Raw genomic sequence first — 60,948 nt, 5'->3', positions numbered from 1 at the left:
CTCCAGTTTGTATCTGCAAAGCAGCAACTGAAAAGGATGACAAGTGCCACTTAGGTGGCTGCAGCTTCTGCAGCCCAACCAAACCCTGCCGTTCCTTCCGCTTCCGTCAAGGTTTGGCTTTAGAAGCCCGGCTGTAGCAGCAGCAGGCTGAGTAGAGTTGAGCAGGAAAACAGGAACACTCAGGTGTGTCACTGTCCATCAGCCCCTGCTCTCCCAGGGCTGTTTGAGACCGAGCAGACAGTGCTGTACGCTTCTCTGGCTCAAAATCCCCACCCTTGCATTTTCCATTGTTCAGGGCCAACAATGCACACTGGATGGTGTAGACAGGAGCTTTGCACTGTGCATTAATCTGGTAACTCAAGCATTAATGATCTCAGCCAAGGCACCTGGGGTAAAGTGGCCGCCAGGTGAAATGCTGTGCTCTCATTGGCTAGAAGCGCCTGGGAACAGGGAAAGGTGACAAAAGGTTGTCTCTGATCTCCCAGCATGCACCTGTGTTGAATGAATCTGTCTGGAGGCAGAGCAGAGCAGCTGGGAGCTGGCAGTTATTGTTATTACTAGAGCTGGGTGTGATTTTTCCATGAAACATCTCTTTGATGGAAAATGTCGATTCCTCTAAACCAAAACTTTTCCAGGAAACATTCTCAGTCTTGACTTTGGGCCAAAAGATTTCTCGGGGCCAGGATGAAGTTCCTGGTCAGAACATAGGTGACAGAAAGAGACCCCAGTGACTCAGTCACCCATAGGTGACAGAAAGAGACCCCACTTCTCAGGAGGCAGATTCAGAGCAGGAGCTTGAATCTGGATCTCTCGCATCCCCGTTAAGGTAAATGCCTTAATTGCTGAACTAGTGGCTAATCTGCCATGGATCTGAATCTTTCCCTGTCTGATTTTCCATGAAATGTTTTGAAAGGGCTCAGCTTTGTCCCAGTGTGGAATGAAATTAAGTGCTGAAAAATTTCATGAAATGAATTTTTGTTTTTTGGCCAGTCCTGGTTGTTGTTTTGATAGCACCCGGGGGCCCAGTCATGATACAGGACCCCACTGTGCTAGGTGCTGTACAGACACACCACAGTAAGATGGTCCCTGCCCCAGAAACCTGATAATCTGATATGAGGCAAGAGATGACAGATGGAGACAGACGGTGGTGTGCAAGGCAACAAAGAGATAATATTGGTCACCATGCCAGTCCGTGGTCTCAGCACACCAGCTGCCTAATTGTCGTCAAGTGTTTTGTAGGCATCCTGGCAAAGGAGAGCTTACTGGAAGAATGTGAAGGAGAACAATGAGGTAGCTTTGCAAATGTTTATGGGGAACTCCTCCCAAGTGGGGCGGTGTGGGAGAAAGCAGTGGGAAGAGGGCAGACTTCTAGGATCGCTATATTCATTGAGTATCTAAGTTAAGCATGCATTATAGAAGGTGAACTGGATGGTTTGCAATTCTCCACCATCAGCAGGGAGAAATACAGCTATTCAAGATGGCAAAGGCCACTCAGATCATTCAAAAAGAAAAGGAGGACTTGTGGCACCTTGGAGACTAACAAATTTATTTGAGCATAAGCTTTCGTGAGCTACAGCTCATTTCATCGGATGAAGTGAGCTGTAGCTCACGAAAGCTTATGCTCAAATAAATTTGTTAGTCTCCAAGGTGCCACAAGTCCTCCTTTTCTTTTTGTGGATACAGACTAACATGGCTGCTACTCTGAAACCTATCAGATCATTCAGTACATCCTCCCAGAGCCAGTGCAGGATTGTTCCCTGCAGCCTTTTTGGCTTTTGCAGTATGGACTCCCAAGTGATGGGAGGGAGTGCCATATTCCCTATGGGAGAAGATTCCACAGCCCAGCAGAGCTTGCTGCCAGGGGCTAAGAGCAGTATTGGGGAGGGAGGAACATTGCAACAGCAGATTTCTCTTTGGCCAGCCCCCCTATGACATTGCTGGCTATGAAGCCTCTCCAAGAGGTGATACGTCAGCACGGAAGTAGTGATACATCTGAGCCAGGTGAGGATCTGCAATGTCACATACTGCTAGCTGGGGGTAGGCCAGCCTAGTATTTATTAATTTTAAAAGCATTTTTGGTACTTTTCATCATGGCGTCTGGGCAGCCTGAGCAGAGTGTCTTCGCAGGCAGCTTCATGCAATTATCGTGTGGAAACTGGTAGTGGTTGGGGCACACGCACAGTGACTTGGATTCACTTCCTGGCTCAGCCCCAAACTTCCTGTGTGATCTTGGGCAAGTCCCTTAATCTGCCTTGTTCCTCCTCTGTAAAATGGGGCTAGTGCATGCCTATTGTCAAGATAAGGGCTGTCAGTAACTGTGAGGTGCTCAGATACTACGGTGAGGAGGGCCACGTTAGCACCCAGGTAGAATATTTGTTCCATAGATGCTCATGTTTTCTTGTTGCTTCTTCCCCACCTGAAACCTTCTGGGATGCTCCAGTCCTCTTCACGGCAACCAGTAGTAATAATGCCTAGCTTTAATAAAGGGTGTTTTATCAGTAGACCTTGAATGCTTGCAGTCAGCATCAGTCTCTATTGTACAGAAGGGGAAACTGAGGTACGGAGCAGGGACGTGACTTACACAAGGTCACCCAGCAGGCCAGTGGCAGATCTGGGAGTAGAATTCAGGTCCCCTGAGCCTCAGTCCAGTGTGCTATCTACTAGGCAACACTGCCTCCCACGGTGGTTTGAGCCTTCCTGTTCTGGTGGGCAGGGAGCAAATGATCCCAAATTGCTCTGGATTTTCTCGCCCGCCCCTGATGCTGTTTGGCTGCCAAGTGGCATCACAGCAGCTGTTAGAGGAAGAGCATTTTTGCTGTCATGGGGAATAATGTACGGCTAAAAGGGGTGGGGACAAAAAGACAGCTAGTAAGAAAAATTGTTCCAGGTGAAAACCCTATGACTTCTTGCATCTTGGGGTATTAGCTTCCAGGATGGTATCATGAGGGACAGAAAAATAACAGGTCCTTAATCTGGGCGCCGCCAAGCCCACCCTGAAATGCCTGTGGGGAATCAAAGAAGAAGAATGACTCATTGAAGGGTGTTCGCATTTATTTACCTGGAGCTCCTCAGCAGGTTAAAATAGCGTGGCGATAAGGACTATATTTAACTTCACACTCCAGCCGGTCGGCGGGGGGCTCCGGAGGTTAATGCCTCTATTTAAATGGAAATTGAGAGCCAAATTATTAGCAACTGTTTGAAAGAACCAAGTGATAAAGAATGGCTGTCAGTACGGTACAGTACACAGCATGCTCCCCGGCTGCGGCTGACGGACTGTACGCAGGAGCTGGGGTCAGAGCCTGCTCAAGGTGCCTCCCCAGCTGCAGAGGAGGGGCTTGTTACAGAAGGCACTCCACCCAGGCAAACGTAAAACAACTGCTGAGGGTAGCATCTGTCCATGGGACCTCGGCGGGGTTGGAGGACAGGGACAGGCAGACTCAGAGCAGTACATGTCAGAGAAAGGATAAAGAGCCAAAAGGATCAGGAAGGCTTAGCCGGACAAATCAACATCTCTGCGGGATGGGCTAGAGGTCAGCTAAGTGAAATGTGTTGCGTTTAAGCAAGGGTAGGGGATGCTGAAATAGCGCACGACAAGTCGATGGTGCCTTGGAACGAAAAGGCGGAACAGGCTAGGAGACCTGAAGCAGAGAGGCTGTGAAGGAGGAGGGCAGTCCTTGATGTTAAAAGAGCCAGACACAAAGCTGATTATTCACTCAGATTGATTAACTATTGAATGTGCTCTCAAAAGGGAGCAGTTCTTCTGCGGCTGCAGGAGGCATGGATTCTGGCCAAGTATTAAATATCTGTAGCTTTCACTGGCTATCCAGTGATCGCCATGAGGCATATAGGGCCCAATCCAAAGCCCATTGACTGAAGTCAATGGCAGTTTTCGCACTGTGCACTTTCAATCAGGCCTCCTATTGCAGGGAACACAAAGAACATGGCTAATTATGATCGGACATGTCCATTCAAAATACTGCTAAAATAGAGCTAGTTGGAAAATGGGGGGGGGGTCCCATGGGAAATTTCAACTTTGCATCAAAAAAATGAAAAATTTTGAAAGTTTTCAGGTTTTGATTTTTCAATGAAAAGTCAGAATTATCCATGGGAAGCACACAAAAAAAGCCTGCTTAGTTAAAAACCCAAGTTTCCATCGAAAACAATTTTCTACAGAAAATTTTGGAGCAGTCCTGTTTCTGACATTAAGGGGAAGATTTTCAAAAGCACAAAGGACAATTAGGAGCCCAATGCCCATTGCAAGACAATGGGAATTAAGCTGTTAACACCATTTGTGACTTTGAAATTCTCCACCTAAACCCTCCCAAGGTAGATAAGTAAAGGATCTTTATCCCTGTTTCACAGATGGGCAAACTGCAGCAGAGAATTTAGACCGCTGCCAAGGACCAATAGGAAGTAGGAGATGGGATTAAAACCCAGGAGTTCCTGGTTCCCAGACATTGCCTAGAATACTAGTTTATGCCTCTCTCTATAAAGAAATGGCATGAAAACTACTTTCCTTTTTAATGCTGATCATAATGAATGTTTAAAATGAATGTTTAAAAAACACCCCTACGGATACATAATTAGTAGCTAATAAATTGACAAACCATTTTCCCAAGTGCAAACTGTTGGGTTTGTGATTTCCTCTTTATTATTCATTAAATCTGGTTAGAGTGACACTTTCAGTGTCATAGCTCCCTGCTCCAGGTGGAGAAGGGGTTAACAGGGTAAGCCTAGACCACAGCTGGTACAGTTATTCATTGCAAGCAGTGTAGTCGTCAGATTTGGCTGGGTTTTTTTCCATTCTCTAATTGACCAAAAACTGCCTGTGATTCTTCACAAGTGTGCTCCCTATTCATAATCGTGCCTCAAAATTACTGGTTTTTGCAAACGTATCTGGGCCTCTGACTTTTCCCAAACAGTGCATTGGGAGTGCACCTGCAAGCATTCAGTCAAGGTGAGTGGTTATTTGAATCATAGGGAATGGTTTCTGTTCCCTCATTGGATGACCTAACCTTTTATAAACAGGAGCTGTACCACTGCGGTCCTTGACTCTGCTAGGGTAAGGAGACACATTTAAATCTTTTTCCAGTTCTCTTTTGCGTGCGAAAGAGCATTATATGTGGCCACAGTTTTTAAAACAGCTGGGGTCATGCTTGAGTAAGAGGGAAGGATGTAGGCTAGATTTATTAGTTCTCTAGCGGATTTGCTTGGTGGGAAGGTGACAAGAGAAGCTAATGTAAGTATGGATAATGGGGCAAGGCCCAATTTCTTCCCTGAAGAGTTTGCAATGTTGAGCCCAAAGGTGGGAAGAAGGAAAGGCTGATATCAACAGTTCACACAGAGCTGAAGTGTAAAGACACTAAGGGAGTGAGTGGTAGAGGGGGGGAAAACTGAACTCAGCTCTCTCTTGACCACAAGCTTGTCCTTCCATTTGCTGGCAATGCACCAGCCACAACAAAAATGTAACAAAAACCTAAGCCACTGCTAGAGAGTCCATACCAGGTTCTTCCCCCTCCCAGCTCCTTACAAGTCAGAAAGAAGAGGGGCCTTGCACTAATATCCTGCAGATTAGCAAACTCAGGCTCCATGGGACTAAGAAGGGGGTGGGGGTGTGAAAGCAATTCCAAACTGGAATTAACTAGCATGTTCACACCCACACAGTTTTCAACTATTACCCAGCTCTGTGCTATAGTCTCCTTTCTTGCTGGAGAGGCAGGAGAAGGGAAAACACCTTGGTTTTGCCAGCAGAACAAGGACCTGGATAAACCAGTGACCACACAAAGAACGAATTTGGGAGGGGTGGAGAAGGAAGGCGTATTAAGAGAGAAACACATGGGAAGCATTAGGAGCCTGGAGAAAAGGGTAAAAAAGAAATAGAGAGAAAATTAGGTCATTTTAGAAATATTAACAGCCTTGCCGCATAGCTGCCGAGAAAGCTCGTGCTGCCATGTTTAATTTATTTCAGACTTGGAAGGATAAATATCTCATTAAAGGCTAGTGCTTTCCTTTCAAAAGGAGAAAGCATGTGTTCACACTCAAGGTAATTACAAACATCCATGGCTTTAAAAATAAACCCGTGTGCAGCCGCGCGAGCCTGAGTCCAGGCGAGCAGGAGCTGTGCTGTGTTTGAGCGACCCCACAAGGATGAGGGGAAAGACAGCTGCTGGCTGAAGCAGAAAGAGGGGAGCTGATGCTGAGCTCAGAGTGGAGAGAAGACGCTCTCTGATGGCAAATTCATCCCTGTGCAGAGAGGACGCAAGATCTAATGTTACTTACACTCTGTGGGCGTTAGTGGGTTTTAAGTAGCATAGAGGGTACATTTTACCCTAAATGCCTGGTCATGCACCCATTAAGCTAGCCATGAAAACCCTATTGACTCCAAGAATTGCAGGTCTGAGTCTGAAATTATTAGACTCTGTGTTTTAAGAGCAGGGGGCTATTATGGGTTCAAGATGGAGCACCCATTACTAGAGCTAGCAGCATGTACAGTCACATTCTCGTTTCTCGCTGCCTGCCTTTCCACTGTATTTTCCTGTGGGCTCTGCAGTGTGACCCAAGCATCTCTATGCTGTCCATTGGGCTGTCCAAACCAGGAGAGAGTCAGTGGAGTTGGCTAGTTCCTTTTATAAGGAGGGACTTTTCTAAAGTAGCAAAGGAAAAGGGGTAACACGTTGAAAAGCACCTTCTCCCTTTTTGGATGGTGCAATATACCATATAAATGCACGGCTTGGCCATTCTTCGTACCACACCATATCTATGTTGAAATATCAGTTTGCCTCTTTGTCAGAAGATGCTGTCTGTGATAAGTAGAAACCAAGGGGAATTAAGGGCCTTCTCTAATCTTGTGTCTAAACTAGACGATAGTTAACACAGAGAACACACAGAAATCCTGGAAGATCACCCAGTCTGGAACACATTTTATTCTGCTCAGGATTTATTTAGAAGATCATCAACCCATTTACATCTTGTCTGGCCAGCTGTCAGCGTAACTTGGGGGGAGTTACTCGTTGGAACGGTTGTTCTCTGTTCAAACAAAACATTTCACTGTAGAAAAGAGACAGAGGCTTCGAGGTCTGGAATTGTCAAACTAAATTAAGAGTGATTGTCAGATAATAGTCAATAAACATCAGGGTTGGTGGTCAGTGAGCCAGATGTTTGAAAGTGTCTACCACAGCAGAGACAGAAGTTTAGTGGCTGGTTCATTAATTAATAACAAATAAGCTCTTCATGGGAACAGTGACTGCTTAACCAAACATCTGAATTTGGCCCTTCTTTGCCCAATGAGATCTAAATCAGAATTGGATGGTTTCAGCTAATCCATATCTCAAGGAATCGGTGAGGACAGCATTATCCTTGTTCAGTCTCTGTTGAAATGATGGGGGGGGAGGAAACAGGAGGGTGAAGCTCTTTCTTTAGGAAACCGATCCAAGACCCTAATGTGTTTGTCTACGGGGCCTTCAGGTGCCTCTTACCTTTGCTCTCTGTAATAGTGCCGCAGGAATATAACTATACCGCTGATTTTAAAGTTTATCCCATTTTTATTGCTTCACCCTCCTGTAGCAGGCTTTAAATCTTGAGTCTTGTTTTACAGATGTAAATAAACTATGATAGTGATCAGATGCAATGTGAACTGGTATCATGCTGGCACAGTTTAGTCGTCAGTCCAGAGGTGTTACCTCTGATCTGTCACCAGAACATGGAAGTTATAACAAGGCACTTGTTTTTAAGCCCATCCTCAAGGCTCAGACTGACCCTTGTGGTTGTAGTTTTTGACTGTCCAGTGAAGTCTGACTGTTCTCGTCTGAGTGAATGAGGGGGTTAGCACAGAAAAGGTTGTTTGTTCATTTTCAGCTATTGTAACAATTCCTCCATGAGTCTTTAGCATGCTTTGAATCCAGAACCTTCAGCATTTGACCTAAAGGAGTAATTTTGTTATCTAGTAGCAGCAGTAGGCTATAATCTGTTGGGATCAGCATTTGGAAGGGGGACTATGATACAGAGTATCTCACCAATATATTTGGCCATATACTTCCCAACCAGGGATAATTCAGTACCTGGATGAGCTACAAGAAAGCCACCCTTAATGAGCTGGAAGGCCTCTGTGCAAATATTGACATGATTTCAAGGAGTATCTCTTAAGGTGGTTGAATCTGCCAGGATTTGTGTCCAACCTTCGTCATGACTTTGAGAGTTAGTAATCTTGCCAATGTGATTTTTTTTTTTCACTCTCCTCTTGAAGGATGTAAATCAGAGCTGTTGGGAGCTAAGCCCTATAATTTGGCTGGATGGTTCACCCCTGACAATGGTGTGTTTTCTTCTTGGTCTCAGACAATTCTGCAGTTTCTGTAATCAGAGCAGTCCCAGCCTGTCTGAAATAACTATGCTGCCTTTTGCATCTCTTTGCCTGCTACACTTGGCACCAGTTTGGGGTTCTTTGCGATCCACGGTGCTATATTCCCCTCCACGATCTTCTGCAAATTCTGCTTTACATCTTGAACACTAAATTAAGCAGCAATCAGGCCTCTCTCATCCTTTGCTGATTGCGTCTGTTCTGTGACACTTCTCATACCCGATTTATGAATAAATATCCAAATCTGCATCAACTTCTGCTGTCAGCTCTTGTGAGCCACCTGATTAGTCTCAAAAGCCAGTTGTGAGATTTCTGGGCCTGACGGGTGCCGTGAATCATTTTGTACTGCAGCTCCCACAGAAGAGTAAATGCTAAAGCAGCAAACCTCAACTGTTTCTAGTGGGACATAACGCCCATACCAGGGAATATAAGACGCTTACTCTCAGGTCTAACTCACTAAACGAAGTAGGACTAGGCTAAATGGGATCATTGAATCATCTTTATTAATAGCATTTATTATTTAACTTTTATATAGAAGCCCACACTCTTGGGGCTCCATTGTAGAAACATATAGCAAAGACAGTCCCTGCTCAAAAGAGCTTATTATTTTGTAGTCCCACAGGGAACACGAGCTATGTAAAATATTACAGTTCTGGTGACAAGCACCAAATGAGAATCACTCTGTATAACATAAATCTAAAAGCACTTTATGGTGGGGCTCCAAGGGTGAAATCCTGGCTCCATTGAAGTCAATGGTAAAACTCCCATTGACATCAGTGAGGCCAGGACATCATCCCAAGTGTTTTAGCAGAGAGAATGAAAGAATAACCTCTTAATCAGAGGTCTGTCTCTTTATTATGTTCCTCCTATGCCATACCCTGGTCCTGTCTGGTAACTGGAGGACCAAGATTTCTAATTGTTGAACTCAACTCCACACACCTTTCTGCATGACCTATGCAAAAGTGTCATGAACCACTAACTGTGAACCTCTCTGGTCACTTGGATTGGAAGAAAAGTCTGTCTGAGGAAATCTTCTAAACAACTGCATGCATTTTTTACTATAAGCTCTTGTTTGTGTCCAAGTTTCAGCCTTGTGCAAATTATATGGACCTTGGCTGGATTCAAAACAGTAACCTATAGGCAAAAGGCTCAGTGTCTTCTCAGGTTGCAGAGTAACAGCCGTGTTAGTCTGTATTCGCAAAAAGAAAAGGAGTACTTGTGGCACCTTAGAGACTAATCTCTAAGGTGCCACAAGTACTCCTTTTCTTTTAGTGTCTTCTCACTAACCCGATCTACCACTAGTTCATGCTTTCTCAGATGCCTTTCTCCTTAATAAATATTTTGGGCCAGATCCTCAGCTGGTATCAGTGGGCAAAGCTGCATTGATCGGTCCCTTTAAGTAAACAGGTATATTGTCATTCCATTAAATGAGAACCTCTGTCTCATCTTATTACTTCCCCAAGTGACTGGATGCACAAATGAAAGTCACTGGTCCCACTTCTGTTCTAAATGACACCAGTGAAACAGAGGACAGAATTTGGCCTGATGACAGGAAGGAAACAAGGCCCTTGAAACTCCTGGATAAGTCCAGAGTCATAGAAATCACAAATATTTATTACAAAAGGCACTTAAACATCCTTGTTTTACTTTAGATCCATTTCAATGTTATAACTGTTGCTATTGAAACACATTACACATGATTAATGTCAGATAAATATTTGCTGCAACTGAGCCAGGAAATCTGTCCAATTTCGCAACTTTTTTCAAAATTATTATAAAGAAAATCTCTATATAACTATATATATCGATCTATATATCTTATCTATATATCCAGGGCCAAGACTGACAACCCTGGAGACGGACATTGTCTTTGTTGGCAAAATAGGTACAGGTAGCCAGAAAGGCAGCTGAAGGTACCTCCACACGCATATATCATGTTACATGCTATCTGAAGAGATATAATAGAACACATTCTATCTGCTTTGCTTTGAAATGTATTCTATCCTATAGCATTCACTGTGGATCCCAGTGAATATAAATGCTATTATGGAAATTGCTTCTTAATGAAGATTCTCAGTATAATGAAGAGTAGAATTAGCTCCTGGAAAAATAGTCTCTCTCTCGACCACAATGTTCTGACAGCAGGAAAGTTAATTAGAAACTCTACTCTGTTGTGTTTTTAAGACCATAAGAATGGCCAAACTGGATCAGACCAATGGTCCGTTTAGCCCAATATCCTGTCTTCTGACAGTGGCTGGTGTCAGATGCTTAGAGGGAGTGAATAGAACAGAGCAATTATCAAGTGATCCATCCCCTGTTGTCCAGTCCCAGCTTCTGGCTGTCAGAGGTTCAGGGACTCCAAGAGCATGGGGCGGTGTCCCTGTCCACCTTGGCTCATAATCATTGGTGGACCTATTCTCCATGAATGTGTATCATTCTTTTTTTGAACCCAGTTATACTACTGGACTGCACAACAGCCCCTGGCAACGAGTTCCATAGGCTGACTGTACATTGTGGGAAGAAGTACTTCCTTCTGTTTGTTTTAAACCTGCTGCCTGTTAATTTCATTGGGTGACCCCTGATTCGTGTATTGTGTGAAAGGGTAAATACTAGTTCTGCATTCATGTTTTCCACACCAGTCATGACTGTGTAGACCTCTGTCCTATCCCCCCTTAATTGCCTCTTTCTCAAGCTGAACAGTCCCTGACTTTTTAATCTCTCCTCATACGGAAGCTGTTGCCCTTATTTTTGCTGCTTTCTCTGTACCTTTTCCAATTCTAATATATCTTTTGTGAGCTGGGCGACCGGACCTGCCTGCAGTATTCAAGGTGTGAGTGTACCATAGATTTATGATATTTTCTGTTTTATCTATCCCTTTCCTAATGCTTCCTAACATCATGTTCGCTTTTTTTTTTTAACTATCGCTGCACATTGAGCAGATGTTATCAGAGAACTATCCAGAATAACTCCAGGATCTCTTTCTTGAGTAGGTATCAGGTACTTTAGACCCCATCATTTTCTATGTATCGTTGGGATTATGCCCTTGTGTTGCCCAGTCACCTAGTTTTGTGAGATCCCTTTGTAGCTCTTCACAGTCAACTTTGGACTTAACTATCTTGAGTAATTTTGTATCATCTGCAAATTTTGCCACCTCACTGTTCACCCCCTTTTCCAGATCTTTTATGAATAAATTGAACAGCACAGGTCCCGGTAGAGATCTTGCAGGTTCCATGTGCATATTTGGGCACGTGTGCGTTTAATCCTCTCACTGCACATCAGTTCAAACTGAAAGCAGCAGTAGTAACTCCCAGAATGTGTCCAGACATATGTCTGTGTTGTGGAATCCTGGAACAAACAATTGGAGGATTTAGAAGTGTCTTGGTGGGGGTCGTCTTTTTAACTTGAGGAGAAAGGAATTTCCTGCATCAGCTAGAGTCCAGGAGAGGAATGATCAAAGAGCTACACACTTGCAACTACAGCAGGAACCAGAGGTCAGATATTGCTGGATAACTAGGGGACTTGATCCAAGAAATTAAGCCATTATTATTACTGTTATTTAGACAGATATAAAATACACCCATCAGATTACTGCAGCAGGCAGTTGAATTATAAAAAGTTCCAAAGGACAAACGTCAGGAAATATGACAATAGAATATTTGCATTATATCTCACATGCACAATGAAGGAGTTAGGCACTCCCAACTCCGCCCACCTCCTCCAACCGCTCCTGAAATAGTCAAGTCTGGCAGCAGGAAAGTTCTAATCAACTTTTTTTTTTTTAAACCAAGTTTTCCTGGAGATGGATGCTGCCAGGTGTGACTATGTAACCCAATGGTTAGTGAGTGGTACAGGGTCCTTCTCTGTGCCTGATCCACAGAAGATCTGAGTCTGTGACTGGCCTTGCTAGACAGTCTTGGCTTTTTAGCTTAACCTGCAGTAGCCCACGCTTTTAGCTCTGGAGGTCCTGTGTTGGCCAAGAGGGAGGCCAACACAAAGACTGTTATTGATTCTTTTAAACGGGGATATTTGGACCAATTGTCTGCGATGAACCTGGCAGGGTGGACGTGAAAGGAAAGCACTATGAAGTTCCCCTTCAGTGCTCCTGCTGTATAAGGGTGAATTTCAGCTAAGGAGGTGAGCGAAGGTTCTACAACTAAGCGCTTTGTCTTTTTCATTACCATAGCCGCAAACTTACCAAGACTCAAATGCGGGGCAAAGAGTCACCATGAAGGGCATGGCAAGCATGGAATGAGACACTTTATAGCAATATGGAGGCACTTTGGTGAATAATTTTTTTTTTAATTATCTGGATCTGGTTGAAAAATGCCAATTGTTTTCTCACGATTTTTTTTTTTTAATTTCCCCACTTTGATGAAAACCTAACCAACCCAAAATGTTTGGTTTTCACAAACCATTTTTGGGTTTTAAAAAAATCTAAATCTTCCATGCCCCCTCCGAATTGTTTCTGTTTTCGCATTGGAAAAAAAATGAAATTTTGGCCAAATTTTCACATTGGTCAAAAAGTGATTTTTTTTCATCCAAAAAATAAAAACAGTTCAAAGAAAAAATTTCAACTACTTCCGAAACTGACAACAGTGCTGCTGTAATACAGAAACAGGCCTTAGCCTAAGACATTTACAGGTGACATGGTCTATCCCTTCATCTCTCAGATTAGACATTTGGATGCCAGTGATGCAGTAGAGAGAACAAGATATCACTAGATTGGAGTGGAATGTTAGGCTACCAAGTAATCTCCCTCCTTTGCCGAGACATTTTTAGTGAGGCATGCAATTCTACACTTGCATGTAAGGCATGATCTTGCATATAGAGTGCATGCGATGTCACGCGGTGTGCAGGACGCCATTTTGTTCTACAAAGTGGCATCTTCCAATTGATGTGACCTCACACAGCTGGTGCGGGCAAGATCACACTGTGTGGAGGGCTCCGTTTTGATCAACAAAATGGCATTGTCCATGTGTGTTTGGCAGCCAGATGGAATCATCCCGTGGGCACAGCCAGTCCTGAGCTTGCAATACATGCGTTTTATGAGCTTAGAGTTGGCAGAGCTTCATATATCACGCCCTCTGCATGTATCACCTCTGCCATGTCCAGGAGAAAGTTGTTGTTTTGTTTTTGTATTACCATAGTGCCTAGCAGCCCTAGTCATGAAGCCCTGTTGTTCTCGGTGCTGTACAATTGTTCCAGGACTGCAGATATCCTCACATTCATTATTAAATGGATTGCTATAACTCTTGGGCCTGTGGAACTCATTGCCAGAAGATGTGTAACTCGACTGACAAAAGAATTGGATAAGTTCATGGAGGACAGGTCCACTAATGGCTATTAGCCAAGAGGGTCAAGGATGCAACCCCATGTTCCATGTGTCCCTAAGCCTCTGACTACCAGAAGCTGGGACTGGACTACAGGGGATGGATGACTCAACAATTGCCCTCTGAAGCATCTGGCATGGGCGACTGTCAGAAGACAGAAAGCTGGGCTAGATGGACCATTGGTCTGATCCAGTCTGGCCTTCTTATGGGGGATTCTTAGAGGAGACACGACTGACCCAAAGTCATCCAGCAGGCCAGTGGCAGAGGTGGAAATAGAGCCCTGGTGGCCGTAGGCTGCACTGCCTGTATGGCACTTGACTGGGTTGTAGAAGATTCCTAACGCTGCCTTCAACTTCCTTTTGTGACCCTGGGCAAGTCACTTAACCCCTCTGTGTTCCCTGACTCTAACACAAGCACAATCACCCTTCCTTTCTCCCACCTTTTGTCTTGTTTATTCAGAATGTGAGCTCTTTGCGGCAGAGACCTTCTTTCTCTATACATCTGTACAGCACCTAGCGCAACTGCTTTGTGCCCCTAGGCTGTACCGTAATACCACTAATAACCAAGGACCCCAAAGCTGGTATAGGCCTGAAAGGATCTTTGTGCCATGGTCTGTCCCAATAGGATCTGGAAAGGTTCTGGTGGGTACACACACACACGCCTCCTTAGGTCAACAGCCTGGCTACTCTCTACTAATGTCACCTTTATTAAACACCCTCTGCGCTGTGCACTTACTTCCCAATTAGATCAGAACATGACTTGCTGTATTCAGCTCTCCAGGCTAATGCATCTATATTAGGCTGCTGTTTTCTCACTTAATGCGCTACACACCACTGGAGGTGTACGACTGAGCTATGGCATGACACAACGAATAAGGAAGCATCTGAGAGAAGGCTCAGTGACTGCAGGGCTACATTAATTGGTTCCTGTGTCCTGAGCCTGTGTCCTAGAAGTGGGCTGATCACCCACCCCTGTCTAAATGAATTTAAATACTACAGGTCACTAGCTTTGCTGTGATTGTTTAACAACTAGCATAAAAAAATCACTTTGTCAAACCCATCCAGGAAAGCAGAAGTGTTTGCAAAGCTGTGAATTTGAGGCCGAATTACCTGAGTGCTCTGTCCAATGTGATTCTCATCACAGGACCACTAAGACTCTGTGTGTAGCCAGGAGAGAGAAGTGAGAATTTCTAGAGGAGAAAGGCACCTGAAACCAAAGGCAGCTCCTGAATTCAACTGCAGTGTGCCAGCAAAGGAAGAGCAAGGACCCTGTGACATGTGCGTGGTACAACCCAACATGTGAGAGACCCTTTCTCATGGCCATGCAGGATTTGCAGTTGTTGTCAAACTTGCCTCTGTCAGGCGTTTTCAACTATAGAAATGGTAACGTCCTGGGCTTGGAGGAGAGTGGGCAAATTAGGAGCCAGGGTGGATTTCTCCTAAGTCAGTGATCACATGACACTCTCCCCACAATCTGGCCAAGCCCAGAAGGAAGAACCTGTTATAACTGGAACTGAAAAAGATTCCTAAGTAAACCACTACCCGCTGCAAGTCAGCAACAAACTCTTGCTTTAGTAAGTTGAGTTTTTGACACAATACCGACTGTTTGACAGTGACCAGAGGGCATAAGAGAGAAGGCCAGAATCTGACATGAATTTGGGGCTCATTTCAGTGGCATAAGTTTCTTTAGAAACTCCATCGGCTGACTCAGCATTGGAGATGTAAGTGGCTGGAAGCGGTGAAAAGCAGGAGAGCAGCATGTCCGGACGCAGGTGTAATTTGGATCTGGAGCAAAGGATGGGCACTGGGAATGATAGAAAGCTGCACAACATAGAACAGCTTGGCACATAGGGGCCGCATTCCCAGGGCTTGGGTCAAAAGGAGATCATGGGCGAGTTCAGGGCAAGTTTATGACTAGTAGTGAAAACAAACCTCTCCTTGCACCCAGATGCCCTGATGGGGCACAGAACTGGTGGACAGAATTATAGATCTTTAGGGGAGGCACCCGCTTTGTGTTCTTCCTTTGTACAGTGCCCAGCACACGGGGGTCACCTAGACATTGTGATAATACAAATAAATAATAATAATGCAGAGAAGAGTCTCATCATCTGTGAGACGGAGGCCTGTGCCAATGGATTTAACCCTGAGAACTTTGAGGAAATAACACTTATTAACTATAATAATCCTTACTTATTGCTAAGACTCTGACCATGTGTTCCAAGCTGCTCTGACCCAACGGTGAGGCTAGGCCCTGTCCTGAGCAGCAGCCAGACTGCCAGAGACGACGGGAAGGTGAAGAGACACTGGGGGTGGGAAGAGCTGCAGCAGGTGGGATTTGGGAACTCAGATGAGCATTATGGGCAGCTCACTCTCCATCCCCCGAGTATTACCGGAGGCTGCAGAGGACCATAAAACACAGCCCTCATGTGCTGAGCCCTCTGGGGGCCCTCAACAGCATATGTCTAATTCCAGGAACTAACTTATTATCAGACAATGGGCATTCACACTATGAGTAGCAACAGTGTAGCAATAATGTCTAGAGGCTCCTCCCACGGCCAGGCCCAGTTGTGGTAGGTGCTGTACGTACACCTGCTGAGGGACAGCCCCTGTCCCAAAGAGCTCACTGGCCAAATGGGCAAGGCAGACAAAGGGCGGTAGAGAAAACAGGGGCACAGAGAATGGAAGTGACATGCCCCAAGTCACACGCGGGTCCATGGCAAAGCTGGGAATAGAAGCCAGGTCTCCTGAGCCCCAGTCTTGTGTCTTCCCCAAGGGACAGTGTTGCTGGCGTTTCAAACTGGCCTTCACAGTGAGCTGCCCTGTGGGAGCCGAAGGTGGGGACCCAGACACACTTGTGGCTGGGGCTGTGTTTCTGCTGTAGGGAGGTGCTCTGCAAGAGACTTGCTTCTAATGTCCCCTGCAAAGCCTCGCTTTGTTCTCTCCAGCTGTGAAGCATTCAGCAGGTCGGGGGCTGTGGCCGTGGGCTTAGCCGGGGAAATTAATGGCATGTTGCTCCATGTTTACGAGCTTGTAACATCCTCATCGGGAAACAACAACAGCGTTTTTACAGTCAGGGAGCAGATGGCCTCTTCAAGTAGCTTTCCCTCCCCCTCGTCCAGTCGTCCTTACCGTCACACCCCCCGTCCTATACCTTCCTCCAGGGCAACGGGGTCAGTCTCTGATGCGTTACATGATGCCAGAGCCTGGGAGCAGCTGGTATTTATCACCCCCCGCACACACCCCAACACACACAATGCCATCAACCTGTCCTGGACCAAGCATATTCCTCAGCAGAGTGCTCCCACTTCCTAGACTAACGGGTATAATGTCACTGCTCTGCGTACGAGCCGCACAGCCGTTCCTTGGTGTGGTGCCAGCATGCAACGCACCGGCTTTGTTTATAGCTCCGGGGACGGTTTGTCTTCATAAAGCTGTCACTGTATTATATCTGTTACTTAGTGTTGTGTCTCAGTGATACACTGGAATTTACACCATCCCTTAATAACGCATTAAGCCCTGAAGTGGTATTTCCTTTGCCACAGCTCTTTTCATTCCTTGCAGACCAAGCCCAAAGTGCAGGCGCACCTCTCGGGCACCCAGCTCAAAGCATCTGTCCTTCTGAGACTCAAAAGCACACAACACTTTGTAGGGGAAGATTTCCTTAGCTTCCTGGAAAGGCACCGGCTGGAGGATCAGCGGCAGATGAAATGCCAGCGTCAAAGAGAGGGAGGCTGGGGGACATCGCAGACAATTACCTCTTGGCAGCAAGAGAACCTGGGCTGCCCTTTTGCAGGTGCAATTCACCACCACATTTTTGTACCCTCAAAATGAATGGCAGGTGTGAATCAGAGCAGATGACACCTCTCATTATTCCTGCAGCCAAGTAGCTAGAGGGGTATGTACCCATAGTTGCATTCACAACTCCATTGCAGGTACAAATTTTGAAGGTCAACAATTGCACCTATAAAAGCAAGGCTGAGCCACCGCTCTTTAGAAAATGTGTCCCCTTGTGTCTGGGGCTATGACAGCACAAGCTGCCTTGGCAATGACAAGATTCTTTGCAATTGTTAGGAGTTCATATTTTCTGGCTCTTCAGCAACATGGAGAGACCCTAAGACCCTGCAGGAGCTAAATCCTGCTATGGATTGGTTGTTTTTCCCAAATCAGGAGTGTTTTAGTACTGAGAGTGGAATGCTGGAAGACGGGGGCCCTTGGGGAGAGTGGCGCCTATGGGTCGGATCTGTTGTCAATAAAATACAAATGCAGATGTTCCTCTAAAACTCAAGAGCCTGAAAACCTTCCAAACGCCGATCAAGAAAAGGTAGCATATTCCTCAGTTCTTAACTACTCCACAGAAGAAGCCAGAGCTGCCGCCAAATCACTGCAGCTTGGACTGAAACTACAAAGTAAAGCTTTGCTTCCAGTTTTATATTTTGAATTCTTTGAAAGCTTTCCCCGCACTCCCCCACAACTCTGGGCTCCATCCACCTGCTGGGAACAGAGCTATGCAGTGGGTAGATCCTGCGTTGAGAGAGATCTTTGCGGATTGGGAAGGATGCTGGGGTTAGTTTTAATTTGTTAAATGTCGTGTAAGGAACGAGGCAGCTGTTCTCATGCTCTATTGGTGAGGCTCTAGAACTGAAAATGGTTCCAATGTGCCACATGGCCAACGAAGGCAGAAATAAAGCAAGCACCACTTTCTGACCCCGCTACTCATGTTCAGTAATAGAATCATAGAATATCAGGGTTGGAAGAGACCTCAGGAGGTCATCTAGTCCAACCCCCTGCTCAAAGCAGGACCAATCCCCAATTTTTGCCCCAGATCCCAAATGGCCCCCTCAAGGATTGAGCTCACAACCCTGGGTTTAGCAGGCCAATGCTCAAACAACTGATCTATTCCTCTCCCCCCATAGCTCCTTTCCCATACACACCTGTTGACACCAGAGGGATTATTCTCAATGGTAATTTGCTACTCACCATGCGAAGGCGATTGCAATTTACCTCTTAATCGTTTTTTATCTATCTTAGATATGTTATCTGCCCCCCACTACTGCAGCATCTGAGCACATGATCTTTCATGAATTTATTCCCACAAAACTCCTGGGAGGCAGGGAAGTGCTCTCATCCCCATTTTACAGCTGGGGGCTGAGCCACAGACAGGCTAAGTGACGTACCCGAGGTCACCCAGGAAGTCTGTGGTGGAACAGGAAGTGAACACAGATCTCACAAGTACTTGGTTAGTTCACTGGCCCATTCTTTCTCTTTAATTTCAGAGCTCTGCTCGCTCTTATCACTCCAAATGCTAATGTCCCTGGGTACGAATGGCAACAGGGGTTGGGCCTACCTATTGGACGTCTCACGTGCTCTGGGGAGACATTACGTTAGTCCCTGCTCCATGCACACGAGGGGAGGCGTGGGGGTTTGAATGCAGCAGGAGTGGAGAGGATGAGTGACAGTGTTGTGAGGGCCAGCGAGGAGCAACTTAGAGGTTTAGCCAGGAACTTTTGTCCTGAGGGCTGTTCAGAACAGCTCGTTTATGTGGAGATTTGTATTTACCTGGAAGAATGTTCCGTCACAGGCCTGTTTCCTGTAGGATCCAGCTCCTGACAGTGTAATATACTGAATCCCAGTAGGGTTTGTAGGAACGTTCCATTCCGATATGCAGTGGAGATTCAGGGGTGGGAGGGGATGTGCCCTCAAATTCTATTTTATGAAGAGGTGCTCCGTGAAAAAACCCAGCTCCACATCCAAATGGTGACTCTCTAGAGGGATTCAGATGCAAAGCCACAAACCAGCCTGAGGCCACAAACCCTTCCATGCACCTGGCCTGGGAGTAGAGCTGGTCATGAACCTGCCACGAGATGGGCTCCCTGTAGCACGGAGTTTCATTGCAAATACTTCACGCAGCTCCAGCCATTAGGTTCAGTTACCTTCTCGGGTCTTGTGTACACTCAGAAATGACCCCCACATAGCCTGCACCAGAGCTAACTCTGAGGTATAGACGAGCACATGCAGGAGTCAATTCCAATTAGCTCCATCAGTGCAAACCTGGCTGGTCCTTACCTGCACTCTGCGGTCAGCTCTGCTGGACTATTCCAAGGGCAGATGAGGCCTCACACTCACTTGAGATGGATTCCAAGTTCGTTCCGTATCGAGTGGGGAAGGGAGGCTTAGCCGATATTAATCATGCCCCATACTGATAACAGCCATGCTCTTTCTGTGTCATGATGAGGTAACGGGGCCTTCAAAGTGCAGTCAGAATTTCCTGTACAGCTAACAAAGGGCTCGTGCCTGTGTCTGAGCTTGGCATGCTGGTGGAATGGGATGGAGGTTAACATAGATTTAATTGACCCCTGGCTTCTTAATTGCTTACGGAGGGAAAAAGCAGCAGATTTAGAATATTTAATTAAATACTAAAATTTGGTGGCAAATTTAATTAACATGTAACTTAAACAACATCACCCTCCCTAGCAAACACCCCTTAAGACAGGGTAGGCAAGGCAACATTAATTGTAATAATTAATTAGGCATTAAACTGTTAATGGATACAGCTGCTAACAATTAAGACCTAATTGTGTCAAGCGCTTTAACCATTTGAGAAAAGACCTGACAAGTGGAAGGCAACGGGCAGAAGCAGAGGGACAGGAATAGCTTCCAATGCATTAGTGAGTCAATCTGTCCATCCATCCACCTACCTACCTACCTGAGCAGTTTTTAAGGCCTTGTCACTGTATTTTTTCCTAAAATATCTCTTTGTTGCTATCAGTGACTGGCCACTGGCATTTTAAACCACTGTTGAATCTGGCTCAGAGCAGGTCTACAAGACAAGGTGGTTAAAACAACTGTGTCTTGTTCACATTATTATTGTTATAGCAACACCTACTGATCCCGATGTGCTAGGTGATGTACATACACTTAGTACGGGACTGTCTCTGCCCCAAAGAGCATACAAACTAAGGGTCTGCCTTCACTGCTGAGTTAACTTGGGTGATCAGCACCCGGCTTTGCCCAGCCCACATGTCAGTTGCCACACTGGAAAGTTCAACCGCAGTTACCATATCCTCACTGGAGCTGCACTCCCCTCTGTGTGGCCCTAAGGCTTCTGGAGGCACATCCCCTGGTCTGCAGTGTGACCTTTTGGGGTTCTGTCACTGCCGCTGTGTAACCTCAGATGTCTTAATACGGTACTGCTATGGCTCTGAGCCCTGACTCTGGTAGCCAGCCTAAAAGCATAAAGGTGCCACCAGCCTAGTTACTTCTTGCCGGGTGACATCAACAGCCCTTCCAGTCCCAAGTCTTTCCAAATCCGACTACTCTGAGTTCTGAACTACTAGACCATTGGACTTTTCCCCTCTGGTTCATTGGTGTGCCTCATCCGGCTGTTACTTTTCTGTGTCCTTCTCCCTGGCTCTCAGGTCAGCTTCTCTGGCCCCCTGATCTGCTTCCCATCTTTGGTGCTCTTGGTCCATCTCCATTTTAGCCATCTCCAATCTTTTGGTCCACTCTACTGTCTCCAGGTTCTGTAACTCTGTCTAGAATTGCATGGCTGACTCGGTAGGAGCTGTGTCTTTGCCCTCCGTTACTTTTATTTTAGTCTGTCTACATGTTTTTATACTTTCTTTTGTTCTGTTTCCCTAACCAAAAAAAACCCCAAAATAGTCAAACTGTAACTTTTCTTTGACTGTCCTCAGCCGTCTCATTTACAAATCATTTAAAAATGTAGTATACCAGTGCTTGGAGTGTGAACCTCAGTCCTATAGCAAGCTGCATGTAAATCCCATTTGACTATACCAATGTGATGCTTCGTTTATCTGCTATGTAGATGTACTTTTCATTCTCCTCTGAGGTGTTACCTAGTTCAATTTACATTGGGGGCACAGGAAAACAGGTAATAATATTGCTTTGTCTGCTTGCAAAACACCTTTTAAGACCATATTTCCAGCATGCATCTATAATGCTTTATACATTGCCTGTACTTATATCACGCAATAATATTATGACCAGTGTGTTACTGCACAATAGTTTACATGGCACTTTTTAGATACACATTATGACAACAGTGTGTGGGGGCAGTTTCAGACTTGATATGAGTTATGGTATGGTGTGCCATCTGCCAGTTGGCACTGAGGGTCCCCCAGGGTCACGTGCAGTAAGATGACCTGCTTTGTGAATCTTTCCCAGTAAATTGTGGGAGAACTTACCTGTCCTTCTGAGCACACAGGGAGAATTGTGAGAAGGCTATCAGCCACCAGGCAATGTCGCCTGCCTCTTCACTGCAAAGTGGGCAGGTTCTGGCTGTAAGCATGGAAGGGAGTCAGTTTATGAATTCTCCAGGCTGCCAGTTAGATTTTAAGATGAAGTCTAACAAGCTAGGTTTGCCAATTGGATAAGAGTTATTGCCAATAGAGAATGGAATCTAACAGGCTAACTCCTTTTGACTGAGTCCAGGGAGCGTTAGCTGACTAGTTTTAATGCTGGGTTCTTTTCAGGTCAACTTTTAACTTAAACAATATTTCTCAAATCAAGACACTTGCTTATTCTTAACCCACCACCAATGTATTAATTCCCCCAGCACCACATTAGTGGCAGTGGGGATGTAAGATGCATTGGCAAGGGCAGATATTTTTCTGAACTGGGGCAAGTGGAGACATCAGGGCAAGATGCAGAGAAGCGGTTTTGATACAAGACGGGAAGCTAAGTTCCCCTATAACTCGCCTACCATACGGTTACAGGAGCCCCCTCTTCCAGCAACCCATCCTTCAGCCCAGCTCTCACTGCATGTGTTACAGCATCTCTTCTGATGGCCGGCAGGCTGCAGCATTGTTGCCGCGTTCCAGGGATTTACAGCAGACTAGACTGGGCCTGGGAGACATGTTATCGGTCTACAAACAGACAAACATTTCCTGGACTGTGAAGTTAAAGCCATTTGGCAGGGAACTTGCTCTTTTTCAGCGTTTTTTGGACTGGCCGCATTGCAGCTAAAATTAGAGGCACAAACTCATGAGGACAATCTGTGCATGGGCAGACTATAGATAGTCCTAGGGGAAATTTTTACTTCCTCGCTTAATTTTGACCTTATCCCATCTAGAATTAGCCATGGTTGAGCTCCGGGACGCTGTGGTTCAAGGAGTCCAGTACTTCTGATTAATCTACATCTACTTAGTTACCTTCTCATCCTCAATCTCTGTCCGTTAGAGCTGGTTGAAAAAATTGCATCATAACTATTTTCCAAGGAAAAGAGTTTTTTGATTAAATGGAAATTTTCCATTTTTATAAAATAAAAGAGGGATGTATTGAAAATATAAAACCCCAATTTTTTTCTCCCAACAGTTGATAACCAAAATTTTCTGGCTGTTGAAAACTGATTTTTTTTTAATTATTATTATTATTATTTGGTTGTTGAAACCTGCAGGTTTGGGGGGAGGGGTGTTTCAGTTTTTTGACAAAACAAAACAAAAACCACCCAAAATTCCTGTTACATTTTTCAGTGAAAACAAACAGTCATTGTTTTCTTTGAATTTTTTGGTGGAAAATAAAATACATTTTTACCAGCTTATCCATCCATCCGTCTGTCTGTCTCTCTTGCACTGCAAGTATATGTGTGCAGGGCAAGGAATCACCCCTCACTCAGGCAGCTGAATTCCAGCGCTGTCCCCAAACCCTGCGAGACTCCGTAACAGCTTGTTGACCCCCATGGACGGGAGAGGCTGAGGCTGCCATGCCTGCTCCACTCTGGTGCTGTGAGCTGATCTCCTCTGACCTTCTCGCCTCTGTCAGCCCACGTGGCTGGACTTTGCTGGCCGCCTGATTTCTCTGCAGTGACTCCTGTCACTTGGGAGCTGTCACGTTAGTGCATCGCTCAAGGGGGAACTCCAGCTCAAAGAGGCAGTTTTATTCTATTTATTTTCAGGGTTGTTGTTTCCCCCCCTTCCTCCAGTGTGGTTTTATTTCCCAGAGTGGGGATTAGCTGCTGGGGCTGGTTTCATTCCCCACAGCATCCAGGGTGCTCTGCTTCTCCACCACCACTATCTCCTGCCGTGCTGACATAGAGCAACTCAATTATTGGGCCAGGTCCCCACTAACCTCTGGGCTTTTAGGAGGATGGTAATTTTTAAACAAGCTCATGAAATCTCATTCCCAGCCTACTTTAAAGAGGAAAAGTCACCGAGCCTGTTGGAATGTATCATTCTGTACTGCACCCAAAATCATAGGTCCAGATCTTCAGCTGGTGTAAATCAGCATAGCACCTTTTGATGCCAGTCGCAACAGCAGAGGATCTGGCCTGTAGATGTTTCAGATAAGACCTGTTAGTTTAGTGGGAGGATTACTCATTGCCTCATACAGGATATTTCCCGTTCTCAGTGCTTTCCCTAGCCTCGTGTTCCATTCAGCGTATGGTGTTTTCCAGGTAAACCCGCTGTCCGTGTCTCACACAGCTGAGGAAGTCCAGAATCAGTAGAATTCTATTGATATCAGCAGAGCTCCCCCCATCTGCATCAGCTGAGGATCCAGGCCCTGCTCCTATCCATTCAGGAACCTTCCAGATTATATTTTTTTCTTCCGGTTACTGGTCCAGAAAAGAGGTGAAAGGCTGAGAGGCAAGGGAAGCAGATGTGCTGAGTTACAGGGACATATGCTATTGATTCTGCCAGCTTTAGCAAGGAACAGCCTGGGATCTGGGAGTTAGGTCAGCTGGAGTATTCCCCTGGGGCTAGCCTGTTGCATCTCCAAGATGTTTGGCTCTTTTGGATCTATATTATCAAGAGTCGTTCTCTTTCCTATGGAGGAGAACTTTTTGTACTCTCTGCTAGTTCACAGAGGTAGGCCCAGGAACTTGTGGGGCTATGTATCATTATTAAAATGAAATGCTCTGACTCCTCTTGCTTGCCAGCAAGTCTTTGTAGGGATGTCTTTGTCGGTAAGCACCCCTGGTGCCCATCAGTTATTTGAAATAAAACTTATCATGCTGCCATAAAAATCAACTAGACCTCACCTAGAATGGACAAAGCCTGATATTACTGTTGCCAGCATCTCTGGGACAAGAGTGAAGCCTTGATTGATGGAGCACTCTCCATAAACAGCGTGGGGTGGGAACAATGAACAGTGCCACTAAATGCTACTGTTCTTCCTGTGTGAAATAGAGACCAGTAAGGGTATTCTGGGCTCTGCAGATGCACACATTAAAATACTACACTGCACTTGCTCACACACCTCACAGCTGCTCCCACGCACCCTCTCTGACATGCTCACACACGCTGACGCACCTCACACACATACTTTCCCATTCGCATGCATGCCTTCATCTGCTCACACTCACAAATGCATTGTCATGCGCACATGTCCCCTAATACACATGCAGACTTGCACACAGTCACTCACGCTCTGACATGCGCAAACACAGCATCCATGGTCTCATGTGCACACACACAATCACACACTTTCTCAGAAGGGTGCGCACACACACACCGATGTGCATGCCTCCCTGTCATGTGCACCAGCTCAACCCCTTCAAACCAGCCCGCACCCTAGAAAACTCTGTCCCATCTTCTGAAGCTAGAAGAGACCAATAGATCATCTGTCTGAGCTCTTGTATATCACAGGCCATTAAATTTCACCTAGATCTCCCTGTTCTGAGCCAAATAACTTGGGTTAGACTAAAGCGGTTTTATTTCCTGCACATTAAGACATTGGTTATGAATATTAATTGCCTTAACATCCTGTTGTGATAAGGCCAAGCGCATTTCCATGCTTTAGCTTGTTGCTAGGGAACTGAGGGTGACATGTCATGGATCTCATTTGCTTCAGGGCCTGAACATTTCAACTGCAGAACAACGTTAAGCCATGGAGCAGGATTCACGCTAATTATTTAGAGCCTAATAAAAAAAAACCCCACTGTTTTTTCCTCTCTCCATCCAATTTTGCTTTCTGCGCTGAATAGGGTCATTAATCCCCAAGGCTGCTGCCTTCCCTTAGACAGGAGTGGAGGATGCTCTAGCTTGCGTAACAGAGCTTTTCCAAGCAGCCAGAGGAATGCAGCAGAGAACTGTATTTAAATGTAATTGTCCGTAAACTGTGAGCATAACAGCTCATCACTTCACTTCTAATTTTAGATGTAAACAAGCCGGTGAGTCAGACCCATCCCATTGCCTCCACCTGAGAGCAGTCCCACTGGCACAGGAGCTGCCTGAGCCGGGGCTGTGTCTCAGCTGCACAGCTTCGGCTATTGTCTTTGCAGCACAGCCAGGTGAGAAGACCGCTGCGGTTCAGCTTTCTGGGATTGGGCCACTCTGCGCTCGCTGCATTCCTCCTGCCAGTGCAAATGGAAGCTGTGTTGTCCTACCCCTGTTGCTGTGGGCGTGTTCTGCTGCACGCCAGGGAGTTGGGGCAGTGGCCAGTGGAGCCCCAGCAGGAGGTATGGCATGTGCAATACTTGGGCATCCCTCCCCTCCTGTCCCTGTCCCTTTTTATCCTCCTACCCCAGACTGACTGCACCAGGAACATCTGGAAATTGCACAGTGCATTGTCCAAAAGAATTCTAATGGCCAATTAACTGACCCAGAGGGACTGGAGAATGAGAAGACGCTGCCCATATTAAGCTTTCCTTTGCCTACGCTGTCCTCCTCTTCTAGAAACTCTCCCCCAGCAGGAGAATTCCATAAAGAGGATACAGACAGGCACTTTTAACACTGAAGCAAAGCCAGAAGAAAGAGGGAGGCCCCATAGGTCCACTCCTGGATGGGGCCAATGCAGGGTTGTTCCTTGCAGTCTGCTCTTCAGGGATTTGTCCGATGTATTTCTTAGATCTCTCAGACAACAGGGACTACCACCCCTTCACTTGGAGAGGCTGTTCCACAAATAGTTTGTCCTTCCTGTTGTCTGTGCCCACTCACCATAGAATCTAGGCATTTAATTTCACACATTTGCTCACCACTGCAGTGGAATGAGTGATGGAAAAAATTATTCATCGAATGCCGTGTGATCCCTCTTATAAATTATTCAGCAAATATCGTCATGAATCATTCTACCAGCTCTGTAATCCGGGTGAGTAGTCAAAATGGTTTTGTAGAATTATTTATTGGAAAAATATCGTATCATTCATCAAATACCAAATTCTACAAATAATATTCGGCCAGGGACTTCATACAGGTGAAAGCATCAGGGCAGCCATGCTCATTCCGTGAGGTTCTCATCTTTGTTCTCATCTTTGGGGTGCTGTCACTGCCCGAATTTTCCATCCCATCATTGCAGTGGGAGGATAACCCTGTCCCCAGGACCCTGCCTATTAGAGCAGTTTGATTTCTTTTGTCCTTGGTCAGTCCATTCCATTTGCCCTTGGGCAAGACTTGGATCTATGTCATTGCAGCAATATGACAAAACACAGAAGGTGTCACATCCTGGTCCAGGCCCTCTGGAAGGAGACCACTCTGTTGCGAGTGGACCCGACAGCTGGATCCCACATGCTCCTAAGCCAATCAAGTCTGGGTAGAGCCGGGTCACTGTTCCTGGATCTGGGTCTCTAACTGCAGACCTCATGCCTGCCCCCCTTCCCTGGGATGTGGTGCTCTGTAGCCTATCCACCTTAGATGCCAAAGCCAGGACCTCAACCCTCCTGAGGCCCCCCCATTCCCTCAGAGTTCCACCTTGCTATGGGCACCCTGAGCTTCTTGATTAGCCCCTTCAGAGACAGGCTAGCGAAGGAATTTCTTAACCACAGGCACTGTTCCTCTTTAAGAAAGTGCTGGAGACGTACAGACCTTAGAAAAACAAAAGGTCCTAAGATACATTCTCCCATTGTTTCATCTCACCAGATCACATGGCAACTGGCAGTTTACCCATTCTCAGTCAAAATTAGCGTCGTGAAACGATCCTCATTGTGTTGGAAGGGCAAGGAAATGAGAACAGGGGGAGTTGCTAACAGTTGGTTTAATGTTGTATAAATGGGTGCATCTGGTTGTAAATCTCTTCCTCTGATCTCCCACACAGCCAGTGTCGCAAATAACAGCACTTTGTCAGCGAGATGGCCAGCTGCCACCAGCAGGAGGCTCAGAAATGCCAAATATAATTATAACACTTATTTTGAAATACAGTCTAGAGCTTGTTTCTGGTAAGATGCGTGTTGCCTCTCGCCACGTGAACTTGCCAACTACCGGCCTGCACAAAATGGAAACCCTCTCCTGTGAGAAACGGACAGGAATCCTAACCCTTCTCACTCATGGCACTCACAGGAGTCCGTGCTCTCCTGACGAGTGTTCAAATACCATGGGGCAATGCTGCTCTCACCAAGTCAAAATTGGGAAAGGGGAAGAAATCTCCCCTATCCTTGAACAGCCCATGAGCAAACTGGAAGGGCTGTTTCTAAAGCATTGATCCTGTCTCTGCACATTCCATTAGTTCAGGTAGGGTATGAATCTCTCCAGGAAATCACAGCCCTAAGAGGCGTTCCAATTGGCTGAAACATCAACTTACTACCAAGAATAAATGAACTAACTTTTTCTTTCTTTCTTTTTTTTCTTTCTCTTGCTGCCTGTGTTGGCTATTTGCAGTTGGTCACGTAAGCCAAGTGGGATTCTTGTTCTCTGGCTGGATGAGCACACTACACTCGCATTCCCAACGTGACCAGCGGCTCTTTTCATCCACTCATTCATGCAACATCCACGCCGGTAAAACTCAATCAATCAAATATTCCCTGAAATCAAAGCAAAACGGACAGAAGTGATTCTATGATTCTAAGTGCAGCTGAAGAGAGTTCATTTAAGAATCTGAATGAATATTTACTCAGCTCTAGATCTGAGAGGCTGTACTGAGGACCGGGGCCAAATCCTTGCCGTCACTCCATTCAGTTCAAGGTCCCCCATCTCCTCAGCTGTTTTAAGTCAGCATAGCATAGCGGAGCTGTGCTGATGTATGCCAGCTGAGAATCATGCCTGGAGTGGCCACTATGACTAGTAATACATAAGCTACTGCTGTCTCCAACCAAGGCACATAAATTCAGTCAGGGTTTAACTTTTCCCTATCAGCAGATACTAAGGAAAACTTATAATGCTAAGTCATCTTAGAGCAAACTCAAAGGCAGAAGATTGCTATTCAAAGAGAGTTTATTTGAACCTTGAAAGATGGAGTGGGGCAAAAGTCCCGCTGGAATCAAATCACCTTTGTCTGAACACCTTAGCACATGTGCAGATATGACAATGTTTCACTGATGGGTAATGAAGCACAAACGGAGCTTCAAAGAGTTTCATCAGATTGTGGCTGGGACATCAACATTGGCAAGGAGAATCTGAATATCTGTCCCCATGGCTCTTTTCCTTTGATCTCTCGGTTTTATGTAATCACACTAATTTTGCCTTTTAGGCAGGGCAAACTTCCTTTCTAAGGGCCCTCCTGGAAGACGGAGGAGTACACTCCATTCTCAAAGCTCAATTCTGTAGCCACAGTGTCCAACCTCACAGACCACAGGAAATGACAAAATGTCCGAACACCTGTTCTCAGGCAGGTCTTGGAGCCCTCTTCCACCTGGGTGCTTGTGTGAACATTTCCAGGCTCAGGGAGGGCAGATAAATATGAAACCCTGAGGAACCAATGCTGACAACACAGAAATAGCTCTTGTGTTCTTTGTCTGAGCCTCACTACACACCTGTGCTGAACCTTGTTTGCATGAAGCGTTCTGGTGCCAAATTAATGTGTTGTAAAGAAGCGAGTGCAGAGGAATGCCAAGGAACTGCCTGCTTTGAGACATTGAATGGAGATCTATGTAAGGCAGCTCTAAGTGGAAAGTTCTATTTAGAAGCCAAGTAGGCTTTGTTTTTGCCAAGTGGAAATTAGAATGGGTGTAACTCTAGCTGAAGAAAATGCATTGCTCTCCCCGGGGGGAGCGGTTCTCCTGTTTTGTTTTGCTCTCAACGTTCCATGTATTACATCATGTGGCTAAGAGCAAAGTGGAAACTGATTCAACACTGGAAATCCAGCAGAGCAAGTGCTATCAGACACTGGAGCCAGGGAGAGGTTAGAACATTGTTCATTTACTTTCATGCAAGAAATAGAGAATTGTCAGACTTTTTTCCCCCATCTTCTCCTTAACCCATTTTGGAAGGTGTAATTCAGTCTAATCTGATCTCCTGAGATCAAATAAGATCAAATCATTTGCAAAATAGATGTGTGGAATGAATTAAGTGAAAGATTAGGGCCCATCCCGTGTATAAGATCTTGGATTGGCATGCCCTGCAAGTACATCCAGAAAAGATAATAATAGCCATACAAGGAGAGCTAATTATGATGATGAAAGAAGCCAATATGATGAGCTAGCATAAAAACCCGAGCAAGTGGAGTTAGTCCTTATTTGTTCAATGCACTTTACAAACATTAGCTAATTAATCCCCCGTGAGGTAGCAAGATAGTTATTGTTATCCCCAAATTGAGAGAAAGTGAAGCAGAGAGGTTGAAAGACTTGCCCACGGTCACACAACAGGCAGAGCTGGGCCTATCGTCAATGTTTGCATTACAGTAGCATCTAGAAGCTAAAATAAGGTCCCATTGTGCTAGGCCCAATGCGAACATATAACATAAGACATTCCCTGCCTTAAAGAGTTTGCAATCTAAATAGACAAGTCAGGTGATGGATTGGAGGGAAAACACAGGTCCAGAGGGATGAAAATATGAAAAAGGTCATACACCCAATCAGTGGCAGAGCCAGAAATAAAACCCACGTCTCCAAAAGCTCAGCCCCATGTGCTAACCACTAAACCATGGTGCCTTCCCAAGAAACTCCTCTTAATCCTACTAATTTATGCTTTCAAGGGTTAAATGTGGCAGTGTTACAAGAACGCTATAATTAACAAAGCCCTTCAATATTTTAACTTGACCTTCCTGGGTAAATAGGAAGCTCTTTCAATTATTATAATAAGGCTGGATACCTAAGAAGGCTAAAGATAAGTGTTCAGTTACACCAACAATATGTCTTTGGCAAGCTAGCACAATTCCAGGCCTGCTACCAACTGAAGGAACTGAGGACAATTAAATATTTGCCCGTGTGAGAGTGCCATGGTGATGGCTAACGAGATAGCAGCAGGAACCAGCCAAACTTGAAGTGGGAAATGTCTATTGACAGGACCAATTGACAGGTCCACTCAGCAGCCCCTGGAAGCTTTAATCTGCACAAAGAATGACCTCAGGGGAAAAGCTTTTTGCCTTATAAAGAAGGACAAGTCATATTGAAAATGATGTGTTCTTCCTTAAAAACTGATCTTGTGTAAGAAAACCCTCTTTTTATTCATTAAAATGAGCCAGTCTTTCTGGAAATCGAGATATTTTTGTTTGAGTCTGAAAGCTAGATCTCCCATTGAATTCGGTAGGATCTGGATACCTAGTTTACATAGGCTCCTTTGCAAATCCCTGCCTGAACTGTCTGTTAACATTCCTTTGATGACAGGTTTCAGAGTAACAGCCATGTTAGTCTGTATTCGCAAAAAGAAAAGGAGTACTTGTGGCACCTTAGAGACTAACCAATTTATTTGAGCATAAGCTTTCGTGAGCTACAGCTCACTTCATCGGATGCATACTGTGGAAAGTATAGAAGATCTTTTTATACACACAAAGCATGAAAAAATGGGTGTTTACCAATACAAAAGGTTTTCTCTCCCCCCACCCCACTCTCCTGCTGGTAATAGCTTATCTAAAGTGATCACTCTCCTTACAATTCCTTTGATGAAGATTCCTTTCTCTTTGTCAAAATATTCAACTGCTCCATTCCCTGGGGAACGGGGGAAGGGGGGCACAGAAGGCCAGGTTAGGCCCTTGAACACACAAGACCCAGCTCTGACGTTCTGAGTGCACTGAGAAGGTTCAGCATAGCTGACGGGGTTGAACTGGGAATCATTGAGCATTGCCCAGAATTGGTCAGGCATCATGGTTCTTGTGACACCGTAAGGGGTAAAGCCTTCAGTTTCCCACTCACTGTTCTAAAGACTATAGGGCTAAGCTCTCTGTGCTGCAGATACACCTCTGCTCTTCCCAGCTGGAGCTGGATAACAACCCATGTTGTGATGACTCTGGTGCACCGCAGATATACGCCACTGTTGTCTGCTGGAGGTGATACAGCACATCTACTATTATGTGCATGTGTATGGGGTATGTCTATGTATTAGTTCACATATACGCCATGGCCCTCTGCTGAAGGAGATGTAACCTACCTGTTGGCGGGACTGGGGGGGAGGGGACATATGAGGGCACATGTACTTCTGCTTTCAGCAGTAATGTGCAAGACATGCTCAAGGGTTTCTCTTTGCAAATGTCTTGTCTTGCAAAGCATGGCCTGAGTAAGTGACACACATACAAGTCCCCCTTCTCCTGAGGATTGTTAGCCGGCCTCCCTTCAGCCCCTGAGTAGAAATTTGTGGCTTTAGATCTGACGGAAGTGAGTTGTTTCACTCATGCTGCATGCAAGACAGCCAAAGTATCCATGTCACCAGTGGTCATTAACCATGCAAATCTGACAGTAGACGCTGAAGCCCCATTCGTCTGGTTTGGTGATGGCCCTAAACCTTGCACCTTTAGAGCGAATGATAGATATAAATATAAACACTCTCTTAATATGTATGTAATGTGTCATTAGTCTCTGTCGTTCAATGTAATTTTATGCCATATTTATCCTATTGACATAACTTATTTCTCATACAGTTGCTGCGAATTGGCTTTACGGGGATCCTGGTGCTTCAGCAATGGGGAGATTGATTTTGGTTATAAAAATGAACTTGGTAACAAATAGCATGTTTTTGAGCTGCACATTGACTGGCCATGTGTCCCTGCTCACCGTTAGTACACAATGGGCTGTACATTAAGTGGGGAAACCAGTAGGTCACAGAGAATTTTGTTAAGGAAGGTGCCACATTTTCCAGATGGTTAGTTTATACCCGGCTTCCCTCCAGAGGACATTTCCAGATACTCTGCAGTATCAGAAGGAAGGAGGGTGGGAGTCAGTTGGTCTGTGCTGTATATTCTCCCTTGGGTTTCATGCTTCTTCTGAAAAGCTGCAAACTAGAGGGCCTGACTCTGCACTCACTGAAGTGAGAGAGGAAGGGGTGGTCTGGTAGTTTAGGGACTCAGGAGACCTGATGCCAAGTCTCAGCTCTGCCACAGATGCCCTGTGTGACCTTGGGCACATTCTTTAATCTCTCTGTGCTGCAGTTCCCCATTTGTAAAGGGAGGAAATAATCCTTCCTGTGGCTGTCTTGTCTATTTAAATTGCAAGCTCCTTAGGGGAGGGACTGCCCCTTGCTCTGTGTCTGTACAGCACCTTGCACAATGGTGGCCCTGATTTTGGCTATAGTAATACAAATAATAATCAATAGGTGTTCTGGTATTGACATCGGGGGAGGTGGATCAGACCCTGGTGGCTTTGGGGGGGAAAGGGTGAGGTGCCAATTCTTTCTCCTTTATTTAAGAGGAGAGCCTCCTTATATTCTTAGTGTTTAAAAAACTATCATGGGAATCCCTGCCTGAGCCCCTATGCACGGGCTAGAGTTTCTAGGACCATGGGCCATTAATAAAAATCATCTCCCAAGCCTTTTAATTGGCTCTTGTAACATCTCTCTTATAATCAATGTTCTCCAGACCTGCCTGCAATTTTGTTCTGAAAAATAATGAAGTTACACGTGGCTTCAATTAGGAGACAAAATATCTACCCTTCTGGGGCTTCATGTATTTTTCACACCTGAAAATACTCAGCAAATGGCAGTAAACAAATGCAAAGGACATAAAAGCTGAGCGGGAGTCTCTGTAATTGAGCAGGATAATGGGAAGAGGCTGAATAATAACATCTATTAATAATGACACTGTAATTGGAGGTCTCCCAGAGAAAGCTACTCTGTGCGCCAGTCCTACATTGATTGGCTTCCCGCATACACCAAAAACAACGCTGTCAGTTTTTTACAGAGCTAATGTGAGCTGTGAATGTCCTGTTTACCCAAAGCACAAAGCACATGGCTTCCTCTCTCTCCATCTAAATTCAAAGCAAACTGGACTCTCCCCCCTCCTCCCAAGCACTGCAGCTCCGAAGCTACCCAGGCCATGGCTGTTTGAGTGAAGGTAGCTTTCTTAATGCTGCACTTGCTAACTACACCACTTGGCTCTGATACAGCTGTTACATGGTGCTTTGCAGTAATGATCCAGCTGACCGCTATTGCAGGGGGGTTTAGCCTTCTGCTCTAGGACATTATAACATTATTTGTTTGCCGGCAAAGGGTAGGCAAAACCAGGACATGTTAAACCCTGGTGGAGCAGGGACAGTCTTGTTTCATGTCTGCACAACCCCTGCACCCGGATTCCCGTAAGAGAATCTCTCATTGCTGCTGTAACGCCAGTTACGGAGGAAAGGATGGTCCTGTGGTTAAGAGATTGGACTGGGACACCGGAGATCTGGGTATAAAACCCAGCTCAGCCATAGACATGCTGTGTGTTGCTCAGCCTCACTGGGCCTTGTTTCCCCCACCTGCAAGCTGGGGATAATAATCCTTTCTTTCTGTGTCTGTACAGGTTGTGTAAGCTCTCCAGGGCAGGGAATGTCCCTGGCCCTGTGTTTGTACACCACCGAGCACAGTGGGACCCTGATCTCAGCTAAGCACTACTGTTCTCTGAACACTAAAAAGGCTGCCATTATTTCTGTGGCTTTAATACCGTGAACAGTAAAATGAAATGTTCCACGGCAACGTGTTCATTACAAAGGCCGAGGTCATGAGTATCCCAAAAAAGATGTTGAATCGGAGCCATTCGTGCCAGCCTCGACGCCATTCAGCAAAGCCTCTTCTGAGGAACCAACCCCAGTAACAGCGCTGTCCCGCTCCCTCTTGTGAGAGGAGTGTATTATAATATGATTATGTTACATGAATCAATATTACATTCTAATAAAGGGATAATTAGAAAAACACATTTTCCAGGAGGTTCATTACAACATACACGCAGCTTGGCGATGTATTAAAAATGCTCATTACCGAGAGCCATCGTGGGCTGGTAATAGAATTTTTCCGGTAAGGAATCAGAGTAGCATGATTCATATCACTAGCCAAAAATGAGAAGGTTGTTTTCCCGTAGTTGGGGAGGGGCACAGGGGGAATAGCAGAGACATAGGGTTGTTGAAGCTTCCCTGGTGGTATTCAAGCTCAAGTCAAGGGTAGGGGACCCTGCTCAGTGCAAGTCAATAATTAGCAAGCAGTGTTCCTCAGGCTGCATTACCCAGGGTGTATGTGAGATCTGGGCTCCTCTTGCCACTAGGTACTTTGCTATTGCTAGTGACCTTATGCGGAAGCTGCTCAGATACTACGGTGATGGACATAGATAGAATGCTGTAAGTTTTCCTTTCCCATTCTTGCAAAGGGTTGGCCACTCTGCAATGAGGGAGGGAAATCTCATCTCCCAACACCATTTCCCTCGCATATTGGAGTGCCATGCCTTTAACCAGACATCCAAGCCTCAGCATGTCTTGCCTGGCAGTTCAGGAGGGAATAAGGACTGAGAAGCAAAGCAAGGAACAGCTGTGATGCAAAGAGCAGCTGGTGGGGAGGAGGGATGACACTCTAAACAACTTATGCTTCACTCATTCCCCTCTCATGCTGGTCCTACTCCTGTGTAACTGCACTGAGTTCAGTGGAGTCACTCTGATTTACACCAGGGAAAGACAGAGGAGAATCAGACCCTGTGCATACAGAAATTATGCAGAAGTTAAATCCAGACCCTGAAGACCCATGTGCTAAGCGTGGAATCACACTATTTTATAGAGTTTTCCACTATTTTGCCCTTAAGGAAAAAGATTTTCCCCCTCCCCAGTTCTATGTATTTCAAACTTGGGAAGGATTGTTGGTGTGTAGTAATTAGCAAGTCAGGACCCAGGTGGATCCTCACCTAGCATAGGCAGAAGCTAAGTTATTGGAGCCTAGCAAGTTACTGTGACAGGCAGAGCTGGGACCTTCCAGCATCTCTTAGAAACCCCCAGTGGACTCAGAATCCATGATCCCTTAGATATGCTGGCTAAATATTTGTTTACCTGGATTGCACTTGCTCTGCTGGAGTTTCCAAAGTTAACAATTTCACACCGTGTCCTGTGGGTTCTGCTGTACAGTTCCATTTCTGGCTCTCTCTAACCAATAACAGAAGAGTCACTCAGCTTCTCCAACTGAGCGCAAAATGGAGTGGGGGGAGTTGATTTTATTTCAGAGGCATCTGAGATGAAAGCAAATCCCTCGCCTAGCTCAGCTCTGAACTCAATCCCCTGTGCAGAAGGAGACAGTAACTAGTGTAGATCACCAACAACTTTCCAAGCATTGGATGAACTTCCAGGATGAAGAAGACACTGGCCCTGTTGGCTCCTGTAGAACTCCCTGTTCCTCCAAGTTACTTTCTGAGGAGGAGCTTCTGCCAACCCATCTCCACGATAAATATTTCCTGGGTGCAGGCTCCCTCAAGGGACTTTCTCAGCACCGGACACAGGAAGGGAGAGGATGCTCGTGAATGGATGCATTTTCATCTCCTCACAGTTTCCTTTTTTAAAAATACTGGGGCTGATTTTCAAAGCTTCCAGGCCAGATCCTCAGCAGCTGGAATGGATAGTTCTCTTCAAGCCCTTTCCTAAGGAATCATCCGCGTTATTGAAAAGCGGTGACTGCCCTGCAATTCAGGGAATGTTCCACTCAGGGGTAAACTCAGCTCCCGTCAATATTTCTCCAGCCAGTCAATGGAGCTGTGACGAGTGACTCCAGCTGAAGCTCTGGTGCACAGAAATGGACAGGGTGGGTGCTCACCCCCAGATCCCTCTGAAACAAAAATAAAGATAATCTGCATTGGAAAAGCCAAACAGAGCAAGTAAACTTCTCTCCTCCCAGCCCACTCTTGGCCTGACACCAGCAGCAGAAAATATATCATGCCTCAGACCCTTGAAGGGCAGATACCTTATGGAACAAGAGATGGCTCCAAAGATGAAGCAGCGTGTGCTGATAAATAAGTGCAGGGGAGGGATACCTGTGCCCGGATGCTCCCATGGGTGTCAATCAGGAGTAACTCTTCTGAAATCATTAGGGCTGCACCACTGTGAGGGGGACCCAACCCCGTGTGAGTATTGTGAATGCAAAATGCATCTGCATCCTTAGTGAACAGAGAGAAGATACCATTGGTTACTCATCACTGGCACATGTAATTGGTTATTAATTGCTTCTAAACATCTGCCCAGAAAGTCCCTTATATTCAGGCAGGAGGTGAGGAAACAAACTGTAAGGAGGAAAGAACAAGACAACAAGTGCTGAAGTTCTCCCCTTGGCTGGGTCGCCCTCAAGAACTGACCCTAGTGCACGGAAGCACAAGCCTCTACTGCCGGAGATAAGGGACCAAGCCTATTTGCTTGGACACAGAAGCAGATTCATAAATCTCTTTACGTGGTCCAGCCACAAGAGGGGGACAGATCTCACCCCAGGTAAATGTGAGTGGGCTGCGCTGGCCCTCGGGAAGCCCAGTAATCTCTGAGAGAGGAGTGGGTACCTGGTGTGGTGTTCAGGGATCGCTCCGGGCTTAAGCCACTTGCAAGAGTTCCGCTTTATCCTGAGTCTGGTTCCGACTGGCTGTGCCTAACAACAAGAACTTCACAGCTCCCCAGCCAGGTTCTCTGCCTGGGAAGCTGAGTCCTTAGCGGCACAGTCCCCATAACCACGCCTGGGATACTGCACAGCAGGCAGGCAGGCACTGCCTGGGCAAGCCAGGCTCTCAGCACCCAGTATGGGCATGTTACCTTCAGGTACCTGGACCATTAGGCAGCCTGGCAGGTGCTCCTGAGCCACCCCGAGTGCAGCGGGGGTGAGCTCCTGCCCGTCTGAGTGCCCAGAAGGAATTGAAGCTAAGTGAGCTACACAGCAAAGAGACCCAGGATTGGCTCATCAGTGATAGTTTTTAACTTCACTGAAAAGCAGAGGGAGCCATCTAGTCCCTTCATGCTCCAGTGACTGTTAATTCATCACAATCCGGATAGAAGAGGCCAAGAGACAGAATTAAGTGAAGGCCTGATTGCAAAAGGCAGTGTTTAAGTACCAGAGAGAAGGTGCTGCATCTTCCCTTCCCCTCATCACTCTTGCTGCAGAGTTACCAGCCCCCAAACATCGCTAGAAGACTGCAGTGTTTTCCAGCCTCCGCTCACTCCCAACTCATGCAAACCATTCTTCCATTTCCAAGGAAACATCTCGCAGTTCCTTGCACGGCCCCCATTTTAGAAGCAAACTGGCTGTCCCCTGCCAGCCAATGGCACTGACTTAGCTGGCATGGAATCCAGGGTCCCAAACTGGAAAGACAGGCGGTATGTATGAGACGATAAGGCAGTGCTGCTGACAGGTCTAATTCTCCCTGAGTGTGGACGGAAGCAACAGCTCCTCTGAGACCATGCTGGGGCTCAGCGCCATCCCAGCAAGGGACAGGTGGAAACAGTGGGGCAGCCAAAGGGCACGGAGTTGAAGACATTAAAAGAAGGGAAATGGAAGAATGGGGTGGGAAGTAGGAAAGGAAAAGCAGAGAGAAAAGAATTGTGGGGGAAGAAATGGGGATGAAAGCGAAAGCCAGCCCTAACTAGCGCCGGGGCCACACATCTGTCCCAACCCTAACCCTAGCGTGGGACCACCACCTGGATTCAACCCTTACCGCAGCCAGGAGTCCCCAGCCGGCCCCAAACCCAACCCTAGTCTGAAGCAACCAACCAATCCCAAACCATCCATAGCCCAGAGCAACCAACTGCCCCCAACCATAAGCCTAGTCCAGGACCACCAATTAGTACCAACCCTAACTCTGGACCAGAAACCAACCTCAACCCTAGCTTGGAGGGACTACCTGGCCTTAACCCTAACAATAGCCCAGGCCACTAACTAGCTCCAACCCTAACCCTAGGCTATGGCAACCAGCTGACCTCAACCCTGATCCAGAGTCATTATCTATCTATTTATCTATAGGGTTTTGTACTGGCATCTTGTAAGAGGCATTTTTAGAGCACTTCTCTAGTTGCCAGTGTCTCCCTTTTCTTCCCCACTCTCTTCTCTTCTTGGCCTCTCTCCCCTGCGTTAGAAAAATAGTGGAGCTCTCTCCAGTATCCTTATTATTCAGTGCTGTTACGTGGGGGGATGAGAAACAAGCGGCGTTCAGCTGGGAACACAGCACATCATCCTGGGCTCACTCCTTTGTTACTCTCCCAAGGCCCATTATCAGACCAGAGAAGATTAATTCAGCCCAGCAGTCTATCTCTTAGTGATACACCAAACCCTGCATGGCTCTCTCTACATGTCAGTAGGGTGTATCAACACGTCTGAATGCAATCAGGGAATATTGTTAGCACGAATGATTACGGTGCTAGCATTTCCCCATTGGCCCCAGATGTGGAGCTTTGAGCTCATAACTCAGATTTCATGCACCAACTGGGGTAGCAAGAATAAAGAGTGTTCTTTTGTTTTACTTTGTGCTTGATGGTTCGTGCAGTTCCAAACTGAGGTTCACTACACCAGTCCTACTTCCTTAGCTTGTCCCATGGTATCTGTAGATGGTGGGAGATGGATGGATTCCAAAGCAATACGCAATGTTACAGCACATTACATTTCAGCTCCTAATCCTACTAGGATAATAGATCAATTTCCCTGGCAATTTCTCTGTGTTCAACAGACTAGGACAAACAACAGGGGTTTGCAAGAAAAGTGGGTGGGGACGAGACATGGGATTATTTCTGAATTTCTCACACATTTTGAAGGGCAAAACTTTCCTTCAATTCTGCTTATTTGCAATTAGATGTGCATTTCCTGAATGATTCAGTGCCATGAGTTTTCTCAGTTCTGCCAGACAAATGTCAGATGTTGGATGGTGAAAACAGGCTTTTGCTTATGACATAAAGCCATATAGGCAAAGAATGACAGACCAGAAACTCCACTGGTGTAAATGAGCATAGCTCCATTGACGTCAATGGAATGACACTGATTTACACCAGCTAATGATCTGGCTCGATTTTTTTTTTTCCATTTTCAAGATCCAAACAAGTTGGGGGATTTTTCTGCTTCATGCACTTTGTTGCAATCTGAATGTTAATTTTCATCCGGTTATGGCATGGATAATAGGGAAAAGCGAGCCGAGTCAGCAGTTACCATGAAGACACTCTCTTCCCCTCCATGGGGCAGGTTAAGAGCTCCTTCCCTCTTATTCCAATCCAAAGCAAGTAAAGCATGTCCCAGGTGAAAGGCTGAGGGGTGGCTTGAACCTCCAACAGAGGAACCCAATCCTGGGGTGAGGCCATGCCACTTGCATAGCCAAACCACATCCAGCTGTTGGGTGAAGTAGCAGATGGGCCTTCTCAGGTTGGTTAGGCTACCTGGGGATTCATGCTGTGTCCAGACCTTAAGTCTGTGCCCTGGACACCCCACACATTTATCCCGTCTGTGTAAGGCCCAGTTAAGCATAAGTAGAACAAGGGGTCACTGGTGCTGGCTTTCAAAACAAGGAATTTCACCCCCAGTGAATGAATTCCATCCTATGCAAACAATCTCCAGAGCCCAGAAAGTCTTTTACCGAAACATCCTTCAGGATGCTCATGAAGGTTGGTGTTGCTGGGATCCAGAACCCACCTACCACCAGCTCCTTCCTCTGTGCAGGGGCCTGGAGTCCCCACCCCACCACCCCCTTTTCAAGTCTCTTAGCTGAACAGTTTGGATTCTTTTCCTGCTTTAATTGCTTTCTGGATCCCTCTCATTCATGCTCCGCAGGGATGGGGTGGCGCACTGTGCTGGCGTCTGTGTTCTCTGTAGCACACCCCGCTCTGTTCTCTCTTATCAGCAGGTGCTGCAGCTTAAATTCCCTCTCTGCGAAGCCTCTGTTGTCGCTTTGATGTTGCAAGTTTATATTGTGTCCTTGTCCTGGATAATATAGCTCCTTCTGTTTCGTTTTTAGCAGCAATTTCTTTTCTGCTCTTTATTGTGCAGATACAATAGCCTCATCTCACTTCTCCATGGACCGTATTGTCCTGTAATTGCTCTCCTATCTGGAAGGTAGGGGAGGATTCATTCTGATTTGATCACCTTCTTTTTCTCCATATAAATGATAAATTCCTCCATTTATCCGTCTTTTTTGCAGTGATGTATCTGGCTATGTCATGAATAAAAATCCCTTTACATAACAGTATGTCGAATTACAAATTCCCCATAACCTATTCTCCTGGATTCTTACAATGTTAACATACCTATTTCCTTTATCTACTGAAAATGATTTTGATGCTAAGCCTCTGAGGCCTCTTATATAGTGGGTACAAATTGGCTGGAAACAGGGAGATGAAAACTTTGAGAAGCTGCTAAGCACTTAAGACCATTTATTCCTCTTGGATGAAATCCTGTTTCCATGGAGGTCAATGGCAAACTCCCTTTGACTTCACAGTGGCCAGGATTTCACTCTTGGTGTGAGCAAATGGAACAGGAGGCCTTTACCATAGGCAGTGAGCACTATAGATTGGTGGCTCACAATCTTCTCCAGGCTGCTACCCAGGTTACCACAGAATCCCGATCAGGTTGCAGCCCCCCCAGACCTGAGCCCCACATCAGGTCATGAACCTGTCATATGTAATATTGTGGAGCATAAGGCTGGCTGGGCTATTGTTCTCCAAAAGTGGAAGGCTTTGCACGAAAACGTGTAAATATTTACTAGAGCCGTGCAACAGGGGAGGAAGTCTATGCACAGGCAGATGGAGCTCCCCTGGATTGGGCTGCATGGCAGACTCAGGCCAGGTTCATTGAACTTTTCGCTTAGGTTCACAAGCCTATTGTATGGCCCTTTGCAAAACATCAAGCGCATGTGAGCTCATCTATAGCACTGCAGTGCAGGGACGATGTGGCTCTTAGAACTGGGGATCCTGTGTTTTAAATGGACCCTCTTGCTTAATGACATCCATGCTAGTCACACTTTCTTCCCAAGTGTAGGTAATTAGCAATAACAGCTAGGCTCCGAGAAGGATTAGCCACTGATGGGGATAATGACAACACCCAGAGTTAGGGAAGTAAATACTGAACAAATAGCCATGAGTTCTGGACAGAATCTAAACCTTCCTCCTTCGGGGCTTAAGCCAGCCTCTGATGAATGGGGTCATGAGGAAACTTCTCCATCAATGCAGGTTTCCTTGCATCTCCCTCTGGAGCAGCCAGTGCTGGCCACTGCAGGAGACTGAACAGCATTGGTCTGATCTGTGTTGTCAGCTGCTATGTTCCTGTGATAGCAACTGCTCCTTCACATGGACTAAACTTGATCTCTCTGTCCTTCACACCCACCCTGAGGGGTGATTACCCAGCTCTCCGAGCCAGTCTTGGTGATAAGCAGCATGGTGCAGACCCCTGGGGAAGATCCCTGCTCTGGCAACCTCTTCCTCCAGCTCCATTTTTCCAGCAGCAGAACACGTGTTGTTTGTTTTGTTGCTGCTACCTGGTGCTCCATCACCAATGACTGCTTCCTCTCAGCCTCTACCCCACCCATCATGGCTGCAGCAGTGGGATTGAGGCCCCAGGATTTCCCACCCAATACAGCCTGTGTCAGGTCCAGTTCACACCTGATGCTCTCCCTGACAGAAGGCAGCGCTCGGAAGGTTGATGCCTGTGATGTCAAAGGCTTTCACCAAGGATCAAGCTTATAACTCCTGCCTCGGGCTGTAAATGTACATGGAATCCCAGTCGCAATTAGAATGGCAGCTGCTTTAGACCAAGATATTTTAAGCTTGGCATCATTTCTATTCCCATGGAAATGGCTTTCCTCGGGGGAAAAGAGAGAGGGCTGAGCAGATATTAGGCCAAATGCATGTCAGGTGTATCTCCATTGCATTATTATTTACATTATTATTTCCAAGGGAGGCTGTGGAATCCCCATCACTAGAGGTTTTTAAGAACACGTTGGACAAACACCTGTCAGGGATGGTCTAGGACAGATGCCTTGTCTGCAGTGTTGTCGTAGGTTTACTCGGTCCTGCCTCAGCGGAAGGGGCTGGACTTGATGACTGCTCAAGATCCCTTCCCATCCGACATGTCTCTAAGCCTAGGATTCTGTGCATTTGCACAGTAGCCTCTGGTGCGGCAGGCAGCTCTCGCTCCTGTCCTGCTGATTCCCTTATAAGATGTTATTCAACATTTCCCCGGCAATAATCCAACCTCAGCAATTCCTGTAACAATAACACTTTTGCAGAAGAAATTGTATTACAATTGAACCACTATCATTAGCGATGGGCTATTGTTAACCCAGAATCACACGCACAACAGAGCTGCGCTTATTACACAAGCAGCCATCTCAGTCTGAGGAGCTTTTATCACAAGACATCAAAACCAAACATCCCCCTTGTTTTCCTTCATTCTGTTCCACAGATGGGAGCCACCTTTGCTGAGCTCAGTCTCTGGGCTCATCCCAAGGCAGTGGGAGGTTAAATCAGCCGCCCCAGTTAAACCAGGCCTTCCTTGACCATTGGCAGTAGGTCTCCTGCTCGGAAACCACCTGGACAGTGCTGGGTTTAATTTCCATTGCAGCTGATTGTCTGTTTGGCTATAACCAATCCAGGTGATCCACTATTGGGTTCAGTAATACAACACCCAGCCTGTTGCCAGAAATCACATGAAAGCATCTTGGGACAGTTTCTCCATTGCTCACTGCAAAGTGGGTATAAAATAGGATCAGACCCGAGTGGTTATGATTTACACCTACTTGGCACTTACTCTGCATTGACTGGATGAGGAGCAGGGCAATTGCAGTGTTCAAGCTGCTATTGTGAGTCTTACAGTATTGATGTTATTTCCTAAAGCTCCGGCACCTGGAGTCATGTGATTATGAGACAATTTTGGCTTCATTTTTATTTTTAACTTAAGTTTGTACCCCTCATGGCGGCAGAGAAAAGCTTAAAGATCTGAACACTAACAGCTCAAAAACCAGAAGGGAAATAAAAACAACTCATCTTTTTTTTTTTTCTTCAAATCTCATGATTTTGGGAGGGACCTGACTTATAACATTTGAATGCCTGGAGCTGGCAATATGATAACAGAGACTAGAGATAAACAAGGATTAAACTGATTTAAGCCTTTCTACATTATGGATTTGCACCAGTTTTACTAGAACAGTGATGTAGGTGAGTTAAACTGGTGCAATTTTCTACTCCAGACAAAGCCTGAGTGATGGCCCTCTTGGCTAACAGAGCTCCTAGACAGAAGAGGGAGGGTACAATGGTTAGCATACTTGCCATAGACCTGGGTTCAGTTCCCAGTGTGACCTTGGACACCTCCTTTAATCTCTCTGTGCCTCAATTCCCCACCTGTAAAATGAGGATAAAGGCCCTTTCCTGCCTCCCCTGGGCATTGTGGGGCTAAACCCATTGAAGAACATGAGATGCTCAGCAACTAAGGTCCTTAACTCTCTACAGCAGGGTGTGGAAATGGCTGAGGGGAAGGGGTGCAGGACTTTGGGGAAGCGACTGAGCAGCACGTTTATGTTCCTCTCCAGCCACGCAGAGCCTGCTCACCGGTCTGTATTTATGAAGCCTCCACCATAGCTGCTGTTTTCCCTCCTCACCCAGCCATGCCAGCTCCTTTTCAGAGCTAATGGTCTGGCACAACTCCAGTGTCACCAGTAAAACATGCTCAGGTTGTACAAGCAGAGAAAGTTGGGGTTTTTTTTGGCACAGACTCTTCTTTACAATCCCAGCATAAAAACTGTCCAGCCCTGTAAATCAACCTTGGGAGTGATCTCCCCACAAGCAGGCGGGGGACCCGCGCTCAGCCCCAAGTGAATTCATGTAAAATGGGTTATCAATTTCTGATCAGGGAGATTTCAGTTCCACGCTGCATATTTAACGGCGGCTTAGCTGCCTGATTCTCCATTTTCATCCAAGCAAATGCCGACGATCAGATCCTCAGCTGGTGTAAACTGGCATGGCTCCTTTGTCTTCTGTGGAGCTACACCAATTTACACCAGATCAGCATCTAGCTCCTTATCTTATCTCCATGGCCTTGTCTATACTACGGACACTTGGCATGCTAACCACAGCATAGTCCCCTTAGCATGCCTGTACCTCACTATGTGTCTACACATAACAGTGCTCCCAATGGTGCAGAGGTGTTTCAGCCATGGCTTAGAGCAAGGCTAACCACCCTGCCTGCATCTACTGTGCCAGGCTCCACCAGTGCAGGTTGAAGATTGCTGGTGTAAATGAACAGGTTTAGTGCTGGAAAAGCTTTGGATGGAATTCTAAGCTGTTCTTCCAGAAGGTGCAGGCTAGGGGGCCTGAGGCCAACAGGTGCAGGGACTCCTTCAGGATTCTGGGCTGCTTCCAGGGGCTGAAATAGTCTCCCCCATAAATCAGAGCAACCTTATGGGTGCTGCAATTTACAGCAGCCTCCTCAGGGCTGCCTGTGCAGTGCTGTCCAGTCCAGACCCAGGCAGAATCTCTGTAGCAGCAGGCATGAAGGAGACTTGCTCCCCATGCCACCTCTCATCCTGGGCAAGGCTGGGGCGGGGGCTTGTGGAGAGGCTGCTTGAGCAGCCCTATGCATTGCCTGCACTGAGAGAACTCTCCCCTCGGCCCCACAGCCCCAGCATCTGCCCCGTGTGTCACTGGAGCAGTGCACAGCGGGTGAGATGGGACAAATTCTCCCTTCGTGTGTTTCAGTCAGCACGGCCTTATGGGGGAGAGGAGAGAAAGGGGAGTACAGTTCGATGGGGCAGGGGTCGAGTTGAGGAGAAGTGTCAGCTCAGAAAACCGGTTTTCCTGAACAAATCAATCCTCTTTTTCCCCCACTCAGTGTCCGCACTGACTCCCTCCAACCACGGCTGTCTGAGACACAAATCCTCCACTGCAGCCGGTGAGTGAGATTGTTTTGCTCTTCAAAGGGACTTGCCTGCAGCCTGAGCAGCCAGCTCTCTTTGTTGTTCCCTCACAAACTGTTATTAACATTCCACCATCTCTTCTCTGATACAGCCCACTGGCTTCAACCCTAGATGGAGGGGCCAGAAAGAACTCAGGGGGAATCTGGCCCAAACCCCATCGCCACCCAGCAGGGTCCTGGACTCTCCTCAAAATTAACGCCTTCTTTAACCCCCCCAAGGACAGTCAGTGTCTTGGCTGTGTCCCTTGGTACTCCCGCTCAATGTGTAATCTAAACAAGCAGGCCTTTTCACACCCCAGCGGCCCTGCCAAGGGCCAGGAGCAACCCTGTGTTCCATTTACAGAATGCCTTCACCCCCACAAGTGCCCTGCTAAGCAGATAGGCAAATAAAAGGGAACACAAATAAAAGGGAACACAATTCCCTGGCCCCTTGTACCAATACAGACTCAGAGAGAAGAGTACCACCTACACACTGGCCAGCACCCCTTCCTGCACCCCCGGGGTTTGTGCTGGTGTGCTCCCACCCAAGCGATAACTAGGCCCCACCCTGATTAGTTCACGAGACACAGCAAGATCAGAGCACAGGATAAAAAGAGTGGGGGTGTGGTGCCAGGACAGGAAGAGAACCGGACAGGAAGTATGCATTATCGTGTCTTCCTCCACTGGCTGTGGCACGTGGAGGACAAGAGCTTGCTACTGCTGCCAGCTAAGGGAGTTACCCCTTCAGCTCAAGCTGGAGGGGCTTGTACCTTTGGTCCCAGATTCTATCATTCTAAAAGCTATCTTAGGGACCACCTTTCTGTTGTGTGCATGTGTGTGTGTGATTGTGTGTACAGCACCTAGCACAATGGGGTCCTGGTCCATGACTGGGTCTCCTAGATGCTACCATAATACAAATGATTAAGCTAATGAACTAACCTCCTAAAATACCCAGCCCTCTTCCGCCAACACCAATCAGAGCAGATCAGTTTTACATGGGCCATGCTTCAGTGGCTTCCCTTACTGCTCCATCATTCAGTCTGTGTGAGCAGGAGGCCTAGATGCACCTTATTCACTGGCCCTACACAGAGTTTGATTGCTAAGTGGTTCTGGCCCTCCAGGAGCAGGGATGCGGGGGGGGGTGCAGCAGCCAGCCCCATTGGACACATGGGTGTCTTTTCTTGGATACTCATTTCCGGGCAAGTTGTCCCCTTAGGTGCCAGGAACTTGTCTGGGGACATAACAGGCACTTCAGGAAGAAAACAAAGCCAAAATTGGGGAGGCAGGAGAGGGCGCTGTAGGCAGAGTCTGGCAGATGACCAACTGATAACCTCCAAGTACTCATCAGAGGAATGTATAGCTGCAGAATCCAGACTGTGCCCTGCAAAGTAGGCCGTGTAGACGGATGTTGCTTCTTGGGAACGGGGCTGAATTTCAGATGTTTCCCCAGGAGGCTAAAGCGGTGCTTTGCTCCTCGAGATGTTAAATAAAGAATCATCGCAGTACGGGGCTGGGCTGCTGTCGGAGCCGTCTGCCCCCAGCTCCTCCAGCAAGTGGCATTTGGTTAACATCCTAGATCAGAGCTCCTGTTTATATAGACACCAGTCTGCAGCTGGTGTAAACTGGCTTTGCCCCATTGTAGAAGATGGAGCTATGCTGAATGACACCAGCTCAGCCCTGAATTTGGATTTCTTAAGGGTCGATTTGCAAGGGGGGATTTCCGAGGCAACGCAGCCAGGAATAGAATTGAATTCTTGAATGCTTGAATTCTTCCAAATTCCCTGAACTGTACTGGAAACATCCAGTTTTTCTGTCTGTGATGGAGGGCAGTGCTGTTCTCAGAGCAAGATCAAAGCTTCTGGGGAAGAGGAAAGGTTCTCTGCAGGGCCAAGAGGTTCAGGAACAAAGTAGCTTTTTCTTGATGAAACCTCTTCTCTCTCAAGTCTCCAGTGCTGAAATCTGTCCCTAGGTTTCCATGGGCTTCCGCTGCTGCATATTGCCTCATCTCCCCCTCTCAGGTGCTGTCTCTGTGCTCCAGCCCAGATGGAAGCAGTTGTGACAAACATGGGCAGCAGGGAGGAATCTGGAGCGTGCTTTGGGGCTGACAGCTGGGCCACGGGCTGGGAGGAGGCAGTTTCATTTCACAGACCTGGTAACTAAAGAAAAAGTTCAAACTGCCCTGCAGCCACAATGCTTCTCCCCTGTTTTGTCTGGGAATTCAAGAGCCAGTGCCCATAGCGGGCTGCTTCTGGTTAAGGTGGAAGTCAACTGCTGATGTACAGTATGAAATGGAACCTCGCCCACTGTTTAGAGAACCCTCCAAGACCCAGCTGCAGGGTGATTGGGTATTTAGATATGATGCAGAGTCTGGTTTTTCACCCTGATTCCTATGGACAGTGCCTGTCTGCCTACATCCTTGGGGTCGTCTGAGGAATAAAGGCATTTGCGCACGGACCTCAGTCGTGTGAAATTAATTATTGGGAGCTCTCGATAATCAGCACCGTTTCTTTGGGGCTCCTGTGGTCTCAACCAGGCTGCCTGTTTCCAGTGGCTGGGAGCTTCTGAGCTTGAGGCCTCTCCCTACAGTCACGCCAGCGAATTCAGAGCAGCCCACGCTCTGGCATGTATCAATGCGGGCGTGACGCCTGTTGCACTGATCTGCACTGACACAAGCAACAGCACAGCTGGAATGGGGAGCTTTGCAGCTCTGACCAGTTCTCTCCTAGCAGGTTTACATCTGTGAGCCTTCAAAGCGCTCTCGCTGGGTGGATTTCTTTTGCTTTTTGTATCCAAACTGTAAAAAAATCCACCATCAGACCTGTGTTTACTTTTGTTTTAAAAGTATAACTGTATCTTTCTGGCCAGGTGTCCTGAGTGCACGGTCAATTTCTGAAACGTCTGCACATGGAATTTAAAAACTCGCACCCCTTTCTCTCTCCCCCACCCCGAAAGCTGATGAATAGAAGTGAGATTTCTCATTCACCTAGGAGAGGGCAGCTCAACCACTGATGCTCGGATCCGAGACAGAGCTCCTTAAAAAGAGCGGGCCAGAAGGTCATATAATGAGGTGTTAAACCAAGCACAAATAGAGCCAGTTCCACCTTCCACTGCTGAGTGCAGGGGGCCAAGGTAAGAGCCAGAGAGATGGATGTATAACGCACTGTGTGTCACGTCTCCATCTAGTCACTGGCCCACCCGTTGGATCACAGCCTGTTTCTTTTGCAGGGGGGACCCTATGGGGGGGAGGGCCTGATCCATAGCCCATTAGAAAAGACCCCGGTGGACTTCAATGGGCTTTGGATCAAGCCATAGTTGATTTGTTCCTTCAGCAGCTGATGGTGCGTCTTCCATGCTGAATGCAACAGCAGCAGTGCTGACCCCAGGCCGTGCAGAGAGCACAGGGCTCCTGATCTGTTGCTTTGAGCTATATTTCTGAATGATAGATTCCAACTGTTTCACCTCTCGGCATTCTTTTAGCTTAAAAACTAAACTGCTGACCCGATCCTGTTGGAAAACCTAGAATCTTGTCAATTTCCTGCTGGCCACAACTTCAATCTAGGGCATGTGCTTATGGCCAAGTTATCAAAGCTGGAGAAGAAGATAACAAGAGAAGAGCTGTGTCAGCCCAGCACCACTGTCAGGTTTAACTCAAACCCAAAATGGCTTGCAGCTGTAGGAGTGGGAAGCATTCACTAGCAAGGGCCAAAACAGCAGCTTTTGCTATAAAAAGAGCATGGAAGAGGCTGGTTTCCTTTCCAGTTTGCTGTATTTTATTATTATTTATATAGCACCATGAGTGTAGGTGACACTTTGCAGCCAGATAAGAAGACCTGGTCCCTACCCTCTAATAAATAATGTACTATTATTATTTTATTTTAAACATCAATAGGACTAAAGATAAGGTTTGGAAATAACACAGTTCCTCTGACATTAACTTACAATGTGTGCCCTGGTTAGTAAAGACTCTGGCATTTGCGGCCTGAGTCATCCGTCATTTGGGGCTTGAGCCAATGCTCTTTGAAGTCAGCAAGATCCAGCATGACAGGCAGCATTGTCCAGTGGATAGAGCACTGGGCTGGGACTCAGGAGACCTGGATTCCCTTCCTAACTCTGCCACTGACCTGCTGTGTGACCTTGGACAACTCCCTTCCATTTGTTTCTCCTCTCACCCTGTGTCTGTCATGTCTATTTAGATGGTGAGGTCTTTGGGGCAGATCTTCCAGCGAACTCAGCCCAGAGGAGCCCTGATCTCAGCTAGGGCCTCTAGGTGCTACCGTAACACAAATAACAATCCTATGTATAAGTCAAGAAGAGCCTTTCCATTGATTTCAGTAGGAAATCAGGAGGAGCTCCACTGAAATCAATTAATTTTCACTAGTGTACGTGAGAGGGAGAATCAAGCCTTTAAGTCCAGTTTATCCCTCTGCTCTGAGATGCCTGTCAGTCAGTCACCTCTCCAGAACCGACTGATGAATAAGCAGTGATATTTAATTATTCTTGTCACATTTTGCCAGCCCCAGTGCAGGATGAGATAGGCAGTAGCTCTTTGATCACAGCTGATCTTGGTTTTTGGAAGTCACTTCTTCCATCTTAAAGAGATGATGCCCCAATTCAGGGAAAAATAACTCTCTCTCTCTCTCTCTGTCACTCACTCACACACACACACACAGATTCTGAGTTGTTTGGATGCTTTTGGTATTTTTTTTTATTCATTTGTGCCGCACTTTTCACATCCAGGTTCCCCAAGGAACTGGAAATAACAAATAGGTGCATTGTTTCCACCCAAGAGAGAAACACTAGAATTCTCCTGAGAAATTCTGCGCACACAGCCCCAGACATGTGAGGCTTAGGGCAACTCTGACAAACAGCTGAATTTTTGGTCCTGTGGTTAGGGCACCAACTTAGGAGACCCGGGTTCAGCTCTCGGCTCTGCCACAGACTCCTTTGTGACCTTGGACGTGTCGCTTAATCTCTGTGACCCCCAGTTCCCCATTGTTCTTTCACTCTTTGTCTGGTTAGATTGTAAGTTCTTTGGAGCAGGCTTTGCCTTCCATTATGTTTCTGCTAAGTGCTTAGCACAGTGGGTCCCTGAGCTTAGATGGGGGTTAAATATAGATAATAAATAATTATAACAATGGCTGCTTCTCCAAACGGAACCCAAACTCAGAGAATTCCCCCAGCCCTAGTTTTCTCTCTCTAATATTTTCCAGCAACTGGGTGTGTCAGTTGCGCCAAGCTCTTTTCTTGCCTTAGACCAGGTCTCTCTGGGCCCTGAGCTTGCTGGCTCTTTCACTTCCCCAACCCCAGCTGGCTCAGCGCACGTTGCATCCTTTGGATGCCTTGCTACGGTTCCTCCTAACCCATTTGCATGGATGTGAGCAAGGCTGAGGAGGGCCCTGCAATCCATTTTATTCTCCCCTTGCGGCCCTCTGAAATGTGTTAATGTAAAAGTGATTGATGGCCTCCTTCGCTGCTCTTTGAATTATTGAGAAAATAATTACAGCAGTAGCAGCACCTGGGGGGCCCGTGTGTGAAGCTGACGCGCTCGGTGCATCGAGATGCTCCATCTTCTCCAACCACAGTCTCTCCGATGCACTGTTTGGCAATTCTGAATCCGCTGTCTGTGACGCAAAGCCACTGGCTGGAGCTGGCTGCTGTGTCGGCCAGGTGTTGCTTTGCCATGCACTAGATCCAGCCCCTCCCCAATGGCACCTCTGAAGGCTACTGCCGCTTTCACAGCCAGGGAGAAGCAAATGCAGTTCTGTGCGTGGAATGCTTTGCATGATTAAAATTATGCTTAGAAGGGTCTAAACCAGGGATCATTTACATTCTTCTCTTTCACATCATGCCTTTCTGGGAAGAAGGAAAGGGAGCGTGATCTACACACAGATTTGGAACCATATAACTATGGTGGATAGGGGTGTGATTTTTTATTGATATAGCTCTACCGGATGACCCTAGGGTGGATATACTGGTATAAAGGTGCCTTACACCAGAAAAACTTATTTTGTTTCCTGTAAGGGGGAGGGAGCTATCTTAGTATAAACAGCTTGATACTCGTATAATGCATCCATGCTAGGGGGGTTGTACTGCTGTAGTTACCACAGTGTAGTTTTTTGTGTGCAGAAAAGCCTTGAATTAGTTAATAGTCCAGGGCCTGCTGTAATGACCAAGAGCCAGAGTTTCAGAAACGCTCAGCACCCGCAACTGGCTTCGGATTCTCCAGGAAGCTCAGGTCCCAGTTCAGCAACAAAACAAAGTGGCTAGATTTCCCACGCACTCCGTACCCAGCAGGATCCCCTTCTCCTCAAGGGCTGAACCCCTTTGAGAAGTGGGCCCTGACTGCCTAGGCAGAAATGCATTACCCGTAATAGTCAGGGCTGGTTGGCGCTTTTCCCCATTGCACTTGTTTGGCTGCTCTGCATTCCCCTGCAGCAGCACATCTGAATCAAAGCTGCTGCTCGCTTCTGCTGGTGCCGTCTGTTCCCTGTGATAATAATACATAGATAACAATAAAATAACAGTAATAGTCATTAGCTCTATACTCACACTAGAGCAATGAGCGCCATAGGGATGTCTATGAATAAATCAGTCTAGTGCTTTTCATCTTCAGAGCTCCCAAGCGCTGTGATACTGACTCCTTTACATTCAGGATCAGTTCCACGAGGTTTCAATCATGATCCATGCTGCAGCTATTTAAGATCGCTTTTAAATCAGAGAGTGCTGCCTAGGAATGGAGAGCAGCCACTGGGTGAAAACATGGCTGTGGCACCTCCTCATTGTCTTTGGACATACTCATGTTTTCATATGAACAGTGTTGTCATGACTCAGCCCAGGAGACAGAAACCCTCCCAAATGCCACACTCTCCTTACCACTAGCTGTCCGGCCCTTTAATTTTGGAAAGCCACTTAAATCAGGCCAAGTGACCCAATGCTGTGGATGCAAAGGAGCCAGGCTAAAACTACAGCAGCCTGGTATGTTCCTAAATTTGGATGTGAAGTGGATTGTAAAGGTATTTTAATGGACAATAGTCATTACCTAAATTAGCTCATTAATCCAGCAGTTCAGAATCTCATTAGCTCACTGAGACTCCTAGGAAGAGGTTAACAAATTAGTTTACCCTTAAGAGGTCCTGGATGAAACACCGTTAAGGAGAGACGTCATGGTGGGTGATGGATGGCTGTTTGCTCTTGAGTGGCATAAAGCCACTGGAATAAAACCTCTCTCTCTCAGGCCAAAAGGCCCACTGGATGGAGCTTGGAGCCATTACCAAAAAAAGGGATCTCCGAACTGCATTAGGGAGCTGTATTTCGTGTCCTGTGTTGCGCTGGGATGGAGCTGTCCTTCCCCAGCCCAAGCCCCATTGGGCACATGCATCCATTCTCATTTGTTAATTTTACACCTCCTTTGCACAGGTACTGATTACGCAAGGCATTGGAGAAGCAGATACTCAGTCCATGCCCCAGAGAGAACAGGCCTTCACAACAGCCTACTAGGAGAAAAATAGCCACAGGCATCCAGGGACAGGACTCGGGCTCCATTGAGTGGCTTTTCAACCTCAGTCTTTGTCAGGTCCAGCAGCAAAGCAATGCTTGAAGATTGACAGTACGGATCCAGGATACTCTCTTACATACACACAATATCTCTTATATGAACAGAGAAGATATTTCTGACACCATGATTTTGAGACAAGAGCGACATTTTCCTTCACCCAGTGAGAAATGGCTTTGGTATTTACTTCGCTGGACCGATCTGCATCATTTCTGGAACAAGGGCTTTGAAAAATTCACATGCTAATTAGTGCCATTGGTTCCATGATGATTGAAATGCATGGGCTTCCTGTTGGTCAAAATGTGCTTTTTGTCTGCAAAATTTTCAGATTAACGTTCATCACAGACAGGCAGATTTGACAAGAGATGACATTGTATTTGCAATAACTCGCGCTGTGTAGTAATCAACAAATTAAAATGCAGTCAATACTGCTCAGGAACATGTGCAAGTGATCTGTTCCTTTCCTTCTGAGCAGCGCCTGATAGTAGCTGTTTGGATCATACCAAGTAGTGAAGGGAAAAGCTTCAGGATGCACAGAGGCTGGGAATGGAAGTATAACCAGTTTGTATCCAGACCAGTGATCAGTTAGGGGTGGATCCTAAGTCTAATGATGTCTAACTCCCAGTGGCTCCAAAACCTTGTTGGGAAGTGTTTTTCTTATGAGAGCCTCACGTTCTCCTGGGTTTGGTCAAGCTAAAAATACATCCAGAAAACAGCAGCTTTGCGTGCAATTTCTCCCCTCCCATCTGATCTGAGAGCAGCTGGTGCACAGCTGCACTGGGGCACAATATCCACTGGCTGGTTTCTGGGTGGAGCTTTTGGTGTTAGATTTGACCTATAAACTGCACAAGTGTTTTAAGAGCAATAAGGCTGTACAGGGCACATCAGGATGCAGGCTCGGGCACTGAGAGCCAGGATTCCTGGGTTCTAGTTCCAGCTGCACTGCTGACTTGCTGTGAACACTGGGCCCAGTTCCCAGCTACTCCCTTGTTGCAGGAGCAGAGAGGCAAAGGTGGCTTTAAGCCAAATGGGTGTCCTGGGGCAAACTGGGAACTGCCCAGCCCCCAATGTCAATTAGAGCAGCCTGGGTGCTGCTCTAACTTATGCTCTGCTGTAGGGGTAGCATGCTCTGGCCAAACCCCCTCCTTGCCTTTGACCCACCTCCTTCTTCCCCCAACACCCTACCTACCCCTAGAGCTGGGAACAGCGCTGGCACAGGCCCCTAAAGCTCAGTGCCTGCCAGGGAGGCCACTTCCAGTGGGCTATTTTCAGTAGCACATTTCCACCCTCTTATTGCTACACAAAGGGCCTTAGTGTTAGTGACAGTCAGGCCCAAGCCTTACTTATCCCCATTTGTACAGCACTTGTCCCATGCCAGGCCCACGTTGTAGCTCTTTGTTCCAACAGAGGCAGGCACTGCTGCATTAAGGGTGATCATCATCCACTTACTCCTTTGCCTTTGTAAGGATCTGGTCAGCCCTTGGAATAAATTGAGTGCAACTGACCTTCCATCCAACCCTTACCAAATGGCCATCTAATGCTGCCTCACTCCCCGAACAGTCCTTCCTTCCTGGGACTGCATCTTAGACTCCCCCCGGCACCCTCCCACACACCCAGATTGCGAGCAGCAGTTCTGCTGTGCCTGGAAATGTGAACTCACAGCAGTCGTTGATTTGACGGAGAGCTTGCTTGAAACCAAACAGGGTTCTGCAGCCAGGAATTAATGTTTTGGAACACAATATTATTGGATTGATTTTAAATAGATGTTTCCCTTCTCTTTGGTAATAAAGTGAGTGCTGCTAAGGAAACCAGAGGAAGGGATATAAGTGTTGCCTGCTTATTGCTTTGAAAGTGTCTTTCGATATTCCCTCCCACTGTTGGTGCTGGAATGTGAGGGCCAAATGACAGGCAGAAGAGAGCAGATGAATACCTATTTATGCAGAAATATGAAATGTATGAATAGTTATTTTGAGGACCAATGTATTTTGACAGGTATCTAATTTCATTCTGTTGATAAAATGCACTTTGTCAAGTACTTTCTTATGTTCTGTAGTTGATGGCTGCTGGGGGTTTTTTTCCTTCCAATCTCTGTGGGTAAAAAAAAAAATTACCAAAACACATTTATCAGACATTACAATGCAATTTAATTTAATGTCATCATAAATGTGTTTAAAAAAAGAGAGAAGAGAGATGCAAATATCCAGAGATTATTTATGCAGCACAAACAGCAGCAGAAAGTAAAGATGTGCCGATAATGCACAGAGGCACATTGAACAGCTCTTCTGAAAATTGGTGGTGAACAAGAATCCACCCACACCATCAGAATTTTCCACTGGAAACAGAGTAGTAGTAGTATTTATTTATTATTAATCGTGTTTATCAGGATAGCGCCTAAGGATCAACCAAGAACGGGGCCCATTGTATTAAGCACTAAACAAACAATGAGGCTCCCTGCCCCAAAGCACTTACAATCTAAATAGACCAGCCAGACACAGAGTGGGGGAAAGGGTAGCATGCACAAGCAGAGTGAACAATATGACTGTGTCAAATGGCTTGTTATTGCCACTATTTTTGTTGTTGTTTTGGGCGAGTTTAGTCAGGAAGAGATCAGCTCAATAGAAAGATTAGAGAGAGTAAGGGAAAGGGGCAAGGGGGGGGCAGAGCAGGGGAGAAGATGGTAAGAGAGGGCAGATGTGCAGTGACAAGACTGAAGGGAAACAAAGGATGGGCTTGTGGTGAAGGTGCTGACTTCGGATGCAGGAAACGTGGGTTAGATTTTCAGCTTGGCCCCTGATTTCCTGAGTGTCTTTGTGCAAATGAGTGCCCATCTCTGTACCTCTGTTTCCCCTCCCACCCCATGTGTGTCTAGACTGTCAGGTCTCTGGCTGCATCTTATTGTCTTCCTGGCCAGCACCCAGCATAATGGGGCCCTGAGCTCAGCTGGGACCTCTAGGCATCTATGTAATACAAATAAGAGGGGTAGTCGAAAAACTTCCATCGAAACTATTTTTGGATGGAAAATTGGATTTTTGACTTTAAAACAAGTGTCTGCTTTCCATGGAGAACTCTGCCTTTTCCTAGACCAACCAAACACTCGAAAACTGGAAACTTCCAGTGAAAAACTTGAAATTTTCTGTGAAAGAAACCCCGTTTTCCTGCCAGCTCTAACCAGTTAGATCAAAGAGCTGCCACATCCCTCAGCACCTCTTCGTCCACTGCGCAGTGCACTTCCTTTCACCTTGCCTGTAATAATGAAGCACAGAACACAGCAGACTTCAATGCATAACACAAAGCAACGTGCTGTTCTCTCCCCAACTCTGTGGGTTAGGATGGAAGAATGAACAAACGTTAGTCATGTCACATAATACATTGCTGGAAGGTGCCCTGATACCACGGTGAGGGGCCTGGGATAAGAACCTGAGCATAACAAAACTGGGCATGATGCAAGAGCAGTTTGCAACATTTGACAGGATTGCAGCACTAAGTGGAACGGACTCTGCTGGTGGCCTCTCTTTCCCATTTAAGTCTGCAGAGCTAGTGAAGAAAGCAGAATTTTTTTACTGTGGCTAATAAACCCCCAGTGCTTCCAAGAGACTGAGCAGATATGAAATATAGTGGACAAACAACAAGGAAAAATAGCCTATTTGTGTCTAACTCATTTTCCATAAGAGGAAAGTTAATGGCTGTTTCACTGTGTGTTGCAATTTCCTAATTCCTTTGGTGTCAATAGCTGATTGTCTTGATTCAGGCAACACAAATGTGTCAGAGCTGGAGTTTCAATCTCCATTTAATGCATTTCTCGGCTGTGGTTATTTAGCTGATAATGCAAGGGAATTTCATGGCTTTTTAAGCAAGACAAGGGAGCATGGCTGGATTTACTGCCAGTGAAATATTGGAAGGAGGAAGTTCAATTTAGCAAGGGTGGCTGTGGGTTGCTGATCTGGAACTCTGTGGAAGAATGATAACCCGGGAAACAATTTTTCTCGAAGTTAATAAAAAATTATGATTGTAATAAAAGTTAATTACTAAATATCATTGGCTGTAAAAAATGGCAGGGAAAGCAGAGAATTCTGTTTTGGGGAAGAAGACCGAACTAACCTGGCTGTCACCATCGCACCATGGAGCAGTGACTCCAATTGTCAAACAGTAGCAGCGATTTTGCTGTATCAGCAGTGGGTCTGATTCCCAGCTAGTATATAGTGTTCTGATAGATCTCAAAGCACTTTACAGTCTCATTATCCCAATTTCACAGATGGGCAAACAGACACAGAGAGGCAAAGTGACTCGCCCAAGATCACCTAGCAGGTGCCTACTGGTTTCAGGCTGGAACTAAAAGTGTTGGTTTGACCTATACAGCCCTCTGGCCTATGACCTGCATATCTAAAGGACCACGTCTCGCCAAGTCACCTTGCCACAGCACAAGTCAGTTTAGAGGCTCAAATTCAAGTCCCCTCCATTTAAACGAGACAGAGCTGCTGGGAGATTTTGTTTGCAAGTGGCCCTGCACTTGGGAAGCTTGGTCTGAAACAACCAGAACTTTTAACCTTTAGGACACAATGGTGTTCCTGTGTTTACCCATGGATACCACAAGGGCTAGGGATTGTGGATGAGGTAGGGCCGTTTGGGGGTCTGTTTTCTGGGTTCCTCCCACCCATTTTCGGGTCTGGGCTGAGGGAGAGGCTTATAACTTTGGTGATTGTTTAATGTGGCTGTATTTTTTTACCTATGGCAAAGGCGCCCAGAACTGTGCTTCCAGCCCTACCCTAATATAACATCAATCAAAAGAAATCAAACATCCTTAATGGCATTAGGAAGTCAGTGTGGTCCAGTGGGAAACAGAGAGTCTGTATTCTTACCCTCTCTTGCTGGCTCTGAGAGGGGAGTGTGATGAAGTGGATAGAGATGGGGGATGACATCAGCGCAGAAGAACTAAACAGGCAAGACAGTCACAGGGAGGGAGAAGAGATCAGATCTTGATTGAACCCAGGTCTCTGGACTCCAGTCCAGTGCACTGCCCCATAAAGCACACTGCTTCTCTAAACTGCTGTTTCTTTAACTCCATTTCTATAACACAACAACTGACAGCGGTGGTTTTGAATCCAACCCTACAAACCTTGGCCTGGATGGCCCTTGGAAACGGAGTTCCCCCTTGCCTTCCATGCAGTGCCTCCAGGCACAGCTGGTGGGGAGCAGTCTGTGCGGCGGGTATAAGCTTGCATGACAGCTGCTCAGGCTGTACCTGCCCCGTGTTCAGACAGCTTTAGTTTTCAGGCCTTTCATTCCAGTGTCTCTCACTGAGGAGAAATCTAGTGAGAAGTAATTTGCTGCTGACTCAAGCCTTCCAGATGACAATTAAAGTGAAGGATAGGGCAGAACTACAATGGCTGGCTGGTGCTGTTGCAAGGCAGTATATCTTATCGCACAAGCACCTCCCCATTCACCGGAGGGGTAACAAAGACACCAAAGAGAGCCAGCTTCTCTGCAAGGGCTACGTTGTAATTTCTGCTGATGAATTACAAAACGTCCTACTAAAGGATTTTATGGATCAAGTGGCATTTAACGAACTGGAGTTGAGTTCATTGAGAAAAACAAAGGGAATTGCTTTCCAGATGCTTCCAGAACTGTCTTTAGCCTTCTTCGGGCATCGAGGAGAAAGGGGGAAGACACCCTCAGAAGCCCAGAAATGCCAGTCTGATAGATGCCTAGCACCTTTCATTGAAGTGAGTCACAAAGTGCCTTACAGCCGATACTACCAATTTGGATGGATGGATGTGCATTAATGATAACTGCTAGGCAGGTAGCAAGCTGGCACTACTGTCTATTGTGGAAAAGGTGCTCATGTTATTGTCACTTCCTCCTCATTTGTCTATTTCATACACTTGTCATATCTTGTCATAAACCTAGACTGTGAGCTGTTTGGGGCAGGAATTGTCATCTTACTCTTTGTTTTTTGCATTGCCTAGCACAACGTGGCTGTTTTCCTTGATTCTGCAATACAACGTATAACGATAAAGATGAAAAGCTATCTTAAGCACGTTAAGTTCACACTATTAACATCTTAGAAATCAGAATATGCAAATATTAACGTTCCTGCAGCCAAGATCAACAGGTTGTTGTTTGTTGTTCAGATAACCATTGAGGGAAGCCGAAGGGCCGTTTTTCCAGTGGGAAAAGCATTTGTTTTTAATCTAACTCAGAAATGGCTGAATGACTTTTGCTCAAACCATTCTAAATTCACTCAACTTTTGACTGAGACCGAGCAAGGAAAAAACGGTCAGAAGAGGAGAATTTTTCAGAAAGCTATGGAGCAGGGGAGATTAGAAACAAAACACTTTTGCATCTTAACTATAATGTTTACTACTGAGCTAACTTTATTACAGGTGGTAGGTAGACTGGCACATGCCTGTTACTGTGGCCATCAGTGAAGTGCAACAGCTATTTAGCAGGGTGAGATTTAAATCCTGATTGGAGGTGTTTCTGATCTAGTCTAGCTCAATCAGGAAGTAATTGGGGGACGTTCTATGCCCTGTGTAATACAGGAAGTCAGACGGGATGATCACAGCAATGCCTTCTGGCCTTGCAATCTATGAGAACAGCACCATTACAAACCAGTTCTGGACAGGAGGCCAAGTGGAATCTTGCGCTCAATGGAAAATAGTAGAAGGAAATTGGGAAGCAGAATGTAAAGGAAAGAAGTTGCAATGGGGCCAGGACAATAAGGGTTCCCTCTCTTCTTGTGGTCACTGACGATGCCAGGGTACTGTTCACAAGTGGTCAGGACCTCAGTTGTTCATCTCATCATCAGAACTGAGATGAAAAAGGAGAAGAGCTGTGTGGAGCTTGAAAGCTGGTCTCTCTCCCCAACAGAAGTTGGTCCAATACACGTTATTACCTCACCGACCTTGTCTCTCGACATCAAAATGGCCACATAGCAACAGCACAGCACCACCCTAACGCTCCGTTGGGGCTGACTCAGAGAACAGGGCACCGCTTCCTGTAGCGCCAACAGCTCTGCCGGGAAGACTTGTGCTTCCCCCAGTCGTCTCCTAGCTGAAGGCTATCCAACCCCACCCTGCTGAGCTCTTAGGAGACAACAAGTTCACCCTTTGAGGTGGAATGGCTGCAGCCAGCTTCCCAGCTCCGGGGAGCAATTAGCCCCAATTCAGGGCTTCATAAGGAGGCAGGGGTTAATGAGACAGCTCTGCTTATGCCAAAGCAACAAGCATCTTGGGTTTAAGCTCAGAGCCCGCACGTTTCCCAGGGCAGACTGGAAGGGATGGATAAGATGCATATGCTAACCTGCAAAAAGAAGGAAAAAAGAGCCATTCGATTGCAGCTGCATAATAATGCAGGTTGCTTAGCAACCAGAACACCTGCAAACCAGTTTAATTAGGATCCTTTGAGCATCTGATCAGCCTGAGCACACAAGAGCTGGAACCTGCTGGGGAGAGGAAGGGGCTGACTTGGATTCAGGGTCCTCATGTATTAGCTCTTTCCTTGCAGCTCCAGGCTCTGAGAATATCAGAGAGTCTGGAAGTGAAGCTAGGCAGTGAGCAGTCTGAGGCGGTGATGCCAGACCTCAAAGTCCTTGCCGAATCAGGGTGCTGTGTCTCTGCAGCACAGCCTGGGCACCGGGCTCCAAGCAAGGCCATAAATCTCTGCATCCCATTCAGCTGGACATCTGGAGCACTGCTCATGTCCTTATTTTTCCCCTAGAGGGTAATCACTGCACTCAGCTACCAAGCTAAAGGCAGCCTACAACATCCCATGTGGGTTTTTACAGCAGGGAGAATAAAATCAGAGAGCCACTGTAAACTTAGCCAGAGAAGTTAAACTCACTTTGTCTGCCAGTATT

General features: G+C 46.4%; 1 long non-coding RNA gene across 1 annotated transcript; it reads left to right on the top strand.

Moving 5' to 3' along the window:
* Positions 1-501: 501 nt before the first annotated feature.
* LOC122463571 lies at positions 502-34,505 on the top strand. Its single transcript, XR_006287049.1, has 3 exons — positions 502-708; positions 747-826; positions 34,209-34,505. It is a non-coding gene; the product is annotated as an uncharacterized LOC122463571 (long non-coding RNA).
* The last annotated feature ends 26,443 nt before the right edge of the window (positions 34,506-60,948 follow it).

The sequence above is a fragment of the Chelonia mydas genome, chromosome 22, assembly GCF_015237465.2.
Source record: "Chelonia mydas isolate rCheMyd1 chromosome 22, rCheMyd1.pri.v2, whole genome shotgun sequence".
In the NCBI taxonomy this organism is placed as follows: Eukaryota; Metazoa; Chordata; order Testudines; family Cheloniidae; genus Chelonia; species Chelonia mydas.
Note: the sequence above shows the minus strand (reverse complement) of the source record. Positions and strands in the feature narration are given on the sequence as shown.